Here is a 72,089-nt window from a genome sequence, read left to right on the forward strand (position 1 = left end):
TATATAAAATAATATATATATATATATAATAATATATAATAATATATATACATATATAATAATATATATATATATATATATATATATATATATATATATATATATATATATATATATATATATATATATATATATATATATCTTTATATATATAAAGGGCAATGTGTGTTTGTGTGTGTGTTTGTTTGTTCTCTATAGAAATCCAAACCGCCGGACCGATCTCGATGAAATTTGGCATCGGGGTAGTCCTCGAGGGGGAGAAGGTTCTTAGCTGGGTTTTGACCCCGTACCCCGACCCCCGGGGTCAGGGGGCCTAAAAATGGGCCCCCCTGACCCTGGGGTCAGGGGGGACCATTTTTTGGGCCCATTTTTGTGTACAGATATCAGGTAAGCTAGTTTAAATATTGGCCCGGGCAACGCCGGGTAACTCCAGCTAGTATATATATATATATATATGCATATGTGTGTGTATGCAGACTAAATCAAATCTCTTCCAATGAAAATATATTTAACTCTTCTAAATGTGTGTATGAAGATGCTTTTAAAAAAGCGGATTTAAAAATTTTGAGTTCAAATTTGAAACAAAAATTGCAAAAATGTGAAATAGAGATATAATTTGGTTCAACCCTCTGTACAGCAAAAATGTTTCAACAAATATTGGAATTAATTTTTAAAATTAATAGATAAACATTTCTCTCCCTCTAATAAATTGCACAAAACTTTTAACAGAAACGCATTTAAGTAAAAATATTGAAAGAATTATAAAAGACCATAATTTTGCATTGATTAACAAAAAATAATTTCTTAAAGAAAAAAATACTAAAACTTGTAATTGCAAGCAAAAAATTGACTGCAATATGAATGTCAAATGCTTATTTACAAATACATTGTTTCCTCACAAAACAACCCTGATAAAAAATATATTGGCTTTAATTTTAAAGTTTTTTTTTGTATGTATCATACAACAAAAACTTTAAAATCTGTATACTATGCTTTATTTCATTCTCACCTCACATATTTCTTTCTATCATGGAGTCAAAACATAAGTATTGTAAATCGCCTATTTATCATGCAGAAAGGATTATTGAACTTCTACCAAAAAATTCACATACATTCACATCTTTTAACGCATTTTAAATTTTAAAAGTGCATGATATAATCAAAATTAAAAATTGTTTATTTATTCACAGCTGCCTAAACAAAAAGCTACCTCCTTTATTTAATAAATGGTTTATTTTACACAGTGGAATTAGCTGTCAGCTTACAAGAAATTTTTGTAGAGGTGCACTGAGCTCAGTTTGCACACTCATGAGTGTGCAAATGTGTAATACAAAATCCTACGGTAAATATTTCTTTAAATACTCTGCATTAATGGACTGGAATCAAATTCAAAATAAATTAAAATCAATCCCTTTTAACAACATCGATAAATATGTTCTCAAAACCAAATTAAAATACTACTTGTTACATCAAGATAAATAGAAACAATAGCTGTATCACTGGTGATAAAAGATCACAATAGAAGATGCATAAGATATAAATATGAATGTTGACTACTAGCAACCTTCTTTGTGTGTATTATTTATTTTATTTGCATTGTTTTAGTTCTGTTTTGATGCTCTCCTCGATTTAGCCTAGCTATATGATAGTGAACCATCCAGAATATAGACTGTACATATATTTTTTGTAACTTATAACATTCTTATTTTTAAACATTCTTAACTTAAAACATCTATATTTCTGGTAAACATATTTCTTTTTGTTGTTGCTGTTGCTGTTGTAAATAAATATCATAATACTTACAGAAACAAGAAAGTGTTAAGTTTTCGTCAATACCTTAGATATTTAAATCGAAATAATTACTGAATAAATTACGTCATTAAAACGTAACTTCTTTTTTGATATTTATACATTACATTTCAAGCAAAAGATTGTTTCTTTGTTTAAATAACAATTATTTTTAAGATAAAAAAGACACAAATTGATGATGTGCTTTTATTTTTATTAGGTATGGTGAGTTAGGCTGTTTATCCTTGATGCTTTTAGAAATGATTAGATAGTTAAACCTCAAGAATTGATGTTTAAATTTTTAGTCATAACATATTTAAAAAAGTGACATTTGAAGGTTAGTTTTTAATATAAATTATTATCTAGTAGATAATAATATCTACAATTATTCCTATTTATGTAAATTAAGGCAAACTTTTATCAGTTTATGTTTATCAAGTTGATCACTTATGCTTATGTTTATGATCTGTTATAAGAAATAATGTTCTCCTTATAAAACTTTTTTTAAACTAATGTATGCACTGACTATTTTAGTCCTAAAGTTAATATTTTTTCTTGCTATTTGATATATTTGCGGATTGGTTGGGTTACTTATTGCCCTTTGCTGATTTTTTACAAAAACTTTGTAGATGTATGTTTTTGAAGTTCTATGTTTTTTTTAAGGGTAGTTTTTGGGCAAATGTTGATAGATTTTAATGTTCTTTAGTAAATCTGCTTTATTTTGCGTTTAATTTTGAGATTCCTTGCACTCAGTAATAACACGCTTTGAATATGCAATATGGTTTTTTGAGTCTTTTATTTAGGTGAATGAGCTAAAGCACTGTCATTATTGGTCTGTGTTTATTTTTACATTTAAGCCAATTTTTATGTAAAGAATAAGAGGTTAAAAAACTAGTTGATATTTTAATTCATATGATGTTTAATAAATTATTCTTGTTCAGAACAGAAGTGTCAAAACTTATTATATTGTATTAAAGCTTCTAAACTTATGAACCTTTTTTTAAATTAGCTTTATACAAAAAAATAAATAGAACATAGAAAAAAAAAGTGTTTACAATAAACAACCCTTGAAGTATAAATACCAAATTAGTAGTGTGCAAAGACCTTTTACTTATAACAATTGTGCTAAAATTCAGCCTTTGAATATATTGTCAACTTATGATATGTTTTTAAATTTAAAAGCATATATCTCTATTAATATCTATAAATATCTAATCTCTATAAATCCTAAATCCATCCTTGTATGGAACACTTTCACCATATCTTGGGCGGATCTTCTAGTGATGCCCTTTCTTTTTTAGACAAGGTGCAAAAATGAACTGTTTTTGTACCTTGACCTGCTCTTGCAGCCAACCTCCAACCATTGTAACATTATCGTAATGTTGCTTCTCTTTCTATTTTTTATAAATACTACAATGGACACTGTAGTATTTATAAAATGACTGTTCCTAAGTTTCCTAAAAGTCTTATTTGTCTAGTTTTTTTCCTCAAACTTTTTTTTTCACTTGCATCATCTTGTTTTCCTGATTCATATAATTCACAATCTATTAATTTTTCTGTTTTTCGTTATCTTGCTCTATAAATTTCATCTTTTCTGTAATAGTAGTTGCTTGCAGCCTTGTTGGAAATAAAGATGTAAAAAAAAAAAAACATTTCCAATGTTAGCTCAACGTATTTTATTATCTGGGATGTTATGCATTTTACACTTTTTTTTTGTAAAAAAATTTTTTTAGTAATAAAAAAATTAGCAATACAGTAAACTAAGTAAATGATATAAAATTTCCAAAGATGTAAACTAAAATTAGATTCATGCAGCCTGCAGTAATTTATGTTTTAAAAACTATTTTATCTAGTTCAAAAGCAACATAACAGTATACTGAAAATCAAACAAATAAGATAATAAAGGCTATTACCAACCAATCTGTAGAAAAAATAATTAAATATTTATGCTAAGTAATGCAAATGAAAAAGAAAAAACTTTACTATACTTAGGTCACAAACAATTTATAACATAACTATTAACAATAACAAATCATTTAGTTAAAGCATAAAAAGTAAACAAGTTTCTCACCAGTCAATCATCACAATTGAAACTTGTTAAACTAATTAGCCAAGCAGACTTTATAAGCCTTTTTCCTTTAAGCAGAATCTTTTTTGCAATTAATGACTGAATTTTTAATTTTACATGCAAATGATCCAAAAAACTTATGCAGAATAATTTTTGGATTATTGGCATGTTTTTATATTACAATAAAACGCATAATGCAAAACTGCCTTCAAAAAATCTTTTAGGCATCAACCAAGAAGAATCCACCCAGTTATTAATTAAATCATGTCCTTGAAGTGTTCTAAAAAATAAAAACAACCACAATGCAAAATAAGAAAGTAGTCAAAAATAAAATAATTTTACACTACCTCTTGTAAAATGAATTATAAATAATTTTGACACAAAAATATTGCTGAAGTTGAACAATTGGAAAAAAAAGACACTGTGCAGCTTTCTGTTTAAGGAACAAATCAAATCAAAACAACATCATAAAAAAATAGTAGCCAAACAAAATACCTTAAAGGTACAACAACATATTTCAAGTGTAACAACATTGATCAAGATAACGCCATACATAATGGTCACAATATAAGTCTCTATATTATAGAGACTTAAATTGTGAATTTTGACTTATAGATTATAAGTCAAAAATCAGGCTTTATAAATACAACATATAAAAGTCATTTTTGACACAGGCTTTGAGCTATTATTTATTTTACTAAAGTATGTATTTTGAATAGGGTTGGTTGCAAAGCGAGAATTACCACGCTTAATGGGTTATACTTGATGTCTTCCTCTTCTCACAGTCACGAACCAGATAGTGCAGGAGTGCGAAAAAAAGAATTTTATGCTAAAATTAGAGATGCAGTTAGAAAATCTCCAACAAAACCTATGCAAAAATTAAGTTTAATCGTTTTCCTTTATGTAAAAATAATAATTAATAAAAAATAAAAATTTATATAATTTTAATGTTACATAGGTTACATGTTTGATAATAGCTATATATATATATATATATATATATATATATATATATATATATATATATATATATATATATATATATATATATATATATATATATATATATGTATATATATATATATATATATATATATAGCTATTATCAAACATGTAACCAATGTAACATTAAAATTATATATATATATATATATATATATATATATATATATATATATATATATATATATATATATATATATATATATATATATATATATATATATATATGTATATATATATATATATATACACTCCTTTTTTTAGATTTTTAAGGAAAACATAAAAATTATGCTTGATGATGCTTGCGGCTCAAGTTTAGATTTACGTCAAGAAGTTGTAGCAAATTTCCCACGTTATCAAGCTACATAAGAAATTATCAAAAAGGGAAAAAGAGAAGTAGTTCCACCTCAACCAACTGATAGAAAAGATTTAATTCTTGAGTTAGAATGGGAATTGACTTATGTTGTTCAAAAACATGGTATATGGATGGTACATTTAAATCATCACCAGATTTGTTTGCTCAACTTTATACAATTCATTGCTTTATGTCCGATCAGATGGTTCCTGTATTGTACTGTTTGTTGCCGGATAAAAAGATTATAACTTATGTGAGGTTGTTTAACCTAATAAAAGAAATAATTATGGGTAAGTACTTTTAAATTTCATTTCATTATTGTGGAGGCATTACAGTCAGGCATTACAGGTCAGGTCAGGTTATCCTGCTACTGGTAACATGTAACCCAGTACAATCTGCTTCATGTCCTGCTGCCTTTGTAGAATACGCCTTTTTAGGCAAAGGCTAGGAGACGCAAATTCCGACTTAAAACATCCCCTGCCTTGGGCTCTTGGTTGAGTAAAGGCTAGAGATGGTGTCAATAAAAATACTCATCTTGGGCAGATGTTAAATGCATCTGGCTACTGTCTTGTAGAAGGCCTCCTAAGCAAAGACTTAAGGGGTTAATAGATTCTATTTGTTGACCAGCCTCCCACCCCTTCATTTATTAGGCTGGCCTAGATGTATTTTTAATACATTGTTTCCAGTTTAGGATGTTGAATGATGGATTTTCTTGACTCAATGCATGGGTTTTGCTAGTGTCTCTGTTTGTATGACTAGGCAACTCATTCTATTATCTCTTAATGAGGGTACAGCTCTAAAACTCAGTTTTATGGTTCTGAGCCCAGCTGGTAGTCAGGTTTCTTGAACTCTGTGGTAGCTCTCAGAGAGGCTGATTCCATCAACAGCTGAAAAATATCAAAGTATTAACAGTGCCATGTTGCGCATGGATGGTGTCCTTGTTTGTACTTTTGGTGTGCATTGCGGAGGCCACATTTGGAGCCCTTTGTTACGGCTTAGGGTTTATCAATAGTAGTGAGGCAATTGCTCGGGCTATTAAACAGTGTTCTGAGTACTATCCATGCTTTGAGTCAAGTTCTTCAATCAAATTTTAAAATGAATAAAGTACCAAAAACTATAAAACACAAAAAACCATCATCATCACCAAGTTCTCTAAGCCTATCATTCACTAATATTCGTGGTCTTCGAAGTAACTTTTTTTCTGTTGAGTCTTATCTCTTGCAAAGTTCACTCGACCTACTTGCTCTTTGTGAGACTAATTTGAATTCGGCTGTCTCATCTTGTGATCTTAGTGTTGATGGTTATCTTCCTTTAATTTGTAAAGACTCCAATAGTCACATGCTTGGCCTGGGCATTTACATTCATAAGAATTCACCCATTTGTTATGAAACTAGGTTTGAATCCACAGAATATTCTTTTACGTGCCTTCGTTTAGCACCACTTCACTCTAACGCCTTTCTCTTTGTTCTATATCGCTCTCCTTCATCTCAAGACTGCACTCTTTTTGATGTTATTTCTGATCATATTGACCAAGCCCTCTCTCTTTATCCATCAGCTAATATAGTTGTTGTCGGTGACTTTAATGCTCACCACTCTGAGTGGCTTGGCTTTAGTGTCGAGTAGTCAATGCTCAGTTTCTCCACATTCACCCTTAGGTGCTTCTGATCACAGTTTGATCTCATTAAAACTAATATCTCATTCTTCTTCATTACCTGAATCCCCCTATTATCGTACCTCTTACAACTACAGTAAAGCTGACTGGGATTCTTTCCTTGATTTTCTTTGTGATGGCCCTTGGTTAGAAATCTTTTGTCTTCCTGTTGACAAATGCGCATCTTACATAACTTCATGGATTCAGGCTGGCATGGAATCTTTTATTCCCTCTCGACGATTCCAGGTCAAGCCTCACTCTCCTCCATGGTTTTCCTCACACTGTGCTGCTGCGATTGCCAATCGAAACCGTTACTTCCATATTTATCAGCAAAACAACTCTCCAAAAAACAGATTTCTGTTTATTACTGCTAGAAACCATTGTAAAAAGGTTTTGTCTAATGCCAAAGCCCGCTAATCTCAGACTTCTGGAGAATCTTTAATAGTATTAATAATAAGGGTAAATCTTTAATTCTACCTCTCTTATATGGTTCAGACTTTGTTAAATCACCTAAAGACAAAGCTAAATTGTTTGCTAAAAACTTTTCATCAATATCATCTCTTGATTCCACTAGTTGCGTTCTACCTGATATTGCCAACAAACAGGTTGATCCATTGCTTGACATTCGTATCACTCCAGCTTTTATATATAAAGTGATTTCCTGCTTAGACTCTTCAACAGCTTGTGGCCCAGACGAAATACATGTTATTTTCTTGCAGAAGTGTTCTCCAGAGCTGTCATCTATACTCTCAAAACTATTCAACATGTGCTTATCAGAGTCTTGTTTTCCAGCCTGCTGGAAAGCGGCATCTGTTATCCCTATCTTCAAAAATTCTGGAGAGAGATCTGATTCGTCTAACTACCGTCCCATTAGTCTTCTTCCTATCATAAGCAAGGTTTTTGAATCTTTAATTAACAAACACTTAATTTCTCATCTTTAATCTAATAACTTGGTCTTTCTGACCATCAATATGGATTTTGGTCTTCTCGTTCTACAGCTGATTTGCTAGCAGTAATAACTGATAGATTTTATTGTGCATTAGATAAAGGCGGAGAGGTTTAGGCCATCACTCTTGACATTTCAAAAGCTTTAGATAAAGTTTGGTATGCTGGTCTTCTCCATAAGCTTTCTTCTTATGGTGTATCTGGCAACATCTTTAAGATTATTAAATCCTTCCTTTCCAATTGTAGTATAAAAGTTGTCCTCGATGGACAGCACTCTTCTTCTTATTCTGTAAATTCAGAGGTTCCTCAAAGTACTATCCTTGGCCCTATACTCTTTTTAATTTACATTAATGATCTTCCAGATATTCTCACATTTAAGGTGGCATTGTTTGCTGATGATACTACCATTTATTTTTATCGTGATAAGAAACCAACACTCTCTGATTGCTTGGAGGGGGCATTTGAGCTTGAAAAGGATCTTACTTCTGCTACAGCATGGGGCTCACAGTGGCTGGTGAACTTCAATACAGATAAAACTAAATTTTTTTCACCAATCGTTATCACAAAAATTTAGTTCTTTCTATATTTATGAACGGTGATGTACTCGATGAGTCATCTACTCTTCATCTTCTAGGATTAACTCTTATTTCCAATCTTCCTTGGAAACCAAATATAAAATCAGTTGCAAAATTAGCATCTGTTAAGGTTGCATCTCTTTATCGAACTCAACACTTTCTTACTCCTGATTCTATCTCTATAAATCTCTAATCCGGCCTTGTATGGAATACTGTTGCCATATCTGAAGCGGATCTTCTAATGATGCCCTTTCTCTTTTAGACAAGGTGCAAAAACGCGTTGTTAACATAGTTGGATCTGCTCTTGCAACCAACCTCCAACCATTATCACATCGTTGTAATGTTGCTTCTCTTTTCCTTTTCTACAAGTACTACAATGGGCACTGCACTAAAGTGCTAGCGTCTCTTGTGATATCACCTAAAATTCATTCTTGTTTTACTCGTCATTCAATTAAGTCTCATCCTTTTTCTGTGACTGTTCCTAAGTGCTCCAAAAACTCTTATTCATCTAGTTTTTTTCCTCGAATATCAGTTCTTTGGAATTCGCTTTCTTCATCTTGCTTTCTTGATTCACATAGTTTGCAATCCTTTAAGTTGTCTTTCAATCGTTATCTCTACAATCTTCATCTTTTCTCTTCTAATAACTTCCAACTTTAACAAGTGGTTGCTTCCAGTCTTGTTGGAAGCGAAGATGTTTAAAAAAAAAAAAAATTTTGCATTTATTACAAGTTTTAACATATTAAATATCATTATAAAATTACTTTTTTTAATTTAGTGTATACTTAATAAAAGTTTACTTATTTATAGAAAATGATATGGAAAGTGCAGTTTCATGTTTTTAATTGATTTTGAATCAACAGTTGTATCTGCATTAAGTACAACTTTCCCAAGAGTGACAGTTCGTGGATGTTTTTTTCATTTTTGGCAGGCAGTATGGAGAAAGGTTTTTGTTACTTAATTATTTATTAGAATAGCATTTAAACTTTTTTATTATATCTTAATATCATATATTGTTTGTATTTGTTAATCAATAATATAAAAACTTATCTGTTATTTTCAAAGGTACAAAATTTAGGTTTAACAAGTTTTTATGACAATCAAGATGTGAAAAAGCTTGTTCATCGTCTTACTGCATTGCCACTTGCAGACCCTAATATTTATGAAGAACTTTGGGAAGAAATTAATTATAGTGCACCTAATATTACTGGAATTGCAGACTTATTGCTATATTTTATAATACTTGGCTCTCTCCAAATGCACTTTTTCCATATAGTTCCCAGAACTACAAATCATGTTGAAGGTAAAATGTATTTTATAAAAATTGCTTCAATAGGGATAATTATTAATTGAGAATATTTAATACTTGCCTATAAGCTTTAAATATAATACTATTATTTTATTGCGCAGGTTGGCATAATGCTTTTCATAATGAAATGAATAGACGAATATCTCTGAACATATATGAATTTATTATAAGTTTAAAGCTACATCAAGCTTATAATGATGATGAACTTGACGAATTGGAATCAGGTCGACCGGCTAGAAAATAAATAAAAAATACTTAAATATAAATAAAGAAGTTCTAAACCTAAGGCAGTCTGCAAGAGAAAGGTTATTGTCTTGGATTCAGTTCATAACTATAGCTGGTTATAAATTAAAATTACAAGGATAAGTAATGCATATGTTTCATCTAACATTTATATAATTTTTATCTGATATTAAATTATTAGTGATGTACCAATGAAAAAGGCTGATTGTGGCTAGTGATAGGGTTTAATGTATGTGTATAAAAATAACATATCAATATTAGGTATATAATTTGCATATATAAGTTGTGTCTATGCACCGGCGCCATTTAATTGGTTAAAATGTTCCAGCGTCAATTAATTGGCTGACTAATGCCAATTAATGGTCTTAACTATGGTTTTATTAATTGGCCAATAGTTAAGCTGATTAATTGGCATTGCCTAATGCATCAACATAAGCTAAAAGGCAAAACCACTACTGGTGCATAGACACAACTTATTTATGCAAATTATATACCTAATATTGATATATCACCTTTATATACCTATATTAAACCCTATTAATAGCCACATTCAACCTTTTTTATTGGTACATCACTAAAAGTTATATAAATAATACAATATGATATATAAGTATAGATTTAATGTTTAAAATATATTTAAGAATTGATGCCAAAGTTTAATTACCTAATTGATTTGTAATAGCTAAGGTAAAAAAAATTTGATTTTTTAGTGTTAGATATTCTGTTATAATTTATGTTTGTTTTATGTGTCAAATTTTAAGCATATTATTATTTAGATAATTTTTAAGTGATTTTCAGATGTTATTTTATAGATTATTTGACGTATGCATTTTGTTTTCTTTAAATTGTTTACATTTTTTATTAGTCTAGCTGTTATAGTTTAGAATTATTTATTTGGCATTTTGACTGACAGTTATAGTTACAGGTACAGTTTATTAGATTATGTAAATAAAATAAACTTGTTGTATTTAGTTGAGAATTATTTATTTTTTGGTATTTTAGCTGAGAGTTATAGTTACAGTTAGAGTTTATTAGATTAAATAAAAACAAAACTTATTGTTTTTAATTATTTACTTATTTTACACTAATTGAGAGTTGTAGTTTAGAATAGAGTTTTTTTTTTAGGATAGAGATTCAACCTTAGCTGATGCTAATATTGCAATTGATTTGATATATGATTTCCAAGTAAGATCCAAAAAGTAAGAGTTAATCCTAGAAGTCGAAAGGTAAATGACTTATTGGGTACATTACCATTCATAAATATGGGAAGATCTATAATATTGCAATAACGGTTAGCTGAAAAAAATTGAGCTTTATCGGAGTTACAATTCACCAGCCACTGAGGGCCCATGCTGCAGCAGACAACTTGGAATTGTTGAGTTTAGTTTAATTGTTGACTTAAGTTTGAATTGAGTTTGAATTGAGTTTGAATTGAGTTTGAATTGTGTTTGAATTGAGTTTGAATTGAGTTTGAATTGAGTTTAAATTGAGTTTGAATTTGATTTACCAGCCACTGAGGGCCCATGCTGCAGCAGACAACTTGGAATTGTTGAGTTGAGTTTAAATTGAGAGTTGAGAATGAATGTTGGGTTGATTTGAATTGAGTTGAGAATGAATGTTGAATTGAGAGTTGAGAATGAATGTTGAATTGAGAGTTGAGAATGAATGTTGAATTGAGAGTTGAGAATGAGAGGATTTGTCAGCTGGAAGACAAAATATTTTTATCTAAAGCCCACCATGAAGAAAATTAGAGAAAGACTTATTGCAACTTATCTAATAAAAAAAAGACGTGCATCAGTTCCTTTTTTTATTATTTCCTTTTAATTTCTTTTTTTTTTTTTTTTTTTTTTTGATATTTATACATTACATTTCAAGCAAAAGATTGCTTCTTGGTTTAAATAAAAATTAACCATAGAATTAAAAATATGCATGTTAATAATGTGCTTTTATTTTGATTAGGTATGGTGAGTTAGACTGTTTACCCTTCATACTTTTAGAAATGATGAGATAGTTAAACCTCAAGAATTGATGTTTAAATTTTGAGTCATAAACTAAAAGCCAGGGCAAATATATCAACACAGTTAAACAATTACATAATTAAACGAGAGAAATATAAAGGTTAGTTTTTAATATAAATTTTTGCCTAGTAGATAATAACATCTACAATTATTATTTATATAAATTAAGGCAAATTTTTATCACTTTATGTTTATCAAGTTGATCAATTACTCTTATGCTTATGATTTCTTATAGAAAATAATGTCCTTTGGGTAATACTATTTTTAAACTAATGTATGCACTGACTATTTTAGATCTTGTAGTGTAAAATATTTAATAGTCTTTAACTAATTTCAGGCCGACACAGAAGGCTTTATTCTTCATATAATAATATGTAAACTAAAATATACAAACAGGTTAGTTTTGGTTAAAAGTAATAAAACTCAATAATAATAAGCAGAATCAGCACAGACCTAAAGTAATTATTTCCTCTTGCTATTTGATATATTTGTGAATTTCTTGGGTTACATATTGTTCTTTGTTGATATATTGTGGGTGTATGTATTTGTAAGTTCTATATTTTTTTAAACAAATGTTGATAAATTTTAGTGTTCTATCTGCTTTATTTTGTGTTTAATTTTGGCATTGCTTACACTCAGTAATAATGTGCCTAAAATATGCAATTTGGTTCTTTCAGTCTTTTAATTAGGTGAATGAGCTAAATTTAATTGGTATGTGTAATAACTTTAATTGGTATGTGTATATTCAGTCTTTGAATATATTGTCAACTTTTGATATGTTATTAAATTTATAAGCATACATCAATGCAAACATCTCTATAAATATCTTATTTTTATAAATATTAAATCCACCCTTGTATGGAACACTTTTGCCATATCTTGGGCAGATCTTCCAGTGATGCCCTTTCTCTTTTAGACAAGGTGCAAAAACGAATTATTTTTGCACCTTGACCTGCTCTTGCAGCCAACAAGCAGCTGCTTGCAGCCAACCTCCAACCATTATAACATTATCATAATGTTGCTTTTCTTTCTATTTTTTATAAATACTATAATGGACACTGCTCTAAAGAGTGTCTCTTGTGCCATCTACTAAAATTGTGTTACTCATCATTCAATAAAGTCTAATCCTTAGAAATGACTGTTCCTAAGTTCTCCAAAAATTCTTATTTGTCTAGTTTTTTTCCTTAAACTTTTTTTTCCACTTGCTTCATCTTGTTTTCCTGATTCATATAATTCACAATCTATTAATTTTCCTGTTAATCGTTATCTTGCTCTATAAATTTCATCTTTTCTGTAATAGTAGTTGCTTGCAGCCTTTTTGGAAATGAAGATGTTAAGAAAAACAAAAAAACATTTCTAATGTTACCCCAACATATTGTATAAGGTGGGATGTTATGCATTTTACACTTTTTTTTTGTAACAAAATTCTTTTTTTAGTAATTTTTTTTGTATTGGTAAAAAAATTACCAACTAAAATTAGATTCATCTAGAGCTTGTAGTAATTTATGTTGTATAAACTATTTTATCTAGTTCAAAAACAACATAACAGTATACCGAACATCAAAAAAATAAGATAATAAAGGCTATTACTAACCAATCTGTAAAAAATATTTATATATTTTTATGCAAAGTAATGCATATATAGAAATAAAAACTTTACTATACTTAGGTCACAAACAATTCATAACAGAATAATTAGCAATAACAAATCATTTAGTTAAAAAAAAGTAAATAAGTTCCTCACCAGTCAATCATCATGATGCAAACTTGTTAAACTAATTAGCCAAGCACACTTTATGAGCCTTTTTTTTTTTAAGCAGAATCTTTTTCACAATTAATGACTGAATTTTAAATTTTACATGCAAACGATCCAAAAAACATTACGCAGAATAATTTTTGGATTATTGGCATGTTTTTATACTACAATAAAACGCTTAATGCAGAACTGCCATCAAAAAATCTTTTAGGCATCAGCCAAGAAGTTATTAATTAAATCATTTTCTTGAAGTGTTCTAAAAAATAAAAACAACCACAATACAAAATAAGAAAGTAGTTAAAAATAAAATAATCTTACACTATCTCTTGTAAAAGGAATTATAAATGAGTTTGTCTGATAACATTATTTTTAACACAAATTTTAAAAAAGTTACTTTGCCTTGCAGATAATTCTCCAGTAAATATAACTGGCCGATATGATGGCACATAAAAGAGAACCACTTCTACCTAAATTTTTTGTGTGAAGACTACTAGTTCGCCTCTTATCATTGGTATAAACACTCAACTTTTAACTAACTAGTTTAAATAACTAGTTTTGCCTCTTATCATTTGTATAAACACTCAACTTTTACTCGTTTTGGAGCAAAATGCTTATTTGCTCCAAAACGTGTAAAAGTTGAAATTGACTCACTTCAATTGTAACACATTTAAGACACAACTCAAGAGAAAAAAATCCAGTCTATTTTTACAATTATTCCTCTCCTAAATGATGCTAAAATTTGAATTAATCAAAGCCGCAGACACAACTCAAAAGTAAAAAATCTAGTCTTTGTTAATAACTATTCCTCTCCTAAATGATGCTAAAATTTAAATTAGTCATCGAGAGTTTGATTCTTTTAACTGATTTCTCTATAAAAATACCTAGTCTTCGTTCCACTTATTTTTGTCCTAGAATATATGACCTTTGAAAATTAGCAATTTTAATATAAATAGTCAATTCAATTGGCTATTGTTGTCAATTGCGTTTTCCTTTCTTAAATATTAACTCATTTAATGTTACCAATGTTATTAAAAATTTTTTCTCGCTTAACTCATCTTATTCGCTTTTAACTTTTTCGCTTTCCCGAATTTCGCTTTTAAAATTTTCGCTCTTAAAAGTTTCGCTTTAAAGACACCGAACCAATAAGTTGTACCAAGGAGTTATCATAGCTAAGCTATTATATCTCCTTGGTTGTACGCGCGTACAAATAATGACTTTGTTTGCATTCTATTTTTTTATCCAGAAAATCTTTGTATTTAGTGAAGAACAAACTGCTTTTTTTTCCACATTTGTTAAAGTTTTTTTTCAACTCAAAAGTCAGCCTTCAAAAATTTTGAAACTAACCATACAGCCAGCATTATTTAGTGCAATAAACTAAGACTGCAAAAATTTGGCTCAGGCTTTAAAAGTTTTTCCTAAAAATATATGGGGAATTAGGCCCTTTCAGAGACTGAGTGAGGCCCGGGCCATTTACAAATTTTGAGGCCCTTACCATAAAATAACTGCCATTGCATAATAAATAAAAAAACAGCAAATTAGTAATAATTTTTATTTTAAAAATGCTTTTCTTGCTTTTGCTTTTGCAAATGCACTGACAACTGTTGAAAAATCGAGTTTTCTTGCAATATCACAGTTAATATTCAACATTGCAAGTCCATTCAAGCGTTCTTGTCCCATGGTTGAACGGTGATAGTTCTTTACTTGTTTCAACACATTGAAAGACCTTTCTCCTGAAGCCACTGAGACAGGCAAACTGATAAAAATTCGCAAAGCAATTGATATGTTAGGAAAAACACCAGACAGTCCAAGTTCTAATATTTCTTGAAACAATTCTTTTGGTTTGCAATCTGATGTAAAGTTTGTGGAGTAAATTTGTTTCAGAAAGATTATCTCATCAGAAATATCAGACAGTATTTCCTTGTGGTACTTTTTTTGAAAGTTTGTTGTGGCACTGAGTAGTTCTTCATTGCTCATCTTGTTGAAGTGCCAAAGAAATCCAAAAATACTACAAATTTGTTGTTGTGACTCAAATCGACGTTTAAGACCTACTAGAATAGAGCCGATTATTACATAAAATACATTGATTTTATAGTGCTGTTCTGAATCAAATTGTGTTTTCAACTTTCGAGTGGTAGAAAATTCTGGTGAAATGTCAATATTCATTGCAATTAATTTTGACTCACTCAGAACAGCATCCCATTTTTCACGAATCTGTTGAATGCTGTCGATGAGATTTTTAATGTTTTCCATTTCAACATCTAGAGTTGCATTTCTTGCCTCAATTATAAGATTGGTTTGGTGAATCATTGTGAGGAGCTTTATCCATAAAGATGATATTACAATGCATTCAAATTTTGACAAATACTTTTGAATGGACTGAAGTTCTGACTGAACTGATACTGTGAGATTGAGAGGTTGCAGCTTTTTTAAAGCTGTTCTCAGTGAATTCAAGTGACGGGCAACTGGTTTTACTGCTTCAATCCTTGCTGACCATCGGGTCTTGGAAAATCCATGTAGTGAAGCAGGTACATGTTGCTTTAGAATTTCCCACCTTTATGGACTACTGCTGAAGAAATTGTACATTTGCTGCACAAATTTAAAGTAAAGAATTGCTTCTTTGCATGATTCAGCACAGTCAACACCAACAAGGTTTAAAGTGTGATTTCCACAGCTGGCAAACATACAGTTTGAGTTTTCTTCTAGCAAAACTGCTTGCACACCTTTGTATTTTCCAGCCATGTTTGGACCATTGTCGTATGCCTAACCAGTACACAGTTTAAAATCTATGTTCAACAAAGTTAGAACGTGAAGAATCCTTGCTGCAATTTCTTTTCCAGTTTTTTTTGAGTAATCGTCAAAATAGAGAAACCGTTCTTCAATGGAAAATTTAGATCCATCAATTTTTATATAACGGATAATTAAAGTTGTTTGCTCCTTGTGAGAGCAGTCTGGTGTTGCATCAACAACAATTGAAAAATATTTGGTGTTTTGAATCTCTTCAATAATTTTAGTTTGAACAAAAGATCCACAGAGTTCAATAAATTCATTTTGAATCCGGGTGGACAGATAATGAACTTGTAAGCGCTTTTTGTTCAGTTGAGATTCATGGACCTTTTTCACATGCTCTGATAAAATTGGATCATATTTGCTGAGGAGCTCAATTATTCCGAGAAAGTTTCCATTGTCAGGGTCATAAATGTGTTGACTGGAACCAAATAAAGCAAGCCCACGTTCAGAAAGAAAAAGAATGACGTTCAAAAGGCGCTCAAGAAGTTTTGTCCAATTACTGGTTTCAGTTGACAATTCTGTTATTAGTAAATTACCAGTAGAACTTTTTCTGATGGCTGCTCTACTGGCTGATTTCCATTTGACATAGTTTTGTTTGTGTAATACAGACATTTCATGTGCTGGTATTCGGTCTTTCAACTTTCTCCAACCCCTGGTGATATTCCAACCTAACTGTTCTGAAAAGGTGGATACCTTGGAATCACTTTTGTTCAAAAGAAAGCAGGGTGCACAATAGAATGACTGTTGCACATCACTCCAGCAAAGCCAATCTCTTGTGCATATCTCATCATTGGGAAGAATTTTTGATCTCAGACGAGTAGGAAAGGCGTGATTATAAGAATCTCATGGAATATTGTTTGGAATTAAAAAGTTTGTTTGGAAACTTTCTTGCATTTGAGTAATATTTCGTTTGTCAACAGTGCCAATGTCAGACACAATCAATTTTGATATATTAGAACAATCTGATTCACATTTTTGGTCCAAACTTTTTGAATATGAAATTTCAGAATCAGAGATGCAATTATCATTTGAGATGGCTTGCAAATTTGTTTCCCTCTGCTGACTGTTGCTTTGGTGAATCAATGAATTTTCACAATTTGATTCCAAGCTATCTAAATCTGTAATTCCAGATTCAGAGACACAAGTTGTATTTGAGATGTCTTGCATATTTGTATCTATCTGGGGATTTTTGTTTTGTTGTAACATTGATTTTTCAGAAGATGTAGTTTCGGATATTTCAATATCTGATTTACCGTGTGTTGGGTTGGCTTGATTTTCCAGTGGTCTTAGAAATGATGTTATTGACTTTAGGCTCTTTGTTTCTTCTTCAATTTTTTGTCTTTTTCGCCTTTTGGATGCACCACTTTCAAATTTTCTCTTCATGTTTAAATTTAGCAATGACATTAGTTTTAAAAGTTTTCAATTTTGTTGCAAACAACAATTATTAATGACTGAATTAAAATAAATATCAGAACAAACTTAATACAACACAAATAATTTAATTAAAATAATAATTATGTGTATTAATAATCAACTAATTAAGTATATTAAAATATTGTCTCAACATTGATTAAAATTTTATGTAATTGCTCATGTTATCACAATTTAATAAAAATATATTAAATTTCCGAAAAAATTTGGAGGCCCCTATTTAGGTCGAGGCCTAGGCCAAATGGCCCGTGTGGCCCCCCCTCTGATAGGGCCTGTGGGGAATCCTTGAGGGAAGATGCATGTGTTAAAAGTTGACGAAGAGTGAATGTAGCCATTTTGATAATTTATAAAAACCATCGCAAGGTAAAACTGTATGTTATTGAACGGTTGGCGAAAAAAACTATTGCTCAGATGTCGATCAAAGTCCACTAGTAATTATGCACATATTTGCATGAGGTATAATTATGCCAGTTTATAAAAGTCAAATTGCGCAAACTTCAAAGAGGCTTTTGAAGGAACAGAAAAATCGAAACGATTAAGAATGGATGTGGCAATGAAAAGGTAGTTTCAAAAAGTTATGCAGAATTTCCATTAGTTAATTTAACAAAACACGAATTAAAAAAAAGACTAAATAGTATAATCGAATTGTTTACTAAATATTACAATAATAACATAAAAAGATTATAGTTTTGTAGAAAAAATATTTTTTAATGAAATTTTGAAACATAATATTATTATTATTATTATTAATACTATGTATTAGAACTTTCATTTTTTAAATAAGTCTATATATAGGCTTATCAATGATAAGCCTATATATATAGGCTTATCAATGACAAGTCTATATATATATATATATTTTTATTTTATAAATCTTTATTTAAAATTGAATAGCATTACACGAAATGAATTGTACAATTTTATCTTTCATTTAATATTAATAGTTTGCTAAGAATACAGAGGAGGAACATAATATTTATGCATTGAAAAGGCAGTAGAGCTTCCAAATATATAGGCTTATCAATGATAAGTCTATATATAGGCTTATCAATGATAAGTCTATATATATAGGCTTATCAATGATAAGTCTATATATATATATATATAGGCTTATCAATGATAAGTCTATATATATAGGCTTATCAATGATAAGTCTATATATATAGGCTTATCAATGATAAGTCTATATATATATAGGCTTATCAATGATAAGTCTATATATATAGGCTTATCAATGATAAGCCTATATATATATATATATATATATATATATATATATATATATATATATATATATATATATATATATATATATATATATATATATATATATATATATATATATATAAATAATAATCATGGCTTATCATGTAAACAAACTTATTATTTTAGTTCAGATTTATCACATTATGATGACATAACTGACATGTCAAATGATGAAACAGAAGATTTTATAAATGTGCAAGGTTATTTGATTAATTTTTTGTGATTTATATTGATTTAAATTATGTAAAAATATTAATGTGTTTGGTACAAAATGCATGTTTTTAAGTTAATAAAACACAATTGCTAGTTTCAGAAAAAAATACAACCCACATTTGCAATTCTATTGAGGAAGCTATACAATGTCTTGTTTTAGATAACAACATATAAGATTTGCAAGGTTTTTGTTTATTTTTGTTTTGAGTCAATTCGTCATAGTTATACTGAAATTTTGATTGAATAAAAAGATTTAAACTCTAAAAATGGATCAACATTTAAAATTTTAGATAACATGTGCATTTACATTTTTGATTCGGTGGAAGAAGCTAATCTATGTCTTCAAAATTATGAGATATATAATTCTTTTCGGTATGTGGCCTTTTCAACCCCAAAGAACTTTGGTAATACAGGTATTTGAATCATTATATTTGGTTTGATTTTGAAGTCTTTTAATCAACATTTCTGTTCAACATTACTGTTTCATACATTGTAATCACACGGCTAGTTTTCCTTTTATTTAAATAATGTTGATAGAAATAAAGATTTATTCCTTTTTTCTACTTCATTGTGAGCTTTATTTCTATTACAATATATATAGATACATAACATTCAAAACAGATTTATAAGTTAATATTTTTTTTAGATATGCATGCTGATAAGCATAAAGTATTGTGGGAAGTGTCTTCAGACTTAACACTCCTAATATTGTTCTGTCAATAAAAAGATTTGACTGTCACCATGGCTTTGTTTGAGCAGTGCTGAGTTAAACGCTTTATAAAAGTTTTTAAAATAAAAATACTTAATAGTATTTAAAATAAAATTTTTTTAAAAAGTATTGAAAATACTAAATACTTTACCAAAACTTACAATTATGGCCATTTTCAAAATTTATTCGAAAAATGTGAAATCATTTAATAATTAAAGGTAGACAAGTAATAAGTAATAAAACAAAAAGTAAATCAGAATAAATAGTGAAACTTTGACGAACAATTAGTTTAATATACATGTGCATTGTTGATGTTTTTTAAAAAACTGTGAACTCAGTTTTTATGGATCTTAAAAACCAACAATAACTGATTTTAATAAGACTCTCATAACTTGCATATTTAAAATAACACTTTTATAAAACAGCCGTTAATTTAGGTAGATTAACCACTGTGTTATGTATTTACTTAGCTAGCCATTCCAGACGATTTTTTTATAATCTAAAAAAACATATATAATTTATATCATCGTATAGAGCTTGACCTGACTTAAAAAATGAGGGGTCATTCGACCTTTGAAGTTAAGCGGATCCAAAGTTATTGAATTTTTTGTAGTGCAAAAATTGATGATTTTTTGACGAAAGGTATAGGGCTTAAGTATGGAAAATTTGCAGTGTTATGGCACCGAAAAAGAGAGTATTTTTGGATCATATTGACTTTTGAATAACTTTTGAACCGTTATTACATTCGACTTGAAATTTTCCATAATGATTCAACAACTATAAGAAAAGAAAATACAAAAAAAAATTTTTTAAATTCTGTCGGGATTGCCCAGAACTGTCTATTTTACAGACTGAGGGTTTTTACTTATTTACTTAGTTTTGGTGTCATATTAACTCTTGAATAACTCTTGAACCGTTATTACATTTGACTTGAAATTTTCCATGTTGATTCACCAACTATAAGAAAATAAAATACCAAAATATTTTTATTTAACTCAGTCGGGATAGTCCAGATTTGTCTATTTTACAGACTGTGGGTTTTAACTTATTTACTTAGTTTTGGTGTCATATTAACTTTAGAATAACTTTTAAACCATTATTACATTTGACTTTAAATTTTCAATAGTGATCCAACAACTATAAGAAAATAAAATACCCCAAAATTTTTTTGTTCAACTGACGAGATTTACCAGAATCATCTATTTTACAGACTGAGGGTTTTCACTTATTTACTTAGTTTTAGAAAATAAAATTTGGGGTTATATTATAATAACACTATACAAATGTGCATAAAGGAACCATGGAATCCAAATAGTACATCATTTTGAAATCATTGTATAATTTACAGACCGGTCAGTAAATTACTGCAAAAGGGCTACACAAACCAACTGGGCATACCGACTTTGAATATATTTGATATTTTTCAACCGTTATTAAATTTGATTCGAAATTTTTCATAATGGTCCCATTTTTATTCATCTGACGAGATTAACCAGAATCATCTATTTTACAGACTGATGGTTTTCACTTATTTACTTAGTTTTGGAAAATAAAATTTGGGGTTTTATTATAATTACACCATACAAATATGCATAAAGGAATCATGGAATCCAAATCATACATCATTTTGAAATTATTGTATAATTTACAGACCGGTCAGTAAATTACTACAAAAGGGCATTAAAATCTGTCGAAATTATTCAGAATAACCTATTTAACAAACAGAAGTTTCTTCAATAAAGTTAAAATTTAATTTTTAATGAAAATAACTTACAGCAAACGAACTTTCTGAAATTTGGAGTACTTACAACTGCAATAGGCAGGTATAACAGCAGAAATTATATCTAAAAATGTAAAAATATTATTATTAGAAACACAGATACACAATAACGTGTTAAAAATATTTTGTTAATTCATTTTAGAAATATATAAATTAAAAACATTTAAAACTAAATAAGTATAAAATAAGAAACTTACTCTTTAAGATTGCTTATGTGAACCTATGAAAACGCCTAAGATAAAAAAAAATGAAAATAACATAGAAAAATGTTTTTATTCTAAAACTTATTTCTTGGCTTTTAGTGAATGATTGGAAGTAGCAAGTTTCAGTAACGAAACAAACTAATAATCATTTTTAACAATAGACACCATCGAGAAGGTAAGCCAAGTTGTCTATCAACACAAAACATCACAACAATAACATCACAATCACAAAACACACAGACCCTGTGGCACTAAACGCTCCTAAGTCACACTTGTGTCACTAAGTAATGGGTTAACTTTTAACCAAAACTAGTGATCATCCTGAAAAGCTTAAAGGTGGCTCTATTTGCAGATGACATAAGAAACAAATGGATTTCAATCATCTTGTTTAAGAACTGACTTGCTAACTGTTGTTACAGAATGGTACTACATAGCATTACATAGAGGTGGTTAGGCAAATTCTACTGCTCTGGATCTCAAAGGCTTTTGATAAAGTCTGGCATTATGGACTTACCCATCTTTTTGCAATTTTTTAAGTTGTCTGTTAATTGTTATCTAGCTATATATGCAGTAGTGGTGTTGTGGTAAAACGCTCGCTTCATAAGCGAGAGGTTCCGAGTTCGATCCCTACCACGCCCCTGGTAGTACTGCGCTCAACTAGTTTCTCCGAGCAGCGGCCTTGTTCATCGAGGTTCGTGTTTCGGAGTTATAGAGTTGAGAGAGGGTTATAACCACTATTAAGTAGCCTCCTCATCTGTAGTGGCCTTCTTGGCCTTGAGGAGGTGAATAACAAAAAAAAAAAAAAAATATATATATATATATATATAAACTTCATCTAGGCTCTTCCAGTAACTTCCAACTTTAAAAGTAGTTACCTTCTGATGCTTGCTCTACCCCTACTTCTATCCACAATAGTAAAATTGTTCCCAATCAAATTACTGTTGTTGTACCTTCTGATTTAATTTTGAAAATTGCTAATGATGACTTTTCATGCTGTTACCCCAACTTCTATTGCATACATCCCTTTAGGAAATGGTTCTAAAAACTTTCTTATTAAAACGCAATTTAATCAAGTGAATCTTCCAGTTTCTAATTTGGATACTACCTATATTACCTGGTGATTTCACCTATCAAATAAAGACATTTTAATTTGTAACATGTAATTGACGTTTTTGAAGAAGGTAGATATATCTAATGGTCTAATTATAAGCAAGGGTTTTGAGTCTTTAATTAACAAACACTTATGCTCTCCTCTTGAATCTAATAACTTACTTTCTGATCATCACTATGGATTTCAATCGCCTCATTTTACAGCTGATACTACCATTTATTCCTGCCTTGATAAGAACGCAACACTCTCTGATTGCTTGAAGAGGGCATTTGAGCTTAAAAAGGATCTCACTTCTGCTACAGCATTAGGCTCACAGTGGCTGGTGAACTTTAACTCAAAGAAAACATAATTTTTTTCAGCTAATCGTTATCTCCATAATCTAGATCTTCCTATATTTATTAACAGTAATGTACTCCATGAGTCATCTACCCTTCGTCTTCTAGAATTAGCTCTTACTTCCTATCTTTCTTGGAAACTGTATATCAAATCCATTGCAAAATTAGCATCTGCTAAGGTTGCATCTCTTTATTGAGCTCAACACTTTCTTACTCCGGATTTTATTCTTTATCTCTATAAATCTCAAATCCTTCCTAGTATGGAATACTGTTGCCCCATCTGGGGCGGATCTTCCAATAATGCCCTTTCTCTTTTAGTCAAGGTTCAAAAATGCATTGTAAACATAGTTGGACCTGCTCTTGCAGCCAACCTCCAACCATTATCACATCGTCGTAATGTTGCTTCTCTTTCTCTTTTCCTCTTTTCTACAAATACTATAATGGGCACTGCTCTAAAGAGCTAGCGTCTCTTGTGCCATCTACTGAAATTCATTCTCGTGTTACTCGTCATTCAATTAAGTCTTATCCTTTTATTGTGACTGAAATTGTAATAAAGTTGCAAAGACAAATAAATTTCGAAAAAAAAATCAAAAAGAAAAGAGAAATGTTGTTAACAAAACCTCAGATTAGAGGGTGACACAAGTTTATTAACAAAAATTAAAAATAAAAATAATTATAGAATACCAAGACCTGCCGCTGTAGCCAACCATTGTCGCACTGTCATAGTGTTGCTTCTCTTACTCTTTTCTACAAATACTATAAAGGGTGATGTTTTAAGGAGCTAGTGTCTCTTATGCCATCTGCTAAAATTCATTCTTTTATTACTTATCATTCAATTAGGTCTCATCCTTTTACTGTGACTGTCCCTAAGTGCTACAAAAATTCTTATTTGTGTGAGTAATCATTCAGCATCATTTTACTGTATATGTTCCTTCATGGTCTAAAAACTTTTTTTTTCTTTAACAAAACATAAATATACATATAATGACTTACGCGTGCATGAATGCTGTACCAGAGAACACAGACATACATACAATTCCAACAGAACATAGACATACATATAATGACTTACAGGTACATAAACAGAAACTTACATATATTGACTTACGGGTGCGTCAACACCGCTCCAAAGGTCCAACAGAACACAAACATACACATAATGACTAACTGGTACATAAACACAAACATACATATAGTGACTTACGGGTGCGTCAACACCGCTCCAGAGGTCCAACAGAACACAAACATACACATAATGACTAACCGGTACATAAACACAAACATACATATAGTGACTTACGGATGCGTCAACACCGCTCCAGAGGTCCAACAGAACACAAACATACACAAAATTACTGACGGGTACATAAACACAAACATACATATAATGACTGACGGGTACATAAACACAAACATACATATAATGACTTACGGGTGCATAAACACAAACATACAAATAATTACTAATCAGTAGATCAACACCGCTGTAGAGGTGAACAGAAGACAGGTATTCATATTATGACTTGTAGATGCACCTACAAAAATATACATATAATGACTCACAAATACCTAAACACAAGGATAGATATATTAATGGTACATCAGCGCAAAAATAGAAAACATAACTTACCAGTATGTTGTCATGGCTGCAGAGGTCCAACAGAAATCAAATATACATATAAAGAATTGTGGGTGCGCAAACACTGCTCCAGATGACCAAACAGATTACAAACATAAAGACATTAAATTGAATAATAATAATAGCAAATATAAATGCAATAAATTGAAGTTGAATTGACATTGCGTCAAAAACAATATTAACAACATTTTTGTTTTTTTCGAATTTCGCCCTCCACATAACCATCAGCCTTTCCCTCTATCACAACACATTTCATCCTCCACTCTTTGACTAACTCGATATCGTATTTATCCTCAAATCCGTCATATAGTATCTCAAACTCGCATTCATCATCAAATTTATTGTCATCTAAAACACTTACTACGAGCCCTGAATACCATACATCCTTTCCACCTTCATCTACCATTTTATGTTTAATTCTTTTTCCTAAAAACTTTGGAACCCCTCCCTTTGATGTGCCTGCTCTTATTATTTTTCTAGTTTCCATTAATAATCTAGTGTCACCCTCTAATCTGACCTTTTTTTTTAATGTTAACAACATTTCTTGTCTTTCATTATTCTGTCTGATGACTGAACATTTTATTGTATTTGCTCGTTGTTCTGGAGCATCTTTTAAAAACTTAAAAATTGATAGCAGGTTTGTTTTTAACGCCTCTATACCAAATTTTTTGTAATTTTCACCTTTTACCTTTTCTCCTAACTGTAGCCACTTTTCTGGAAATTTTTGCTGTAGTACTTTTTTTCGAAATTTAATTTGTCTTTGCAACTTCATTACAATTTCATTTTCAGTACCTAAGATTTGCTCAAAATCCTCTTTACACAAAATTAAACCACCATCCTTCCCAATTTCTGTTGTCAAAAACTCTTTTTCTTCGCTTGCCTTTTGCTCCTTTATTTCCTTTTCTAAGTTGCGCTTGTCCATCTCATCGATTTTGTACTGCAATATATTTGCTTTTTTTTCTCTGTACTTTCTGATATATCCTTTTCTATTTCGCCTTGCTAGTAAAACTAGCCTTGCCAATTCTTCCTGGGATTTCCCATATATCCAATCAGCTGTTTTGTTATTGTTAAACATGATGACACCAGCTGCAGCTACTGTTGTCATGTTAGGTTTCATTTTTAACCTGCGGTCATAAGAAGCAAAGTCACGTTCAGACACAATGTTAGTACGCGGACAGTTTTGAGTTTCCTCAAGGACACCAACATCTGGATTGTGATATTTCCCTCCAGGCAATTGGTCTCTTAACTGACTCTGGATCATAACTGAACACGAACAACATATAACTTCAAGACATTCTTGTGTTAAGGCATCCAAAAGTGGGTCATTACAGTTAAAAAACAAACAATCAAACAATTCATCCTTAGTGAGATATTTGACATCAAAAAATGTAGAACCACTTAACATTATTGATGCATCAGAAGAACAACAAACAAAATAATTAAACATTTGCGACCAAACGGTATTTAAAGAAAAAATATGACCTTCTTCTTCAATAATACGAAAAAGAGGTCCTGATATCAGTTTATTAAAAATTCCCAGAGCTCTGGTTGAAGCATGAAAAATTATGTTGTCAATATCATGCCTAATTGATTCATGAAGGAAATTTGAACCATCAAGATTAAAAACAAATTCTTTAAGATGATCTTTATGAAAATACGTTGCTCCACCAAGTAAAAATATAATGTTAAACCGATGATGCAGAAATGAAACCATAAAATTTTTTGAAAACTTTTTACGCAAAAATGCCCTCCATTCATCAGCTTTCCCGTTCCGTTGATCGCCATGTCTATAGCTTGTAAGTTTTGAAAGTTCATACAAAATATCAAAGGTACGTGAGTTTTGAGAATTTATAAAACCACCATGAACACTACCTTCCTGCTCAACCACTTTTTCCCATTCTATGATTGCTTTTTCTGCATATATTCCTAAATTATGGATAACATGTAAGCCACAAAAAACATGATGCATTTGAGAAATTTTTAATTTTTCATTTAAAGGAAGTAGTTCATAGTTTTCAACAACAAAAGGCAAAATTGCTTCTCTCCAATGTTTAAATTGGCTAAAAAAACTTGAATTAACTATGGTGCGATCTGTCATCAAAGATTTGAATGAAAAAATAAGCTTCCGAAGATCATCCTCATAGTTTTCTTTTTCAGGAGAAAATATCTGAGACATATCAGTGAGTAAATTTTTTAGCTCTCCAAAATAAGATTGTGCCTCGCCTGAAAACATATCTTCTATCCCAAACGTGTAGCTTCCAGATGACGTTGTGACTTGAAAACTTCTAATCTCTCTAAAATTATACTTTGTGCCATCTGTATGAAGAACATTGTGTGTACTATCCAATATAGCCTCTCTAACCTGTGCTTTTGATAAAAGGTTCATTTCACTAAAAAATTCAGCAGCCAAAGATTTTTTTGGAAGTGTGCCACATGAAATTCCAGCCATTTTTTGTAGTACAGTTCTGATAACTGATTCAACATTGTTAACAGAAACATTTTTACTTAAAAGGTCATAATATACAGAGCGAATTTCATCATTATATCTACCTCCTTCAAAAACATCAATTACATTTTTTTCAAAAAAGTTAACTCTTTCCTTCAGCTCTTCTGAAAGATTTTCAAAGTAATTTAAACTCTCCTTTAAGATTGAGTCATTCGCTTCATCAGATGTTTTCAAAACAGTGTTTTCAATTTTTTTCTTAAAATACCATGCCTTTTTTTCTTAAAATACCATGTCTATCTGATTGTGAACGTTTTCTAGCCAAATCAATTTCTTTTTCTAATCTAAAATTTTTTTGCAACAATTGGTTAATCCTACAATCCTTTCTAACTTCTCTTTTGTTGACATTTCTGACATTATATTTTGACAAGATTGCTTGATATTTTCTTTTATATTCATTACATCTTTTATTAATTTGTCTGTTTTGTAATTTAAGATAATTAATTCTCTGTTTGTATTTTTTTATTTGATAGGCCAAATCACCTGATAATATAGGTAGTTTTTTATCTGAATTGGAAACTGGCAGATTCACTTCATTAACTTGCGCTTCAAGAAGAAAATTTTCAGAATCATTTCCTAAAGGGGTGTATACAATAGAGTTTGGGGTAACAGAACACAAAAAATCATCATTAGCAATTTGCAAGTTCAAATCAGAAGATACAGAAACAGTAATTTGATTTGGAACAATATCACTATTGTGGATAGAAGTTGGGGTAGAACAAGCATTAGAAGGTGACAAACCAACAACATCCGGAAAAGCACCAATAAAAGATAAAGCAGAGCTTAAAAAATACTTTCTTAAATCAAAATTTTTGGCACGATTTACTTTTGCAATAAAATCTTTTGACTTTTGAAGGCACTTGATCAGCATAACTCTAGATATAGGGTATTTAAACAAGGATGTAAAAAATACTGAAAGATTTGGCCATGTCAAGTTAAATTTATCTTTTTCTTTACAAATTTGTAAAAAATGGCGATTGGTTAAAACCAAATCTGGATTTTTGAGGGATACAATGCCTCCATTAATATTAAGATAATCCATAACAGTGTCAGATACTAAAATTAAAATTAAACTTAATTTAAGTGACATAAAGAAAAATAAGGGGTGGATTATTTTGGTTCTAATAAATTGAATTAATAAAATGAAAAAAATTTGTGCTACAGTATTCCTAATTTAAAATTTTGACTTACTTTCTTGACTTATAGATGGAGCAACCATTTTGGTGAGACTATTGTTAATGTCAACACCTAAAAAAAAAGGAATTAAAATAATTATTACAAGAGTTCATAGTATTTAATCAACAAACAAATAGAGGCAAATAAATATAAAAAGATATAATAAATTTCTTACACAACTCCATTTTCATAAGCTTTTGTTGAATACTATTTTCAGGTTTTTGTTTTGAAAAAAACAGTTTAAATAAGAGCAACCTGTAGTTAAAATAGTAAAAATCAAGATTTTAACTTTCTTGAAGAATGCAGACCTTTTACCTGGGAAAAAGGAAAAGATGTATTTTCATTTGATTAAAATTTTAAGAATTATACTTTCACTTTCAATTTAATTTTCATAATCTAACCAAAACAAACGCAAAAATCAAAACAGATAACGTCATTAAATACGCGAACAAAAGCATATATATATATACACATAATTTATATATGCAAATCCTAAGTACCAATTCTTTAGGTAAACTTAAGTAAATACTTGTTTTAAATAGAGGAAAGGCTAAACTTGCAATTTCCACCTGGACGTTTTTCAAAAACACTTTTTTTTTTATATAAATCAACCTTGAAGTTTTTAAACGCTGAGAACTAAAATTTTTTGTATAAATGTTAAAAAACGTCCAGATTCCATTAGATTCCCCGTCCTTTTCTTAATAAATATGGAAAGTTTCATAAAAATTAGATGTGTTTAAGATCTTAGGAATCCTTACCTTCAAAAGCTTCGTTTTAAAAAAACGTTCCCGCGGCAAGTTTTTTTATGAAAAGTGGTCTCAAGATATGGGTAATATATAAATGAAGCCATACAAAGCTTAATACTTTCTATATACGGTTGCAAAGAAATTGAGTAACACTAACTGATGCAAAAAACCTCAAGGCGCTAGCTTAACCATACAAAAAGATATAACAGAGCAAAGTTTATGAAAATTACGTGTTTTTTGTCAAACGTCAAATGTTTTTTGTTAAGCCGTGGAATCGCTAACTTAGCAAGGTAAATACAAATACAGGATTCAAATACTTAATGTTATATGACAAAATATCAAGGAAATATAAATAAGTTAAATAAAGTACATTTAATATCGACTAAATCAAACTTTGATGTATTTAATATTTATGTATGTAGCTTTGATCATCAAAGCTACATCTAACCACCAACTTCATCACACTACCAACTTCTAATGTGTTTACAAATATACGAAAACATTGATACTAGCGGTACGGCAACTTAAACTCTATTTTAATTTTCATTGGTTTATTTTAAAATTTAGGCGCGTTTTTTTAGAAACGTGAAACTTGACAAATCTCTTCTTTTAATCAGTACCTTAGCATAGGAGACAGAGCTCAAACCTGTCGTTACGGCCCCAAAATTTTAAAAACCTTCAATTATTAGGTATTACTAATAAATAAAAGTTCCTCAAATTTAGTAAAGGGCCTTCTAAAATTAGAAAAAGGGTCCCAAATATTGCTGCCTCCCCCTTCCCCCCTTACCGGATTACGGAAGCCGTGAAGGCAGCCTAGTAATGGCTCTGCTTGTAAGAAATTTCTTCAATTAAAACACTCCAACGTCTTCAGGTAAATATTTTGTATAAATAATATAGACTTAATAACGTCTGTAGGTTTTTAAATGCGTCACTTGTTTTTCCCACTGTTAGAATCCGACTCATTTAGCAACATTTAACTTTAGCTTCTAAAATCAGCTAAGAATAAAAAATAAATACTCCAAAAATAATAGTTATTCTACAAATAATATTACACATGGGCGACGGGGAGCCATGGAGACTTAAAAAGTGGGGGGCAAGGGCATTTTTTTGCGGGCCCGCAACATAGCCGTGTCCCGGAACAATATTCGCCTGATCTCCCCCTCTCTCTACAGCCATGAGCACGGGGGCCATGTTGTATACTTACACCAGTAAGTATAATATGATTAAAAATATTAATAATAATAACTAAAGATATTTATTTAAAAAAATAATGGAATGAAAAAATCGATGCCAAAAAAAAAGATATATTAAAAAAACAAAATTTAATATTGTTTATAATGCTTATAATACATAACACTGCCAGAATATTCCATTGTGGTATTATTTGTTATTGTCAGTGGCGGTTAGTTATTATAAGTCTGAAAAAATTTTATGATGGTAGTAAAGGGTTGAAGAATAAAAGAAACTATTTCATAACTATGGCTTTGAGACTTTAATAGCTTTAGTTTGCAAAATGACGTTCTAATTTACAACCATTTTGAGCAAATAGAAAAGGTTTAAAAACTTTTAAAATTAAAGCTTTAAAATACATTAAATCGAAAGCGTAGTAGATCAAGCAAACTAAATATATAGAAATATGGCATCATTTTTCTCACCAAAAACTAAAGATAACCATTGTAAATTAGATACTGTTTTGAAATGGGAAAAAGAGTTTAATTTAAAGTTTGAGTATGATATCGAGGTAAATGATGATGTAAGATTACGCTGCTTGCTTTGCAAGTAATATGAATCTTGTATTAAAAACATTTAAAAAATTTTCTATTTCGTGGATTTGCCCTGGAACTCCGTCAATTAAAAAAGACAGCGTAAGAAGCCATTACAACAGTAAACAACATAAGGAAGCACATCTCATCGACTATCGGAATAAATCGGGTGCGGAAGGTTTTAAAGAATATATAAATAAAAACACTGATATTAAAAAAGGACTACGAGAAATGGGTAAAAAAAGATCGCGACTCACTTAAGACGAAATTCAATGCAGTTTACTACTTGGCAAAAAAAGAACGTCCATTTTCTGATTTCCCTGATTTGCTATAGCTAATCAAAAAAAAAAAAAAACGGCGTTGATCTTGGTAATAGTTACTCAACTAATCGAGCTGCTGGTATTTTTATGGATTACATGGGTAAAATTGCTAAAGATTCATTCAGAGAGGATTTTATAATGTCGAGATATTATTCAATTTTAAGTGATGGCAGTTGTGATATTGCTACACTCGAACAGGAGTTAGTATATGTGTTGTATTTCTTTGAGGGCAGTCCATGCCTTAAACTTTTGTCGGTTGAAAGCCCTGACAATAATGCCTGTGGTTTACAAATCTGTCTAGAACAAGCATTTGCAAGAGTGGAAATAAATGACATGGCTAAAAAAGGGTTAAACGTAGACGGAGCTAGCGTAAACCTTGGTGTTCATTCAGGTTTAGGAGCATTACTAAAAAAAAATCTCCATCGCTTCAAGTAATACATTGTTTTAACCATTGCCTCGAGCTTGCATTAAAAGATACTTTTAAAAAATGTACTGCATTTGCAAGTTGTGAAAACTTCTTACTAAAGTTACATTGTCTTTATGAACAATCGCCAAAACGTTTACGAGAATTGAAACTTTTATCAGATGCTTGGGAAAAATCCGTTCTTAAACCAGCAAAATCATACGGTATTCGTTAGCTGGATAATAGGTGGAATGCAATAAAAATATCTTTAGATAATTATGGTGCATATATTTCTCATATAAAGTCACTTAGCCAAACAGATTCTCAGCCGTCGAAAAAAGCCGAACTAAAGGGATTTTTAAAAGTTTGGAAAAATTCAACTCTTGTAATACATCTGTTTATCAAGATGTTCTTGCACCGTTGAGACGCTTGAGTGTTGGCTTCCAGCAAGATTTACATAATTCTATAAAACTTTAATAAACTACACATAATTAATATAAAGCATAGTCTAAAAAGATGGAAATTTTATTTATCAAAACTTTCTTTTTAAAAATTTTAATAAAACTAATGCACCAGTGCAACACATTTATACTGATATAATAAATAGTTTAACAACTAGAATGGATTTACGTTTCAAAGATATTAAGGTATCTCCTTTATTCTGTAATTTAATTTTTCTTTTGGACATTTCTTTTTGGCCAATGAACCCTGTGATTACATTTGGTGATAAAGAAATAGCAGAAGTGGTTTCACATTTTAAAGACCTCCTAAAAAATGGGGGGTGTAAAACGGATGAAATTTTTATTGAGTGGATTGTTTTAAAAAGTTATATTTCCAATGTTAAAAAATTCGTTAGGTGAATACTATTTGAAAACGTGGAAAAAAATATTTACATCAGATATAATTATTGCTGAATGCAGAAATGTGTTAGACGTATTTGAGTTGCTTTTACTTTGTCCATTCACAAACGCTAAAGTAGAACACAACAGAAAGCTAAAGGTTTAACTATTCTACGTTGTGTGCTGCAGAATGACTTTAAGTGAAAGTCATTATGCAGCGCGTGTCTATTAATAATAGTTTATTGTAACCAGAGCTGTGGTCTTAAGACTTAAAAACCGTCCGATTTGAGTTAAAAATTTACAACTAAATATATAAATCACTCTCCTTTTTTTTACTTAACTTGACAAACTAAAATACGACTTAGACTTTGACTTTAGCTACAGTGCCAATGTGATTTGACTTGAACTTCAAGTCAAGTCACAAGTTACATATTCAACCTCAAAAACCATTTAGAAAAAAAATTTAGTGAATATCAGCCGCAATAGGAAGCTTATTTTGTTTTTGTTTTTTCATGTTGCACTATAGGCATATTGCCAGGGGTGGGGAGCTGGAGCCAAAAGTGTCAATAAGAGCCCGAGCCATTATAAAAAGACCTTCTTCTCTGCTCCTTTTAGCTTTTTATTTATGCAGTTTCTAATTCTATTTATCAATTATTGTTGTAAAATTCTGGAACAGCCTTTCATTCAGTCTATGTCTATTTGATAATTTATAAATAAGTTAATAAAACTGATAATGGTATTTATAAATAATGAAGTTTTTAATACATAAAAAGATATTTAAAGGAGTCAGAGTCGTAGAAAAAAGTTGGGAATCAGAACCGGAGCCATACATTCCAAAAAGCTTAAATCCAGAGTCAGAGCTATAAGTTTGAATAAACTTGGAGCTGGAGCCATTCATTTTTCTTTCAACTCCCCACCCCTGCATATTGCAGTGCGCTGTTAATGATGGTGAGACATAACAAATATTAAAGATCAAAAATACAAAGCAAAGTTTTTTTTAAATTCTTTTTTTTTTAATTTTGTGTCCTGGCTTTTATTTTTCCATTTAAAATGGTTTACTGCATCCTCATTGATCTTCGCTGTCTGACAGCCTTCTAGCAAATGTTTGTAAAAGCATTTTACAAACATTTGCTAGAAGACCCGGCCTAGCTTGACTCAAGACATTGGTTGGCACAGATCTCAGTTAAATGTCTGTTAATAACAGATGTTACTTTAGAATTCAAAAAGAACATAAGTTTCAAAAATGTTAACAATAATATGGAAATAATAAATGTAGTTATTTCCTTTATGTAAATTACTTGTTTTTGTCACTTGAATATTGATGTAAATAGAAAAAAAAATATTTTTTATTTCAAGAAGTTAGACCATTGGTATAAATCTGAATACTTCATCATTCAGGGTAGTAAAAAATTTGAATGCCCTGCAAAGGTTAACATGATAGAGGTTGTATACTTTACTAACTTCAAAGTAATAAGTTTTGTGAGCGTTGAAATATTTCAAAAACTCTTTAAACTAATTTTTTACTCAGATTTTTTTTTAGGTTGTTAATTCAAGTAGTTCTTGCAGGAGACAAGTGTCTAAAAGTATTCACAGTGCTTTGTCATAATAAATGTTATGACATTCTAGAAAATTTAAGGTTGAGATTCTAGAAAATTTTCGATTGTTGACAACTTAATGTCACAAAAATCATCCTCATGGAAAGATAAAATTACACATAGCTTTTATAGAAGTTGTAGGTATTTTTATAATTGCATTTGCTTTAACAAGTAGTTATTTTCTATAAGTGTTTACTTTAAAAGTTTACATTACTATGGTAGTAAAAAACTATATTAGTAAAAAAATTGTTTAGAGTGAACTTCTGTCTCAAAAAATAGACTAATGGTTGTCAAGTAAAATTTCTGAGTTTGTTAAACAAGGCATTTCGAATATTCGTGAGATAAAAAAAATCTTTTGACTAACTGTTAATAAGATGTTCGGAGAAAAAAAATCTTCCAACTCCTAAAAACTGTAGATTTTATCCAAGAAATGATATTATACGTGCTCATATATTTATGGAATGTAAAAAGCAAAGGTAAAAATATAACATCAATTGAGGAGTGGACTTGCAAAGCCAGATAATTCACTTTTTTTTCATTGTGAGATAATGGCAAAAAATGTAAATCGAATAGCTAAAAATTAAAAAAATAAAAAAACAATAGATATCATTAAAAGAATGTTTAAAACAAAAATTTGAAAATTATGCTTTTTTGATTTTATTTTTATTGCATTTAAAAAAAAACTTTTTATCTGGTTTTGCATGCCAATTATTTTTATATCTGATTTTCATTGGAAATTTATTTCTAACTAGTTTTCAAAAAAGTTTTATAAAGTCAACTTGACTAGTGACGTTTTTTTTAATTAATAATATAATATTGTGCAAAATGCCCCTCTGCCTTAGAAAATAAGTAATTTTAATTAAAATCATTTAAAAAAAATTTTAGTAAGTTTTTTTTTAATGATTTTTTCTGTAAATAATGTCCATCATTTTTATATAACGTTTTTAAAACAAAATGTTGATTAGATAAAAACTTTATACACTTAGTCATTCCTCCTCATTTTTTTTTAGTCATCAAGGAACTTTTATTCTCTCAAGGAATTATCCAGATATATCTGTATAGTTCTTTCAGCTTTTAGTTTTTCCGGATTTCCAAAAAGTTTTCTGTGATAAAAAGTTAAAGTATATGTTTTTTAACCTTTTCAGTCAATACCATATAAAAATAACAAAAAGTTTCTGAAAAAGTTAAAATTTGCCCAATGTTTACCACATTTTTAAATAGATGACCCAATGATTTTTGTCTTTTTCATATATTTCAAGAAAGCATTTATTTTTGTTGTTCCACATACTTTTTCATCTTCTTTCAATTTTTTAATTCTGAACTTACAAAGATTTCTTTGCATTTCTACCACCTTCATGTTGCAAATAAATATATTGTGTACAAATATACCAATGTTGTTTGTATACTTGTTTGTATTGGCCTTTATAATTTACTCATATTTTGTATTAAATTGTATTATTTGTTATAGTTAGGTCAGGTCAGGTTTTCTTGTTCAATGCAATTTTTGATTAGTTGAGGCAAAAGTTGCTCATTGTGTCAAACCCTAATAAATTCAACAGTTTGTTGTTGAATTTATTAGGGTTTGAGGAAAATGAAAGTTGACTTCATCAATCTAGTGAGTAAATTTGAAATGTTGGATTAGGTCACCTCTTTTCCTGCGATTCTTAAGTGATGTTAGTTTCAGCATTTGTAATCTTTTTTCATATGGTAGATGTTTTATCTCAGATATTGTTTGTGTTACACGCCTTTGAACTTTCTCTATCATCGCAATATCTTTTTTTAGGTGAGGAGACCAAACCTGTACTGTAAAATCTAGATGTGGACGAATGTAGGCAAAGTATAGTGTTTTCCATAAAACTAGTGTGCAGATACAAAAAGCTTTTTTGAGACAATTGAGCATTTGATTTGCAATTGAGACTGCTGTTTCGACTTGAGTTTTGACCTTTAAGTCATTGGAAACAATAAACGCAAGGTCTCGTTCAACTATCATTTCTTTCAATGTGCAACAGGTTCCATCTGACTGTTTTATTGTGTATGAGTGTGTTGACTGTTAATGTGTCTCACATGAATAACCCTGCATTTATTGTTGTTAAAAGGCATCAGCCAGTTGTGTGACCAGTCAACTATTTTATCTACGTCAGCTTGAAGAAAGGTGGCATCTTGCAGCGATTTGATGATTATAATAACTTTACCATCATCAGCATAAAGTTTTATATGGCGTACAATGTTGTCTGGGAAATCATAAATGAATAAGATGAAAAGCAGTGGACCAAGAACCAAACCCTGTGGCACACCGCTAATTAATGGGACCCACTCAGATGTTAATCCGTCTAATAATACTCTCTGTAGCCGACCATTTAACTATTTCTCAATCCATTTTAGCAGAGTGTCACTAATGCCATAAGCTCGCAGTTAGTGTAACAAACACCTGTGTGGGACTTTGTCAAATGCTTTGGCAAAGTCTGTATAAATAACATCTATGGGAAACTCTAGGTCAGGCTTGGTCGGGAAGCAGGAGCGATCGCTCTCGATTACTGACCACGGAAATAATATTCAGTTGCGAAAAACTGACCAGATTTTTTAGTCGTTTTGAGAGCATTTAAGTTTATGTTTAAAAAATTTTCTTTTATGGACATACATGGAAGCATATATAAACGAATGTTTTCAAAACTTCTGAACACATGGAAATATACATAATCTTCTGAATACATGGAAACATAACACATACCACTTATCATCAACTAAAGTAGATGGTATGTGTTCTGCAATAGATTTTTTGTAGATATTAACAAGTTGAAATTATCATTAACTGTATGACCTTCAAACATGGTATTCCAGTTGTTTCAAGCTATTTTGATAGAGATTGCATCGTAATCGGCTCGACTCCAGATTAAGTGTAGATTTGAGAGTTTTGGTGCTGTTTCTTTGAAATGAACAACTAATATACCTATAATAACTAATATAACTAATATAATATAAAAAGTTTTATAAAGTCAACTTGACTAGTGACGTTTTTTTTAATTAATAATATAATATTGTGCAAAATGCCCCTCTGCCTTAGAAAATAAGTAATTTTAATTAAAATCATTTAAAAAAAATTTTAGTAAGTTTTTTTTTAATGATTTTTTCTGTAAATAATGTCCATCATTTTTATATAACGTTTTTAAAACAAAATGTTGATTAGATAAAAACTTTATACACTTAGTCATTCCTCCTCATTTTTTTTTAGTCATCAAGGAACTTTTATTCTCTCAAGGAATTATCCAGATATATCTGTATAGTTCTTTCAGCTTTTAGTTTTTCCGGATTTCCAAAAAGTTTTCTGTGATAAAAAGTTAAAGTATATGTTTTTTAACCTTTTCAGTCAATACCATATAAAAATAACAAAAAGTTTCTGAAAAAGTTAAAATTTGCCCAATGTTTACCACATTTTTAAATAGATGACCCAATGATTTTTGTCTTTTTCATATATTTCAAGAAAGCATTTATTTTTGTTGTTCCACATACTTTTTCATCTTCTTTCAATTTTTTAATTCTGAACTTACAAAGATTTCTTTGCATTTCTACCACCTTCATGTTGCAAATAAATATATTGTGTACAAATATACCAATGTTGTTTGTATACTTGTTTGTATTGGCCTTTATAATTTACTCATATTTTGTATTAAATTGTATTATTTGTTATAGTTAGGTCAGGTCAGGTTTTCTTGTTCAATGCAATTTTTGATTAGTTGAGGCAAAAGTTGCTCATTGTGTCAAACCCTAATAAATTCAACAGTTTGTTGTTGAATTTATTAGGGTTTGAGGAAAATGAAAGTTGACTTCATCAATCTAGTGAGTAAATTTGAAATGTTGGATTAGGTCACCTCTTTTCCTGCGATTCTTAAGTGATGTTAGTTTCAGCATTTGTAATCTTTTTTCATATGGTAGATGTTTTATCTCAGATATTGTTTGTGTTACACGCCTTTGAACTTTCTCTATCATCGCAATATCTTTTTTTAGGTGAGGAGACCAAACCTGTACTGTAAAATCTAGATGTGGACGAATGTAGGCAAAGTATAGTGTTTTCCATAAAACTAGTGTGCAGATACAAAAAGCTTTTTTGAGACAATTGAGCATTTGATTTGCAATTGAGACTGCTGTTTCGACTTGAGTTTTGACCTTTAAGTCATTGGAAACAATAAACCCAAGGTCTCGTTCAACTATCATTTCTTTCAATGTGCAACAGGTTCCATCTGACTGTTTTATTGTGTATGAGTGTGTTGACTGTTAATGTGTCTCACATGAATAACCCTGCATTTATTGTTGTTAAAAGGCATCAGCCAGTTGTGTGACCAGTCAACTATTTTATCTACGTCAGCTTGAAGAAAGGTGGCATCTTGCAGCGATTTGATGATTATAATAACTTTACCATCATCAGCATAAAGTTTTATATGGCGTACAATGTTGTCTGGGAAATCATAAATGAATAAGATGAAAAGCAGTGGACCAAGAACCAAACCCTGTGGCACACCGCTAATTAATGGGACCCACTCAGATGTTAATCCGTCTAATAATACTCTCTGTAGCCGACCATTTAACTATTTCTCAATCCATTTTAGCAGAGTGTCACTAATGCCATAAGCTCGCAGTTAGTGTAACAAACACCTGTGTGGGACTTTGTCAAATGCTTTGGCAAAGTCTGTATAAATAACATCTATGGGAAACTCTAGGTCAGGCTTGGTCGGGAAGCAGGAGCGATCGCTCTCGATTACTGACCACGGAAATAATATTCAGTTGCGAAAAACTGACCAGATTTTTTAGTCGTTTTGAGAGCATTTAAGTTTATGTTTAAAAAATTTTCTTTTATGGACATACATGGAAGCATATATAAACGAATGTTTTCAAAACTTCTGAACACATGGAAATATACATAATCTTCTGAATACATGGAAACATAACACATACCACTTATCATCAACTAAAGTAGATGGTATGTGTTCTGCAATAGATTTTTTGTAGATATTAACAAGTTGAAATTATCATTAACTGTATGACCTTCAAACATGGTATTCCAGTTGTTTCAAGCTATTTTGATAGAGATTGCATCGTAATCGGCTCGACTCCAGATTAAGTGTAGATTTGAGAGTTTTGGTGCTGTTTCTTTGAAATGAACAACTAATATACCTATAATAACTAATATAACTAATATAATATAAAAAGTTTTATAAAGTCAACTTGACTAGTGACGTTTTTTTTAATTAATAATATAATATTGTGCAAAATGCCCCTCTGCCTTAGAAAATAAGTAATTTTAATTAAAATCATTTAAAAAAAATTTTAGTAAGTTTTTTTTTAATGATTTTTTCTGTAAATAATGTCCATCATTTTTATATAACGTTTTTAAAACAAAATGTTGATTAGATAAAAACTTTATACACTTAGTCATTCCTCCTCATTTTTTTTTAGTCATCAAGGAACTTTTATTCTCTCAAGGAATTATCCAGATATATCTGTATAGTTCTTTCAGCTTTTAGTTTTTCCGGATTTCCAAAAAGTTTTCTGTGATAAAAAGTTAAAGTATATGTTTTTTAACCTTTTCAGTCAATACCATATAAAAATAACAAAAAGTTTCTGAAAAAGTTAAAATTTGCCCAATGTTTACCACATTTTTAAATAGATGACCCAATGATTTTTGTCTTTTTCATATATTTCAAGAAAGCATTTATTTTTGTTGTTCCACATACTTTTTCATCTTCTTTCAATTTTTTAATTCTGAACTTACAAAGATTTCTTTGCATTTCTACCACCTTCATGTTGCAAATAAATATATTGTGTACAAATATACCAATGTTGTTTGTATACTTGTTTGTATTGGCCTTTATAATTTACTCATATTTTGTATTAAATTGTATTATTTGTTATAGTTAGGTCAGGTCAGGTTTTCTTGTTCAATGCAATTTTTGATTAGTTGAGGCAAAAGTTGCTCATTGTGTCAAACCCTAATAAATTCAACAGTTTGTTGTTGAATTTATTAGGGTTTGAGGAAAATGAAAGTTGACTTCATCAATCTAGTGAGTAAATTTGAAATGTTGGATTAGGTCACCTCTTTTCCTGCGATTCTTAAGTGATGTTAGTTTCAGCATTTGTAATCTTTTTTCATATGGTAGATGTTTTATCTCAGATATTGTTTGTGTTACACGCCTTTGAACTTTCTCTATCATCGCAATATCTTTTTTTAGGTGAGGAGACCAAACCTGTACTGTAAAATCTAGATGTGGACGAATGTAGGCAAAGTATAGTGTTTTCCATAAAACTAGTGTGCAGATACAAAAAGCTTTTTTGAGACAATTGAGCATTTGATTTGCAATTGAGACTGCTGTTTCGACTTGAGTTTTGACCTTTAAGTCATTGGAAACAATAAACCCAAGGTCTCGTTCAACTATCATTTCTTTCAATGTGCAACAGGTTCCATCTGACTGTTTTATTGTGTATGAGTGTGTTGACTGTTAATGTGTCTCACATGAATAACCCTGCATTTATTGTTGTTAAAAGGCATCAGCCAGTTGTGTGACCAGTCAACTATTTTATCTACGTCAGCTTGAAGAAAGGTGGCATCTTGCAGCGATTTGATGATTATAATAACTTTACCATCATCAGCATAAAGTTTTATATGGCGTACAATGTTGTCTGGGAAATCATAAATGAATAAGATGAAAAGCAGTGGACCAAGAACCAAACCCTGTGGCACACCGCTAATTAATGGGACCCACTCAGATGTTAATCCGTCTAATAATACTCTCTGTAGCCGACCATTTAACTATTTCTCAATCCATTTTAGCAGAGTGTCACTAATGCCATAAGCTCGCAGTTAGTGTAACAAACACCTGTGTGGGACTTTGTCAAATGCTTTGGCAAAGTCTGTATAAATAACATCTATGGGAAACTCTAGGTCAGGCTTGGTCGGGAAGCAGGAGCGATCGCTCTCGATTACTGACCACGGAAATAATATTCAGTTGCGAAAAACTGACCAGATTTTTTAGTCGTTTTGAGAGCATTTAAGTTTATGTTTAAAAAATTTTCTTTTATGGACATACATGGAAGCATATATAAACGAATGTTTTCAAAACTTCTGAACACATGGAAATATACATAATCTTCTGAATACATGGAAACATAACACATACCACTTATCATCAACTAAAGTAGATGGTATGTGTTCTGCAATAGATTTTTTGTAGATATTAACAAGTTGAAATTATCATTAACTGTATGACCTTCAAACATGGTATTCCAGTTGTTTCAAGCTATTTTGATAGAGATTGCATCGTAATCGGCTCGACTCCAGATTAAGTGTAGATTTGAGAGTTTTGGTGCTGTTTCTTTGAAATGAACAACTAATATACCTATAATAACTAATATAACTAATATAATATAAAAAGTTTTATAAAGTCAACTTGACTAGTGACGTTTTTTTTAATTAATAATATAATATTGTGCAAAATGCCCCTCTGCCTTAGAAAATAAGTAATTTTAATTAAAATCATTTAAAAAAAATTTTAGTAAGTTTTTTTTTAATGATTTTTTCTGTAAATAATGTCCATCATTTTTATATAACGTTTTTAAAACAAAATGTTGATTAGATAAAAACTTTATACACTTAGTCATTCCTCCTCATTTTTTTTTAGTCATCAAGGAACTTTTATTCTCTCAAGGAATTATCCAGATATATCTGTATAGTTCTTTCAGCTTTTAGTTTTTCCGGATTTCCAAAAAGTTTTCTGTGATAAAAAGTTAAAGTATATGTTTTTTAACCTTTTCAGTCAATACCATATAAAAATAACAAAAAGTTTCTGAAAAAGTTAAAATTTGCCCAATGTTTACCACATTTTTAAATAGATGACCCAATGATTTTTGTCTTTTTCATATATTTCAAGAAAGCATTTATTTTTGTTGTTCCACATACTTTTTCATCTTCTTTCAATTTTTTAATTCTGAACTTACAAAGATTTCTTTGCATTTCTACCACCTTCATGTTGCAAATAAATATATTGTGTACAAATATACCAATGTTGTTTGTATACTTGTTTGTATTGGCCTTTATAATTTACTCATATTTTGTATTAAATTGTATTATTTGTTATAGTTAGGTCAGGTCAGGTTTTCTTGTTCAATGCAATTTTTGATTAGTTGAGGCAAAAGTTGCTCATTGTGTCAAACCCTAATAAATTCAACAGTTTGTTGTTGAATTTATTAGGGTTTGAGGAAAATGAAAGTTGACTTCATCAATCTAGTGAGTAAATTTGAAATGTTGGATTAGGTCACCTCTTTTCCTGCGATTCTTAAGTGATGTTAGTTTCAGCATTTGTAATCTTTTTTCATATGGTAGATGTTTTATCTCAGATATTGTTTGTGTTACACGCCTTTGAACTTTCTCTATCATCGCAATATCTTTTTTTAGGTGAGGAGACCAAACCTGTACTGTAAAATCTAGATGTGGACGAATGTAGGCAAAGTATAGTGTTTTCCATAAAACTAGTGTGCAGATACAAAAAGCTTTTTTGAGACAATTGAGCATTTGATTTGCAATTGAGACTGCTGTTTCGACTTGAGTTTTGACCTTTAAGTCATTGGAAACAATAAACCCAAGGTCTCGTTCAACTATCATTTCTTTCAATGTGCAACAGGTTCCATCTGACTGTTTTATTGTGTATGAGTGTGTTGACTGTTAATGTGTCTCACATGAATAACCCTGCATTTATTGTTGTTAAAAGGCATCAGCCAGTTGTGTGACCAGTCAACTATTTTATCTACGTCAGCTTGAAGAAAGGTGGCATCTTGCAGCGATTTGATGATTATAATAACTTTACCATCATCAGCATAAAGTTTTATATGGCGTACAATGTTGTCTGGGAAATCATAAATGAATAAGATGAAAAGCAGTGGACCAAGAACCAAACCCTGTGGCACACCGCTAATTAATGGGACCCACTCAGATGTTAATCCGTCTAATAATACTCTCTGTAGCCGACCATTTAACTATTTCTCAATCCATTTTAGCAGAGTGTCACTAATGCCATAAGCTCGCAGTTAGTGTAACAAACACCTGTGTGGGACTTTGTCAAATGCTTTGGCAAAGTCTGTATAAATAACATCTATGGGAAACTCTAGGTCAGGCTTGGTCGGGAAGCAGGAGCGATCGCTCTCGATTACTGACCACGGAAATAATATTCAGTTGCGAAAAACTGACCAGATTTTTTAGTCGTTTTGAGAGCATTTAAGTTTATGTTTAAAAAATTTTCTTTTATGGACATACATGGAAGCATATATAAACGAATGTTTTCAAAACTTCTGAACACATGGAAATATACATAATCTTCTGAATACATGGAAACATAACACATACCACTTATCATCAACTAAAGTAGATGGTATGTGTTCTGCAATAGATTTTTTGTAGATATTAACAAGTTGAAATTATCATTAACTGTATGACCTTCAAACATGGTATTCCAGTTGTTTCAAGCTATTTTGATAGAGATTGCATCGTAATCGGCTCGACTCCAGATTAAGTGTAGATTTGAGAGTTTTGGTGCTGTTTCTTTGAAATGAACAACTAATATACCTATAATAACTAATATAACTAATATAATATAAAAAGTTTTATAAAGTCAACTTGACTAGTGACGTTTTTTTTAATTAATAATATAATATTGTGCAAAATGCCCCTCTGCCTTAGAAAATAAGTAATTTTAATTAAAATCATTTAAAAAAAATTTTAGTAAGTTTTTTTTTAATGATTTTTTCTGTAAATAATGTCCATCATTTTTATATAACGTTTTTAAAACAAAATGTTGATTAGATAAAAACTTTATACACTTAGTCATTCCTCCTCATTTTTTTTTAGTCATCAAGGAACTTTTATTCTCTCAAGGAATTATCCAGATATATCTGTATAGTTCTTTCAGCTTTTAGTTTTTCCGGATTTCCAAAAAGTTTTCTGTGATAAAAAGTTAAAGTATATGTTTTTTAACCTTTTCAGTCAATACCATATAAAAATAACAAAAAGTTTCTGAAAAAGTTAAAATTTGCCCAATGTTTACCACATTTTTAAATAGATGACCCAATGATTTTTGTCTTTTTCATATATTTCAAGAAAGCATTTATTTTTGTTGTTCCACATACTTTTTCATCTTCTTTCAATTTTTTAATTCTGAACTTACAAAGATTTCTTTGCATTTCTACCACCTTCATGTTGCAAATAAATATATTGTGTACAAATATACCAATGTTGTTTGTATACTTGTTTGTATTGGCCTTTATAATTTACTCATATTTTGTATTAAATTGTATTATTTGTTATAGTTAGGTCAGGTCAGGTTTTCTTGTTCAATGCAATTTTTGATTAGTTGAGGCAAAAGTTGCTCATTGTGTCAAACCCTAATAAATTCAACAGTTTGTTGTTGAATTTATTAGGGTTTGAGGAAAATGAAAGTTGACTTCATCAATCTAGTGAGTAAATTTGAAATGTTGGATTAGGTCACCTCTTTTCCTGCGATTCTTAAGTGATGTTAGTTTCAGCATTTGTAATCTTTTTTCATATGGTAGATGTTTTATCTCAGATATTGTTTGTGTTACACGCCTTTGAACTTTCTCTATCATCGCAATATCTTTTTTTAGGTGAGGAGACCAAACCTGTACTGTAAAATCTAGATGTGGACGAATGTAGGCAAAGTATAGTGTTTTCCATAAAACTAGTGTGCAGATACAAAAAGCTTTTTTGAGACAATTGAGCATTTGATTTGCAATTGAGACTGCTGTTTCGACTTGAGTTTTGACCTTTAAGTCATTGGAAACAATAAACCCAAGGTCTCGTTCAACTATCATTTCTTTCAATGTGCAACAGGTTCCATCTGACTGTTTTATTGTGTATGAGTGTGTTGACTGTTAATGTGTCTCACATGAATAACCCTGCATTTATTGTTGTTAAAAGGCATCAGCCAGTTGTGTGACCAGTCAACTATTTTATCTACGTCAGCTTGAAGAAAGGTGGCATCTTGCAGCGATTTGATGATTATAATAACTTTACCATCATCAGCATAAAGTTTTATATGGCGTACAATGTTGTCTGGGAAATCATAAATGAATAAGATGAAAAGCAGTGGACCAAGAACCAAACCCTGTGGCACACCGCTAATTAATGGGACCCACTCAGATGTTAATCCGTCTAATAATACTCTCTGTAGCCGACCATTTAACTATTTCTCAATCCATTTTAGCAGAGTGTCACTAATGCCATAAGCTCGCAGTTAGTGTAACAAACACCTGTGTGGGACTTTGTCAAATGCTTTGGCAAAGTCTGTATAAATAACATCTATGGGAAACTCTAGGTCAGGCTTGGTCGGGAAGCAGGAGCGATCGCTCTCGATTACTGACCACGGAAATAATATTCAGTTGCGAAAAACTGACCAGATTTTTTAGTCGTTTTGAGAGCATTTAAGTTTATGTTTAAAAAATTTTCTTTTATGGACATACATGGAAGCATATATAAACGAATGTTTTCAAAACTTCTGAACACATGGAAATATACATAATCTTCTGAATACATGGAAACATAACACATACCACTTATCATCAACTAAAGTAGATGGTATGTGTTCTGCAATAGATTTTTTGTAGATATTAACAAGTTGAAATTATCATTAACTGTATGACCTTCAAACATGGTATTCCAGTTGTTTCAAGCTATTTTGATAGAGATTGCATCGTAATCGGCTCGACTCCAGATTAAGTGTAGATTTGAGAGTTTTGGTGCTGTTTCTTTGAAATGAACAACTAATATACCTATAATAACTAATATAACTAATATAATATAAAAAGTTTTATAAAGTCAACTTGACTAGTGACGTTTTTTTTAATTAATAATATAATATTGTGCAAAATGCCCCTCTGCCTTAGAAAATAAGTAATTTTAATTAAAATCATTTAAAAAAAATTTTAGTAAGTTTTTTTTTAATGATTTTTTCTGTAAATAATGTCCATCATTTTTATATAACGTTTTTAAAACAAAATGTTGATTAGATAAAAACTTTATACACTTAGTCATTCCTCCTCATTTTTTTTTAGTCATCAAGGAACTTTTATTCTCTCAAGGAATTATCCAGATATATCTGTATAGTTCTTTCAGCTTTTAGTTTTTCCGGATTTCCAAAAAGTTTTCTGTGATAAAAAGTTAAAGTATATGTTTTTTAACCTTTTCAGTCAATACCATATAAAAATAACAAAAAGTTTCTGAAAAAGTTAAAATTTGCCCAATGTTTACCACATTTTTAAATAGATGACCCAATGATTTTTGTCTTTTTCATATATTTCAAGAAAGCATTTATTTTTGTTGTTCCACATACTTTTTCATCTTCTTTCAATTTTTTAATTCTGAACTTACAAAGATTTCTTTGCATTTCTACCACCTTCATGTTGCAAATAAATATATTGTGTACAAATATACCAATGTTGTTTGTATACTTGTTTGTATTGGCCTTTATAATTTACTCATATTTTGTATTAAATTGTATTATTTGTTATAGTTAGGTCAGGTCAGGTTTTCTTGTTCAATGCAATTTTTGATTAGTTGAGGCAAAAGTTGCTCATTGTGTCAAACCCTAATAAATTCAACAGTTTGTTGTTGAATTTATTAGGGTTTGAGGAAAATGAAAGTTGACTTCATCAATCTAGTGAGTAAATTTGAAATGTTGGATTAGGTCACCTCTTTTCCTGCGATTCTTAAGTGATGTTAGTTTCAGCATTTGTAATCTTTTTTCATATGGTAGATGTTTTATCTCAGATATTGTTTGTGTTACACGCCTTTGAACTTTCTCTATCATCGCAATATCTTTTTTTAGGTGAGGAGACCAAACCTGTACTGTAAAATCTAGATGTGGACGAATGTAGGCAAAGTATAGTGTTTTCCATAAAACTAGTGTGCAGATACAAAAAGCTTTTTTGAGACAATTGAGCATTTGATTTGCAATTGAGACTGCTGTTTCGACTTGAGTTTTGACCTTTAAGTCATTGGAAACAATAAACCCAAGGTCTCGTTCAACTATCATTTCTTTCAATGTGCAACAGGTTCCATCTGACTGTTTTATTGTGTATGAGTGTGTTGACTGTTAATGTGTCTCACATGAATAACCCTGCATTTATTGTTGTTAAAAGGCATCAGCCAGTTGTGTGACCAGTCAACTATTTTATCTACGTCAGCTTGAAGAAAGGTGGCATCTTGCAGCGATTTGATGATTATAATAACTTTACCATCATCAGCATAAAGTTTTATATGGCGTACAATGTTGTCTGGGAAATCATAAATGAATAAGATGAAAAGCAGTGGACCAAGAACCAAACCCTGTGGCACACCGCTAATTAATGGGACCCACTCAGATGTTAATCCGTCTAATAATACTCTCTGTAGCCGACCATTTAACTATTTCTCAATCCATTTTAGCAGAGTGTCACTAATGCCATAAGCTCGCAGTTAGTGTAACAAACACCTGTGTGGGACTTTGTCAAATGCTTTGGCAAAGTCTGTATAAATAACATCTATGGGAAACTCTAGGTCAGGCTTGGTCGGGAAGCAGGAGCGATCGCTCTCGATTACTGACCACGGAAATAATATTCAGTTGCGAAAAACTGACCAGATTTTTTAGTCGTTTTGAGAGCATTTAAGTTTATGTTTAAAAAATTTTCTTTTATGGACATACATGGAAGCATATATAAACGAATGTTTTCAAAACTTCTGAACACATGGAAATATACATAATCTTCTGAATACATGGAAACATAACACATACCACTTATCATCAACTAAAGTAGATGGTATGTGTTCTGCAATAGATTTTTTGTAGATATTAACAAGTTGAAATTATCATTAACTGTATGACCTTCAAACATGGTATTCCAGTTGTTTCAAGCTATTTTGATAGAGATTGCATCGTAATCGGCTCGACTCCAGATTAAGTGTAGATTTGAGAGTTTTGGTGCTGTTTCTTTGAAATGAACAACTAATATACCTATAATAACTAATATAACTAATATAATATAAAAAGTTTTATAAAGTCAACTTGACTAGTGACGTTTTTTTTAATTAATAATATAATATTGTGCAAAATGCCCCTCTGCCTTAGAAAATAAGTAATTTTAATTAAAATCATTTAAAAAAAATTTTAGTAAGTTTTTTTTTAATGATTTTTTCTGTAAATAATGTCCATCATTTTTATATAACGTTTTTAAAACAAAATGTTGATTAGATAAAAACTTTATACACTTAGTCATTCCTCCTCATTTTTTTTTAGTCATCAAGGAACTTTTATTCTCTCAAGGAATTATCCAGATATATCTGTATAGTTCTTTCAGCTTTTAGTTTTTCCGGATTTCCAAAAAGTTTTCTGTGATAAAAAGTTAAAGTATATGTTTTTTAACCTTTTCAGTCAATACCATATAAAAATAACAAAAAGTTTCTGAAAAAGTTAAAATTTGCCCAATGTTTACCACATTTTTAAATAGATGACCCAATGATTTTTGTCTTTTTCATATATTTCAAGAAAGCATTTATTTTTGTTGTTCCACATACTTTTTCATCTTCTTTCAATTTTTTAATTCTGAACTTACAAAGATTTCTTTGCATTTCTACCACCTTCATGTTGCAAATAAATATATTGTGTACAAATATACCAATGTTGTTTGTATACTTGTTTGTATTGGCCTTTATAATTTACTCATATTTTGTATTAAATTGTATTATTTGTTATAGTTAGGTCAGGTCAGGTTTTCTTGTTCAATGCAATTTTTGATTAGTTGAGGCAAAAGTTGCTCATTGTGTCAAACCCTAATAAATTCAACAGTTTGTTGTTGAATTTATTAGGGTTTGAGGAAAATGAAAGTTGACTTCATCAATCTAGTGAGTAAATTTGAAATGTTGGATTAGGTCACCTCTTTTCCTGCGATTCTTAAGTGATGTTAGTTTCAGCATTTGTAATCTTTTTTCATATGGTAGATGTTTTATCTCAGATATTGTTTGTGTTACACGCCTTTGAACTTTCTCTATCATCGCAATATCTTTTTTTAGGTGAGGAGACCAAACCTGTACTGTAAAATCTAGATGTGGACGAATGTAGGCAAAGTATAGTGTTTTCCATAAAACTAGTGTGCAGATACAAAAAGCTTTTTTGAGACAATTGAGCATTTGATTTGCAATTGAGACTGCTGTTTCGACTTGAGTTTTGACCTTTAAGTCATTGGAAACAATAAACCCAAGGTCTCGTTCAACTATCATTTCTTTCAATGTGCAACAGGTTCCATCTGACTGTTTTATTGTGTATGAGTGTGTTGACTGTTAATGTGTCTCACATGAATAACCCTGCATTTATTGTTGTTAAAAGGCATCAGCCAGTTGTGTGACCAGTCAACTATTTTATCTACGTCAGCTTGAAGAAAGGTGGCATCTTGCAGCGATTTGATGATTATAATAACTTTACCATCATCAGCATAAAGTTTTATATGGCGTACAATGTTGTCTGGGAAATCATAAATGAATAAGATGAAAAGCAGTGGACCAAGAACCAAACCCTGTGGCACACCGCTAATTAATGGGACCCACTCAGATGTTAATCCGTCTAATAATACTCTCTGTAGCCGACCATTTAACTATTTCTCAATCCATTTTAGCAGAGTGTCACTAATGCCATAAGCTCGCAGTTAGTGTAACAAACACCTGTGTGGGACTTTGTCAAATGCTTTGGCAAAGTCTGTATAAATAACATCTATGGGAAACTCTAGGTCAGGCTTGGTCGGGAAGCAGGAGCGATCGCTCTCGATTACTGACCACGGAAATAATATTCAGTTGCGAAAAACTGACCAGATTTTTTAGTCGTTTTGAGAGCATTTAAGTTTATGTTTAAAAAATTTTCTTTTATGGACATACATGGAAGCATATATAAACGAATGTTTTCAAAACTTCTGAACACATGGAAATATACATAATCTTCTGAATACATGGAAACATAACACATACCACTTATCATCAACTAAAGTAGATGGTATGTGTTCTGCAATAGATTTTTTGTAGATATTAACAAGTTGAAATTATCATTAACTGTATGACCTTCAAACATGGTATTCCAGTTGTTTCAAGCTATTTTGATAGAGATTGCATCGTAATCGGCTCGACTCCAGATTAAGTGTAGATTTGAGAGTTTTGGTGCTGTTTCTTTGAAATGAACAACTAATATACCTATAATAACTAATATAACTAATATAATATAAAAAGTTTTATAAAGTCAACTTGACTAGTGACGTTTTTTTTAATTAATAATATAATATTGTGCAAAATGCCCCTCTGCCTTAGAAAATAAGTAATTTTAATTAAAATCATTTAAAAAAAATTTTAGTAAGTTTTTTTTTAATGATTTTTTCTGTAAATAATGTCCATCATTTTTATATAACGTTTTTAAAACAAAATGTTGATTAGATAAAAACTTTATACACTTAGTCATTCCTCCTCATTTTTTTTTAGTCATCAAGGAACTTTTATTCTCTCAAGGAATTATCCAGATATATCTGTATAGTTCTTTCAGCTTTTAGTTTTTCCGGATTTCCAAAAAGTTTTCTGTGATAAAAAGTTAAAGTATATGTTTTTTAACCTTTTCAGTCAATACCATATAAAAATAACAAAAAGTTTCTGAAAAAGTTAAAATTTGCCCAATGTTTACCACATTTTTAAATAGATGACCCAATGATTTTTGTCTTTTTCATATATTTCAAGAAAGCATTTATTTTTGTTGTTCCACATACTTTTTCATCTTCTTTCAATTTTTTAATTCTGAACTTACAAAGATTTCTTTGCATTTCTACCACCTTCATGTTGCAAATAAATATATTGTGTACAAATATACCAATGTTGTTTGTATACTTGTTTGTATTGGCCTTTATAATTTACTCATATTTTGTATTAAATTGTATTATTTGTTATAGTTAGGTCAGGTCAGGTTTTCTTGTTCAATGCAATTTTTGATTAGTTGAGGCAAAAGTTGCTCATTGTGTCAAACCCTAATAAATTCAACAGTTTGTTGTTGAATTTATTAGGGTTTGAGGAAAATGAAAGTTGACTTCATCAATCTAGTGAGTAAATTTGAAATGTTGGATTAGGTCACCTCTTTTCCTGCGATTCTTAAGTGATGTTAGTTTCAGCATTTGTAATCTTTTTTCATATGGTAGATGTTTTATCTCAGATATTGTTTGTGTTACACGCCTTTGAACTTTCTCTATCATCGCAATATCTTTTTTTAGGTGAGGAGACCAAACCTGTACTGTAAAATCTAGATGTGGACGAATGTAGGCAAAGTATAGTGTTTTCCATAAAACTAGTGTGCAGATACAAAAAGCTTTTTTGAGACAATTGAGCATTTGATTTGCAATTGAGACTGCTGTTTCGACTTGAGTTTTGACCTTTAAGTCATTGGAAACAATAAACCCAAGGTCTCGTTCAACTATCATTTCTTTCAATGTGCAACAGGTTCCATCTGACTGTTTTATTGTGTATGAGTGTGTTGACTGTTAATGTGTCTCACATGAATAACCCTGCATTTATTGTTGTTAAAAGGCATCAGCCAGTTGTGTGACCAGTCAACTATTTTATCTACGTCAGCTTGAAGAAAGGTGGCATCTTGCAGCGATTTGATGATTATAATAACTTTACCATCATCAGCATAAAGTTTTATATGGCGTACAATGTTGTCTGGGAAATCATAAATGAATAAGATGAAAAGCAGTGGACCAAGAACCAAACCCTGTGGCACACCGCTAATTAATGGGACCCACTCAGATGTTAATCCGTCTAATAATACTCTCTGTAGCCGACCATTTAACTATTTCTCAATCCATTTTAGCAGAGTGTCACTAATGCCATAAGCTCGCAGTTAGTGTAACAAACACCTGTGTGGGACTTTGTCAAATGCTTTGGCAAAGTCTGTATAAATAACATCTATGGGAAACTCTAGGTCAGGCTTGGTCGGGAAGCAGGAGCGATCGCTCTCGATTACTGACCACGGAAATAATATTCAGTTGCGAAAAACTGACCAGATTTTTTAGTCGTTTTGAGAGCATTTAAGTTTATGTTTAAAAAATTTTCTTTTATGGACATACATGGAAGCATATATAAACGAATGTTTTCAAAACTTCTGAACACATGGAAATATACATAATCTTCTGAATACATGGAAACATAACACATACCACTTATCATCAACTAAAGTAGATGGTATGTGTTCTGCAATAGATTTTTTGTAGATATTAACAAGTTGAAATTATCATTAACTGTATGACCTTCAAACATGGTATTCCAGTTGTTTCAAGCTATTTTGATAGAGATTGCATCGTAATCGGCTCGACTCCAGATTAAGTGTAGATTTGAGAGTTTTGGTGCTGTTTCTTTGAAATGAACAACTAATATACCTATAATAACTAATATAACTAATATAATATAAAAAGTTTTATAAAGTCAACTTGACTAGTGACGTTTTTTTTAATTAATAATATAATATTGTGCAAAATGCCCCTCTGCCTTAGAAAATAAGTAATTTTAATTAAAATCATTTAAAAAAAATTTTAGTAAGTTTTTTTTTAATGATTTTTTCTGTAAATAATGTCCATCATTTTTATATAACGTTTTTAAAACAAAATGTTGATTAGATAAAAACTTTATACACTTAGTCATTCCTCCTCATTTTTTTTTAGTCATCAAGGAACTTTTATTCTCTCAAGGAATTATCCAGATATATCTGTATAGTTCTTTCAGCTTTTAGTTTTTCCGGATTTCCAAAAAGTTTTCTGTGATAAAAAGTTAAAGTATATGTTTTTTAACCTTTTCAGTCAATACCATATAAAAATAACAAAAAGTTTCTGAAAAAGTTAAAATTTGCCCAATGTTTACCACATTTTTAAATAGATGACCCAATGATTTTTGTCTTTTTCATATATTTCAAGAAAGCATTTATTTTTGTTGTTCCACATACTTTTTCATCTTCTTTCAATTTTTTAATTCTGAACTTACAAAGATTTCTTTGCATTTCTACCACCTTCATGTTGCAAATAAATATATTGTGTACAAATATACCAATGTTGTTTGTATACTTGTTTGTATTGGCCTTTATAATTTACTCATATTTTGTATTAAATTGTATTATTTGTTATAGTTAGGTCAGGTCAGGTTTTCTTGTTCAATGCAATTTTTGATTAGTTGAGGCAAAAGTTGCTCATTGTGTCAAACCCTAATAAATTCAACAGTTTGTTGTTGAATTTATTAGGGTTTGAGGAAAATGAAAGTTGACTTCATCAATCTAGTGAGTAAATTTGAAATGTTGGATTAGGTCACCTCTTTTCCTGCGATTCTTAAGTGATGTTAGTTTCAGCATTTGTAATCTTTTTTCATATGGTAGATGTTTTATCTCAGATATTGTTTGTGTTACACGCCTTTGAACTTTCTCTATCATCGCAATATCTTTTTTTAGGTGAGGAGACCAAACCTGTACTGTAAAATCTAGATGTGGACGAATGTAGGCAAAGTATAGTGTTTTCCATAAAACTAGTGTGCAGATACAAAAAGCTTTTTTGAGACAATTGAGCATTTGATTTGCAATTGAGACTGCTGTTTCGACTTGAGTTTTGACCTTTAAGTCATTGGAAACAATAAACCCAAGGTCTCGTTCAACTATCATTTCTTTCAATGTGCAACAGGTTCCATCTGACTGTTTTATTGTGTATGAGTGTGTTGACTGTTAATGTGTCTCACATGAATAACCCTGCATTTATTGTTGTTAAAAGGCATCAGCCAGTTGTGTGACCAGTCAACTATTTTATCTACGTCAGCTTGAAGAAAGGTGGCATCTTGCAGCGATTTGATGATTATAATAACTTTACCATCATCAGCATAAAGTTTTATATGGCGTACAATGTTGTCTGGGAAATCATAAATGAATAAGATGAAAAGCAGTGGACCAAGAACCAAACCCTGTGGCACACCGCTAATTAATGGGACCCACTCAGATGTTAATCCGTCTAATAATACTCTCTGTAGCCGACCATTTAACTATTTCTCAATCCATTTTAGCAGAGTGTCACTAATGCCATAAGCTCGCAGTTAGTGTAACAAACACCTGTGTGGGACTTTGTCAAATGCTTTGGCAAAGTCTGTATAAATAACATCTATGGGAAACTCTAGGTCAGGCTTGGTCGGGAAGCAGGAGCGATCGCTCTCGATTACTGACCACGGAAATAATATTCAGTTGCGAAAAACTGACCAGATTTTTTAGTCGTTTTGAGAGCATTTAAGTTTATGTTTAAAAAATTTTCTTTTATGGACATACATGGAAGCATATATAAACGAATGTTTTCAAAACTTCTGAACACATGGAAATATACATAATCTTCTGAATACATGGAAACATAACACATACCACTTATCATCAACTAAAGTAGATGGTATGTGTTCTGCAATAGATTTTTTGTAGATATTAACAAGTTGAAATTATCATTAACTGTATGACCTTCAAACATGGTATTCCAGTTGTTTCAAGCTATTTTGATAGAGATTGCATCGTAATCGGCTCGACTCCAGATTAAGTGTAGATTTGAGAGTTTTGGTGCTGTTTCTTTGAAATGAACAACTAATATACCTATAATAACTAATATAACTAATATAATATAAAAAGTTTTATAAAGTCAACTTGACTAGTGACGTTTTTTTTAATTAATAATATAATATTGTGCAAAATGCCCCTCTGCCTTAGAAAATAAGTAATTTTAATTAAAATCATTTAAAAAAAATTTTAGTAAGTTTTTTTTTAATGATTTTTTCTGTAAATAATGTCCATCATTTTTATATAACGTTTTTAAAACAAAATGTTGATTAGATAAAAACTTTATACACTTAGTCATTCCTCCTCATTTTTTTTTAGTCATCAAGGAACTTTTATTCTCTCAAGGAATTATCCAGATATATCTGTATAGTTCTTTCAGCTTTTAGTTTTTCCGGATTTCCAAAAAGTTTTCTGTGATAAAAAGTTAAAGTATATGTTTTTTAACCTTTTCAGTCAATACCATATAAAAATAACAAAAAGTTTCTGAAAAAGTTAAAATTTGCCCAATGTTTACCACATTTTTAAATAGATGACCCAATGATTTTTGTCTTTTTCATATATTTCAAGAAAGCATTTATTTTTGTTGTTCCACATACTTTTTCATCTTCTTTCAATTTTTTAATTCTGAACTTACAAAGATTTCTTTGCATTTCTACCACCTTCATGTTGCAAATAAATATATTGTGTACAAATATACCAATGTTGTTTGTATACTTGTTTGTATTGGCCTTTATAATTTACTCATATTTTGTATTAAATTGTATTATTTGTTATAGTTAGGTCAGGTCAGGTTTTCTTGTTCAATGCAATTTTTGATTAGTTGAGGCAAAAGTTGCTCATTGTGTCAAACCCTAATAAATTCAACAGTTTGTTGTTGAATTTATTAGGGTTTGAGGAAAATGAAAGTTGACTTCATCAATCTAGTGAGTAAATTTGAAATGTTGGATTAGGTCACCTCTTTTCCTGCGATTCTTAAGTGATGTTAGTTTCAGCATTTGTAATCTTTTTTCATATGGTAGATGTTTTATCTCAGATATTGTTTGTGTTACACGCCTTTGAACTTTCTCTATCATCGCAATATCTTTTTTTAGGTGAGGAGACCAAACCTGTACTGTAAAATCTAGATGTGGACGAATGTAGGCAAAGTATAGTGTTTTCCATAAAACTAGTGTGCAGATACAAAAAGCTTTTTTGAGACAATTGAGCATTTGATTTGCAATTGAGACTGCTGTTTCGACTTGAGTTTTGACCTTTAAGTCATTGGAAACAATAAACCCAAGGTCTCGTTCAACTATCATTTCTTTCAATGTGCAACAGGTTCCATCTGACTGTTTTATTGTGTATGAGTGTGTTGACTGTTAATGTGTCTCACATGAATAACCCTGCATTTATTGTTGTTAAAAGGCATCAGCCAGTTGTGTGACCAGTCAACTATTTTATCTACGTCAGCTTGAAGAAAGGTGGCATCTTGCAGCGATTTGATGATTATAATAACTTTACCATCATCAGCATAAAGTTTTATATGGCGTACAATGTTGTCTGGGAAATCATAAATGAATAAGATGAAAAGCAGTGGACCAAGAACCAAACCCTGTGGCACACCGCTAATTAATGGGACCCACTCAGATGTTAATCCGTCTAATAATACTCTCTGTAGCCGACCATTTAACTATTTCTCAATCCATTTTAGCAGAGTGTCACTAATGCCATAAGCTCGCAGTTAGTGTAACAAACACTGTGTGGGACTTTGTCAAATGCTTTGGCAAAGTCTGTATAAATAACATCTATGGGAAACTCTAGGTCAGGCTTGGTCGGGAAGCAGGAGCGATCGCTCTCGATTACTGAGCCACGGAAATAATATTCAGTTGCAAAAACTGACCAGATTTTTTAGTCGTTTTGAGAGCATTTAAGTTTATGTTTAAAAAATTTTCTTTTATGGACATACATGGAAGCATATATAAACGAATGTTTTCAAAACTTCTGAACACATGGAAATATACATAATCTTCTGAATACATGGAAACATAACACATACCACTTATCATCAACTAAAGTAGATGGTATGTGTTCTGCAATAGATTTTTTGTAGATATTAACAAGTTGAAATTATCATTAACTGTATGACCTTCAAACATGGTATTCCAGTTGTTTCAAGCTATTTTGATAGAGATTGCATCGTAATCGGCTCGACTCCAGATTAAGTGTAGATTTGAGAGTTTTGGTGCTGTTTCTTTGAAATGAACAACTAATATACCGGTAATAACACAGTGTGATTGAACTATTTTTGTAAACCCAAGTGGGTCATCTTCTGAGACTTTTATGAACCTATCTGGATCATCACTAATAATCAAGTCAAGTGTTGATGATAGTTCAACGAGACTTGAATGAAGGTAAGTTAGAAATATTATTAGCTGTGTTAAGTTATTATCCTCTAAACAAGATTGGAACCTCAAATCTCGGGGGTATTCATCTATCATATGTCCAACGGTTGCAACTTTGCCATTTATTTCAATAGACTCATACATTATATATATATATATATATATATATATATATATATATATATATATATATATATATATATATATATATATATATATATATATATATATATATATATATATATATATCCTTGGGGTCGCGATCGCGTCACAAAACGAGTCACCATCTTTGTAAGGGGAAAACATTAAATAAAACGCGTTATTAGTGCGTTTTGTTTTAGGTTTTAACCCGGCGTTATAATATTGAAAACACTGAAAAAAGATATTAGTGAAAACTTTTGAAAATCACAAAGTTTTGTACAAACGATCGATAGCATGTCGTTATATGAATATTGCGATAAACTAGATTTTAAGGCGTTAGAAAGATATATTATAATGTTGGAAGTACTTGGTATAAAGCAATGCCCGTACAAGTTTGCTGCTGACAAATGGAAAGATAACCCATGAGAGTGGCCTCTGTATAATTATTTAATTCAAAGTCCGAAAGTTTTTTCACCGAGAGCAATCGAAAACTATTAGGCGTTGGAAGCATATAAGTACTTTGTTTCTGGTTGGGTACAGCCTTTATATCATATTGTTTTAAATTTTGGTCATGTTCTTTTGAAAAGCGAAGTAAAGCCCTCCTACAATACCAACAATTCTCCATATACTGCATGGGTTGCTCTTACAAAAAATGGATAAGTAGTTTCTAGCCACTGTAATTGCATGGCAAGGTTAGTAAATGTGATATACTTAAATATTTTTATTTACAGTTTGAAAGCTATTACTATTTATCTTTATGCTCTATTAAAACAGTAAAATTTTAGTAGAATTCTTTTACAACATCTAGTAGATTTCTTCAAAAGTTTGTCATAATATAGTTGAATTCTACAAGAGTTCTACTGTTCTAGAACATAGCAAAACAATAATCAGTTAAACTTTTAATGATTATTTGTACAAGTTCTAATATTTATCTATAGTTATTAATACAATTTTTTAGACTCGGTGAAACATGCTCACATGTGGCTGCAATTCTTTTCAAAATCGAAGCAGCTGTCCAATTAGGAATAATTTCTAAAACCTGCACTGATGTACCATATAAATGGAACCAAATAATTACACGTGATGTAAAACCTGCTCCAATCACAGGAATAAATTTCTATAGCGATAAGGCTAAGTGCAAGCTACAACTTAGGATGCGAGAACCTGTTGTTGCGGTAAATGTTTTTGCACAACTTTTTTATTCATATTATTACAAATATATTATTTTTATTCATATTATTACAAATATAAATATTCAAGTTTTTAGAAAAAAGCTTGGTTTTTCTATTTTTAAGATATATAATTAAGATTTTTATTGTTTATTTATATTGTAGAGATTTATATTTTTTTAAATAGGCATTAGCAGAAGATCAAAATCATTTTTTGAAGTCTCTTGAACAAAGTAACCCAAAAATTGCTGTATTGTCATTGTTTAAAGGTTTTCAAACCCCATTTTTAAATTCAAATGTTAATCAATTGACTTTAAAACCTAAAAAGTAAAAAGTGGAAGAATAACTGGCTTCTGTATTTATGATGTTATGCGAGCATCTCTTAAAGCTCCATCAAAATCTTTAGTTTTAAAGATAAAAAAACCTAACTTTTCTTCAATAAATACTCCTTCCTTATTATGGGGAAAAGAAAAGGAAGAAATTGCTCTAGCGGAATATATAAACATTTGCTCAGTAGATGGTTATGTAACTGAATCAATTTGTTTATCTCCTACAATGGTTCATAAAGATTTTGAAGTCATTCATATCGGTTTTTATGTTTGTCAACAAAAACCATGGTTGGGAGTCTCACCAGATGGCTTTGCTTTTTATTCGTGTTGTGGTTATGCTGCCATAGAAGTTAAATGCCCTTACAGTTTGAAAGAAAAAGGGTTATCAGGTGCTATAAACAGTAACAGGTTTTACATAAAAACACAAAATTCAAAATATTATTTGGATTCATCCCATTATTATTATGCACAAATTCAATGTAAAATTTTTATTTTGGAGGTAAACTATTGTGATTTGATTGTTTGGACACCAACAGAATTTGTTGTGTGCAGAATTAAAAAGAATCTAGATTTTATTGAAAACATAATAGTAAAAAGTCACAGTTTCTGGAGAGAAGTCATCCTCCCTGAATTAATGACACGCAGGATAGAAAATGCTAAACTTAGTTATTGCATATGTAACAATGAACAAGTGAACACTTCAACTGAAAATGATGGAGATATGGTGGGTTGTGATAAGTGTGATCAGTGGTTTCATTTAAAATGTTTAAAACTTAAAAGACTTCCAACTTCAAAAGTTTGGTATTGCCAAAAATGCAAAAATGACATTAAAAGTAAATATTTATATTTTATAATTGCTTGTATTTTTTTATATTGAAAACAAATTATATAACTAAAGAAATTTTTTATAATCTTAATAGTTTATTTCAGGAAGTAACAAATTTGTGTGCGATGTGATGGTGCATTCTAAGAAAAGAAATCAAGATTTATGCTAAGGTGCTGCGCTACTTATAAAAAACGGTTATTTTTATAGCCACATTATATTAAAAACATTATAACATACAATTTAATTGGTAAAGCTTGGTATGGTAAACTTTATAGTTAAATTTCACATATAATTTTTTAAGATTAAAAATAAAGCAAATTAATAAAAAAATATATATATATATATTAAATGGGCTGTTACTTTCAGTTATAGTTTATTTATAACACCTAAACAAATTTAAGAAAAATAATTCTATTATTTTTACTATGGTGCAGGATGGCCCAGAACATGCGTAAGTAGGCAAAAAATTTTTGCCTAGTTACGCATGTTCTGGGCCACCCTGAGATTTTTGAGACTAAATATTTAAGATATGACACTTACAAGCATTATGCAAACTCCAAACTTAAGTATGCTCCTGCTTATATAAAAATGTTTGCAAAAAGTTGCAGTGGTTGGAGACTAGAAACAAGAATATCCCAAATGTGGGGAAAATGACTTAATAAACTTTATTTTCCACTACAAAATTCTAAATTTAAATTCATGGATTGGTTTTTAATTTTTTTTTTTTTTTACTTTTAATAAAAGATTTGACCAATTTACAACCCCTTCATTTTGGGGAGAGTGGAAACTTTACAGGTTATGTCTGTGTCAAACACTTAAGGACTTTATTTTTATTACTTTAAGTTTAAAACCTATTTATGAATTTAGGTATAGTGTAGATAACTTTTAGGTTAGTAAGATAACTTTTGTTCCCAGACTCCAAATTTTATTAACCTGGAGTTCTTGAGTCTCCATGAAGCTTAAAAATTAACTAACAGATTTAAAAAAGTGATTACTTGGGAAGGGTTATAGACATGGGCTCCTTAATTTTAAAAGCCTCTACTTTAATAAACAAATAAATCTCCAATTTTGGTAAAAGATCTTGATTTCAATTAATTAATTACCCCTTCAATCTAAAATTTTTTTATAAATATCCAACCCCTCTTAACTATTGACTCCATCTCCCAAAACAAAAAATATATATGAAAAAAACAAAAATTAAAATAGAGTAGAGACTCTCGAGTCCTTAATACAACGGGGGGAGGTTGAAGGGAATGGAATTTTAAGTCTATATGTAATAAACGGGGGTGGAGGGAATTACAATATAAGTATTTTTATAAAAAAATCAATTTAGAAATCCAAACTAATATTTTTTACAAAACACGCATTAAACTATTTAAATCTAGCGTGGCTTGCGGTCAAATGTAAATGTCAAATTAAAAAACCCCTACCCATTTATTAATTTTAAAGGAATGTAAATTTGTTTCAAGATTTTCTATACTTTAAAAATCACCTGTTTATTAAATTTTAAAAATTTCTGGAAAACTTCTTGTTATTAAGATCTTCCCTGTTTATTAGCATAAAAAATGTAAACCTATTGACTATTCCGCTCCCCCCCCCCCCTCTAAATCTATGCGAATTAAAACATATCTCCGCCCATCAAAACAATTACAATTTTTTAAAGCTATTTAACCACCCTTTAACTAGGTAGGTGACATAGGCAAAGGAGTCAAAATCAGAGGTTTCCCATAATTCTTGATTTTAAAAATTATATAAATAACCCGTCCAAAAGAAAAAACGTAACATTTTAAGATTTTGAAAAACTCTATAAAATATATATTTCAAATGCATAATTAAAGTTCATGCTATAATATTTTTAATAATATGTGGCTATGAAAATAGCCGTTTTTAAAAGTTGCAATTAATTTGCTCAGCACCATTCTTGGTTTATGATCCATGATATCCATCGGTAACTAAATAATTAAAAATAAAGATAATTATAGGTTTTATTATTATGACAGATTAATATAATAAAATAAAACTTTTAAAACAAGTCTTGATGAATTTTCAATAATTTTTTTTTTAATTGATTAACTTTTCAAAAACAAGATTTACATAAACTAAAATAATAATTAAAAACGACTTTTATATATATTTAAAATAATAGTTACAAATGCATACATTATTTAAATACTATACTTTCACCCAAATTAGTAAGAGCAGCACAAACCACGACAACTTTATCACAGCTTGCTTGAATTAAACATAATGCTTCCTCTTTTATATTTTTTACAGTTCGAATTGGCAAAACACCTTTTAAGATAGTATATCGATTTTTTATGAGTCCAATTACTCTCTCAATATGAATTCTAACTGATGCTATTTTCCTAGATGTTTCAACCTCATCTGCAGAGAGTTGTAATTTATTCCTTGTGAATGCTGGAATTAAAAGCTCAGAACTAGAATTTGCAGCAAAATCATCTTGTAGGGTAAAACCTCTATCAGCTAAAATTTGATCACCTGGACAATGGTATTTCAAAGATGTAAAATTTGATTCACGGACAATCTGATTGTCAGAAGCTCTTCCACCCCAACATTTTGAAACAAAATTGATAACACCTAATGGTGTACATGAAATAAATACCTTTAAAGTGCTGTGTTTTTTATAGTTACTGTAACATTGAGCTTTTGCCAAAAATGGCCCAGGTGATTCAATATATATCTCAAAACAGTCAATAACACAAGTTAATCTAGGAAACTTTGACTTAAATACTGGTGGGATTGTATCAAAAATATGCTCCCTGCACTCCATTCTAATTAAAAATAATAATTTCTCTGCCATCACATCTAACCACTTCCAAAAATATTTTATAGCTGAAGTTTTGCAAATATTACATATATGAGCTAACATTTTAAAAGTAATATTATGGCGCAGCTTAACAATAGTTAATATTATTTGGTCCTCCATATTTTCTTTGCTTGTTAGTTGATTATTTTCATAACCTTTGCAAAGATAGTTCGTTAAATGTATAAAAACTTCAAGTTTAAGACCAGTCAACATAATACAACTTTGAGGGTTCACTCTCAAGGCCTGGGAGGAACAGGAAGAAATGTAATTTGACTGTTGTCTGTCATTTAATATTTTAATTTCAGCTCGTAGACTATCCATTTCAGCATAAATACTTACACGCTCACTCTCCATTAATTGAGATTTTACAAATTAGTTGAAGATGACAAGCAAACAAGTGGTATTTCATTAACTTCCATTGAGGAGCATTTTAATGTTGAATCCACTGAAAGGGAAGAAACAATTTTCTGCTTTTTATTAGACAAATATTGTATTTCAGGTTTATTGAAAGCTGAAAACAATGTAGGAATGTAATCTGGATCATTTAATGCATTTTTCTTTTCACCTAATAGAAATAATTTATAATTTTTAGACTTTACTAACATATATATATATATATATATATATATATATATATATATATATATATATATATATATATATATATATATATATATATATAAGCATATATATTATATATATATATATATATATATATATATATATATATATATATATATATATATATATATAAGCTATATATATATATATATATATATATATATATATATATATATATATATATATATATATATATATATATATATATGTTCGATTCCCACCACGTCCCTGGTAGTACCGCGCTCAACTTGTTTCTCCGCGCAGCGGCCTTGTTCGTCAAGGTTCGTGTTTCGAAGCTATAGAGTTGAGAGAGGGTGATAACCACAAGTAGCCTCCTCATCTGTAGTGGCCTTCTCGGCTTTGGGGAGGTGAATTATTTAAAAAAAAAAAAAAAAAATATATATATATATATATATACATATATATATATACATATATATATATATATATATATATATATATATATATATATATATATATATATATATATATATTATATAAGTTGTTTCAAACATACCAGAAATAAAATGTTTCGAACAGACATAATGAAATCTTGACTTTGGTGACCATAGCTTGTTTTTAATAATATTCCCTTCTTTGTCAATATCATTACGACTAATTGCTTCAATCCAAAGTTTACGACGTAATTGATCTTTTGGTATCAAATAATATTTTAGCTCTGGAGAAGTTTTAATATTGCTTGAACATCCCAAAGCACAGCAACTCTTATTAAGAGATTATTTTGGTTTCCAATAAGAAACTATATATACATCACTTTTCTTTTTTTTAATGCCAACAATTCTGCCATAATATACATCCTGGGTGTTAGTGGCATTATCGAACCACATGTGGCAAATACTTCTTCCAATAGAAGCTCCAATAAGAATTTCTTTGATATCTGAGGCCTCATTATTTTCTAGGTCAGGAAACATTTCTTTTACCTGATCAGGCATGCAGTTTTTTAATATTTTTTCTACATTTTTGCGTTCTTTGTTTTCTTTTTTCTGAATTTTATCTGCTATTTGTTTTATCAATTCTAACTTCAGGTCATTATGACATTGCATATTTGTAAACCGCTTTTTTCTGGCATTAGAGATAGCCCATAATATCAACTTGTTTTGAATATCATTTGGCTTTTTGCATAGCAGTGCAGTTGTTTTATTTTTGCAAGCACGAAGTTTTGAAGAAAGAAAACAAAGAATGGCATTTGGAGCTTTGTGCTTTGCAGCGCTAAACATACCCATAAGTTCTTCTGAATCAATGTTGTGAAGCCTAGCTGACTTAGTCTGGTCTTTAAGGTGATCATTAGAACTCATTTCAAATTGCCGCTTGTACTGCCTGTCAATGACGCTAATAACTGCATTAAGGCAGTCAGCTAATGCTTTACTCATTTCATCAGTTACTGGGGAAAAGCTGATTATTGAATCAAAAACTACATCTTCAATATCATTACCAAAGAAATCAGTTTTTCGTTTAAGTAGAGATAAAAGTTTCTTGCTGCTCTCAATAAGAGTGTTCCGAACATCTTTTACTATCTGAATGCCAGATATGTAGTCAAGTCCCATACCTGGTGCAATATAAAATTTTGTCATCCAAGGACCAGAAAGTAGTTTTCCAATTAAAGCTAAAACACACAACTCACGGACACCTAAGGTGAAAAAGTGAATTAGTAACAAAGAAAATCTTTGTTTATAATAGTCTTTACTCCCCGTTAATCTTGCAAGTGCCATTACTATTTGTAATTTGTATTTGTAACTATATTTGTAATTAATTCTATACCCTATAATATTGTGTAGCACTTTATCAAATGAACTGAACAGGTATAAAAAAGAAAAAAAATACCTGTTTCAGATGTAAAGTCTTGAAATAAACTATTTCGCAGACCTCCGCATAACGCCAAGCCAGAACACAGAAATATCTTCAATATAGCATAATGATGGATTAAAATACCACATGTGTGAAAAAGCATATGTAGTCTGTTGCCTCTATAGCGTGGTAGCAATCCTCTGGGCAATTCGTGTTGGTCCAAAAAGGTTACAAAACCTTTTGGATCACCTATGAATATCATAAAGAAGCTCATTTTGGCAATTGTAAGAAGAGTGTGAAATAAAAACATGCACTAATTATAATATAATTAGTGAATGTTTCTGAATAAAATTTTGAGTTAAAATGAATAATTCATTTTAACTCAAAATTTTGTTCAGAAAACTAAATATATTTAAGTAAAAGAATGATTTAGATTAGTTAGAGTACCTTTTGCATCCTTGTAGCGAAGTTTGTTCAGCTGTACAACAATGTTTGCTGCAATGCAGTCTCTTCCAAAAAGTTTCCCTTTTGAAGTCTCTAATGCTTTAAGTGAAGATTTACAAGAGCTAGTCATTGTGTCTAAAGGGTGAAGGTGACAGTTTAGTTCATTTAATGATTTCTGCCAAACAAGGTTTAACTTTGCGATTGTTGCATGGTTTGTTGCAACTCTATCACTCATTGTATTTGTTATGTTCCCAACAATAGTGCTTCTTACGTCAGTATATTTGAGTTGATAGAAATCACTATATAACTTAGCAAGATTATCAATAGACTTTGTAATATGACTCTGATAGTCATAAGCTGTACCTCCAGAAAGTTGATCAATAGCTACAACCATACATACTGATTCCGTTGTCAAGTGCACAGCATTTATATGAACACCCTCCTGGGTTGTTGCATCAAAACCAAGTGTCAGATCTTTTGTTGTAAATGCTATCTCAGCAGCCTGTAAGTCTGAAAGCACACCAAGCTCACGCATCATTTGTTTTACAGTTGTACGATGTGGAATTTGACTAAATCGATAGCCAGTATGTTCCCCAATTTTACGGAGCAGAGATGGCACACTTTGTGTAGGAACTTGGCACACAAGCATGTCATATATAAGTCTCCTAATATCTGCTGAGTAGCATTTTTCATTTTTGGTGTTTTGTGTTACTTGCTTAATTTCCTCCAACTCTTCCTGTAAATTCTGAATTTCATTTTGCAGTACAAGAATTGCAGAATTTTTTTCAGCAAGTTGTTGGCTTAACATTGCCATTTGATAAGAAAACTTTCTTTGCGTGGATGTCAACTGTTGTTTCAAACAAAAAATTTGATTTTGAAGTTTTTTCAACTGTAAATTCAAAAACTTTTCTTTTAATTTTTTTCTAAGTTGAGAAATTATCTTTTCCTTACGAGTAATAACTTGATTTAGATATTTAAATCTGTATGCTCTAGCTTTTGCCTTATCTTTTAAACCTTTAATATCCTCTTTATGCTTTCTCTTCTTAATTGCCATTTCGTTTGCCAAAATGGTTAATCTCTTTCTCATAACCTTTTTTCTGGGACTCAACTGGTCAGCTCTCAAACTGGATAGTGGTTCATGAGAAGAGGTTTTTAAAGTAGGACGAGATAAAGGAGATAAGTGATCACTATTCGATACAGATGAAACACTGATTTGTTGAGAAGAAAATGAAGAACATGTAGGAAAGTCAATTGAGGTTGCAATTGATTGGGATGTTTGTGCCACAGCAGATGTTGTTTATTTGGTATGCAAAGAGCATGTTGCAGATGTCAACAAATGGTTTCGAATTTCGTGAAAAATGGTTTACAAAGACTTTTGATGTTCTAACTAGTTGCTGAATCTGACTTATACAAATTTTGATGTTAAAATACTTACCGATTAGTTCTACAGTTACTTTATATGAATCGTTGTTAGTTGCAAATATATGCAGTACATGTCCATTTCTACAGCCAATATTTAAATGAGCTGGTATTGGAAAATTACAAGCTAAATAAGTTTTAGCTTTACCATAAAATAGATTTGTTTTCTTCTGAGGTCCCATGATGCACTAAATTAAATTCAACAACCATAATACTACTATTTAATTGGGTCAGCTATTAATCATAATTAAAAATTTTTAAAAATTACAATTAATCTATAAAAATTTTTTTTAAATATATGTATAATTTTTATATATCATATATAGCTTAAGGTGGCTATATGGTAAATTATGGGTATGGAAAAAGCTGAGAAAATGCTGTTTTTGTTTTTAATGAATTTTACGCAGAACCATCATAAAATAGTGTTATATAATTTTAATTTTAACATTTTAAATTTTATTTTGCAGAATTTTGCCTTTAAACTAATTTTGGTGTGTGAAAAGAGTTAGCCATCAAAAAAAAAAATTAATATATAACCACCGTAATTATACTTGTTAGTTTTTGTGTACATCATTTAACAAATTAAAAAAAAGAAAACCCAAATATCCTTAGTAGTAAAAGGCTATTAAAAAAAAAGTTTGTATAACAGTTCTTATAAAATATATCATTATAATGAAAAAAAAATCAAAAATACTGAATTCTCCAATGTCAAAAACCGCCCCTCCCCCTAACACAATGTAACGGAAGTGGAAATACATACCTCCACTGCGCGGAACAATAGGGTATGTGGTCATGAATATTTTTTGATGAAATTTGGCAGGCACATAGAAAATAGATCTATACAGTTGCCTGAAAAATTTTAAATGTGTACCAACATGCCTTCAATATAAATGCACCTCCGGAACAGAAACAAAATTTTAAAACCGAATGAAAATCACTGATAACTGTAAAAAAAAAAACAGAATTTATAACAAAAAGTAACAGTAATAACAGCAGAAACAGTTTTATAAAGTGTAACAGTAACAGTAACACTAAAAGAGGTGGAAATGGTACCTCCACTGGGTCGAAAAATACGGTACGTGGTCATGAATATTTTTTAATGAAATTTGGCAAGCACATAGAAAATAGATCTATACAGTTGACTGAAAAATTTCAAATATGTACCAACATGCCTTCGATATCAATGCAGTGCCAGAACAGGAACGAAATTTTAAATAGCAATAAAAAAACTGAAAAATTTATTACTCGTAAAAAAAAACCATAATTTATTCAAGATAAAACATTCTACTTTTCTAATAAAGTCTAAGCTGATATAAAATTCTAAAAAAAAAGACAAATAAATACATCTTTACCACACCGACTTCGAGCACGCTGTGAAAAAAAAAGTAACAGTTTTTAACTTTGAAATCGGTGCCGTAAAAAGCCCGATACGCACGTACCTACTCTTAGGCATTTTTAAAAACTTGACTTGGTGTTTTTTTATTTTAGAGCCGGGTTAAGTCATAAAACAAAACGCGCTAATAACGCGTTTTGCTCAATATTTTCCCCCTACAAAGATGGTAACACGTTTTGTGACGCGATCGCGACCCCAAGGATATATATAAAATTAAAACAACATTAGACAATGTTGTTTTGTCCTTTAGGACTCTTCAGTAATGCAATGATTTTTTATTTTTAAGAAAATCTTAGCAATTAGAAAATCTAGCAACTAAAAAACTGTTTTAAAGCAGTTTAAAACATTTGTTGTGTCATGCCAAAGAGCTAAAACTACAGAGTAGTGGGCCAGTATTATGCAAACACCGATGACACATCTTATAAGTATGTGCTCGTAAGAGTACTCAACACTAATGAAGATTTTCTGAAAGTCTCAATAGCCTAATTTCTGAGATAAAATACGAGATTTGAAAACCTGAAAATGATGGGTTATGTTTATACACACCATAACCCATCATTTTCATATTTTTAATTTTTTAATAGTAGTTTCTAGCAATGGTAAACAGACAATTGCTTTCTGAAGAATTTTTTTGGTGGATAGATTTGGAAGTTATGATTACGATTAGATATCGGAGCAGCACAATAAGAAGAAAACCATATAGAAGAGTGAGATTTGACTAGAAATTATTGAGATGAAATAAAAGATTCCATGCTAGCCTATATCCATGAGGTTACTTAAGAAGCACATCTGTCAGCAGGAAGACAAAAAAATTTTACCTAAGGGCCATCGCAAAAAAAATCAAGGTCAGAATCCCAGTTAGATTTTAAGGTAGTTTTATTATTTTTTCAATTAACGCATTAGTTTTTTTTTTAGATTCTCAAACATTGATCAGGAATGCTTAGAAAGCAAAATAAAAAAGTATAGAGATGATTTTCTTAACAACTATTATGAACCAAAAGTGAGTGAACGTCAAGACCAGTTCCTTTTTGTTTACCAAGCAGGCTGGCAAAAGAATATGGAAACTGCTCAATAAATATGGAAATGAAATGATCTTTTTAGATGCGACATACAAAACCACTCGGTATTCGTTGCCCTTGTTTTTTTAAGTTGTAAAAACTAATGTTGATTTCCATATTGTAGCAACATTTTTTTCAAAAAATGAAACCCTTGAATCAATTAAAAAACTGAATGTAATAAAGTATTGGAATATTGATCTGAAACCCTTATATTGTATGATTATTGAAATGAGGAAATACGAGCTGTGGAAGCTGTTTTTATTGGTTTGTTTCTTACTGTTTATCTTTTTTTTTATTTGCTTATAAAAATGATTTCTTTGTTTTCTTTTATATTAACCAATCTTAAACACAAGTTGTTGTTGAAATAAATGTCATGCTGATTATAACTTATTTTTTTTTTTTTTTTTATTATGGCGTGAAGTTTTTATATGTGATTTTTATAGAGAACAGGCATGGGATCGTTGGCTTAAAAAGACACCAAACGGTTGCTACAGCAGAAAAGATGAAATTTTGAGTATATTACAAGGTCTTTCTTGGTCAAAAATTGCACTCACAGTTTTGTTAAGCATTGCTTAAATTGAAAGTCCACCGCTGATTGCATGGATTTAAACAAAGATGATATGATTAAACCTGGTATTTTTTCAGTATCTAGTACCTTCGATACTTCAGTTCAATATTCTATATCATTTGGTGATGAGATTAGTATGCCAAAATGTACCTGCGTTGATTGGCTATCAACAGCTTACTTATGCAAACACTTTTTTGTTGTATTCCCGAAATATCCTGCATGGTCTTAGAATACGTTGTCTGTTCTTTATAGGAATTCTCCATACTAAATTTAGATGCCAAAAATTATGAAATAGAGCATGAAAAAACAGCTTTTAACTCATTCAAGGCATTGTTGCCTCTAAAACAAGAACAGGCTGTTATTGTCAATTAGAAACAGTCATGTAAAAATACTCAACCCATTTATTCTGGTGTAGATGTAAGGGAGATGTTAAATACAGTGAAAAATTCATCATTTGAGTTTGATGAAAACTAAGATGAAATCATGCTACTGCACAAAAATCTTTCAAAAATTAGAAATTTTTGAAAAATCCATTAACAATGATAGATCAATGGAGGAACATTATCTTTCTGATAATGGTGAAGAATTTTTTGAAGCAAATGTAATTTATAAAACTAATCTTTCTGCTGATGATTTAAATGATATTAAAACCAACCAGATGTTATCAGACACTGTGATCCATTCTGTTTAAAATATGATTAGTGGTGTTAGCGGTTTACAGGATCCAGTTTTGGATCAAAACTTATCATTTTATGCAGTCAAAGAACTTTTTGTACAGGTGTTTCATGATGGTGATGCACATTGGCTAACAGTTAGCACTTTTGGTTGTTCTGATGGTGAGCTGTGCTTGTTAGACAGCATGTTTCATGGTAAAGTAAAAAATCATGTCATCAGGGAAACTTCTGCAATAATGCAGTGTACCAAGGACATTTTAACTGTACGAGTTTTACCTGTACAGCAACAGGCAATGGTGTAGATTGTGGCTTGTTTGCATTGGAATTTGTGAAGCACATTGCTTTTACTGGTTTGAATCCATGTTATATTGGATTTGAAGATGTTGATATGCGAAAGCATTTACTTCAAAGTATTTTGGGAAACCACCTTAATGAATTTCCTAAAACTTTAAGAAAAGCAATGTTTTGAAAAAAAATTTGCATTTAATCTTTATTGCATTTGCAGACAAGTTTGGACGGCTTCAGATAAATTTGTAAAAGATAGGTTAGTGAATTATCTATAATGGTATTGCGAGACTTATTGTGTCAGTCATTTCTTATAATTATATTTTTATCTAGTCACTTTTATTGTAGTTTTCATTAACTATATTTGTACCCAAAGCAATATTAAATTTAGGCATATGGTACAGTGTGAAAAATGTGAATGCTGGTTTCATTGTGCATGTGAAAATATACCATAATATGTGTTGGAGCATGAGAGTGCTGAATGGTTTTGTTCGAAGTGCTCATTAACTTTATAGTTTTATGTCAATAATTTATTTGCATAATAATTTAATTTTTTTTTAGAATTTAGAATTTAGAGTGTTACTATTTTGCAAGTTTACTAAGGTATTAATTTAGTTGTTTAGAGTTAATTTTATTTCTTTTTCAGAGTGAATCATTAATTTTAATGTTTAGAGTTAATTTTATTTAGTTGGTTAAAGTTATTTAGTTGCTGAATGAAGGTTATTCAGTTGATTAGAGTTAATGTTATTTAGTTGACTAGAGTTAAGGTTATTTAGTTGATTAAAGAGATTTTATTTAGTTGTCTAATGACAAGGTTATTTAGTTGATTAGATTTAATGTTATGTAGTTGTCTAGATTTAAGGTTAATTATTTGATTAAAGAGATTTTACTTAGTTGTCTAATGACAAGGTTATTTATTTGATTAGAGTTAATTATCCTAACAAGAGTCACACTCTTGT

The 72,089-nt window shown here is 30.3% G+C and overlaps 5 protein-coding genes across 5 annotated transcripts; all 5 read right to left on the minus strand.

The window, feature by feature from the left end:
• Nucleotides 1–15,255: 15,255 nt before the first annotated feature.
• Nucleotides 15,256–16,446, minus strand: LOC136085326 (zinc finger MYM-type protein 1-like). Its single transcript, XM_065806622.1, has 2 exons — nucleotides 16,300–16,446; nucleotides 15,256–16,206 (listed from the first exon to the last, which is right to left on the minus strand). Exons 1-2 carry the CDS (start codon nucleotides 16,444–16,446, stop codon nucleotides 15,256–15,258), a joined length of 1,098 nt encoding a protein of 365 aa, XP_065662694.1.
• Nucleotides 16,447–16,467: 21 nt separating this feature from the next.
• On the minus strand, nucleotides 16,468–17,106 carry LOC136085327 (zinc finger MYM-type protein 1-like). Its single transcript, XM_065806623.1, has one exon. It carries the CDS (start codon nucleotides 17,104–17,106, stop codon nucleotides 16,468–16,470), a length of 639 nt encoding a protein of 212 aa, XP_065662695.1.
• A 3,485-nt stretch (nucleotides 17,107–20,591) lies between these two features.
• LOC136084624 (uncharacterized) lies at nucleotides 20,592–27,884 on the minus strand. Its single transcript, XM_065804986.1, has 3 exons — nucleotides 25,173–27,884; nucleotides 22,091–25,077; nucleotides 20,592–21,957 (listed from the first exon to the last, which is right to left on the minus strand). The coding sequence occupies exon 1, from the start codon at nucleotides 27,628–27,630 to the stop codon at nucleotides 25,360–25,362; it is 2,271 nt and encodes a 756-aa protein (XP_065661058.1). The 5' UTR covers nucleotides 27,631–27,884; the 3' UTR covers nucleotides 20,592–21,957; nucleotides 22,091–25,077; nucleotides 25,173–25,359.
• Nucleotides 25,903–29,880, minus strand: LOC136084625 (uncharacterized). Its single transcript, XM_065804987.1, has 4 exons — nucleotides 29,619–29,880; nucleotides 29,036–29,175; nucleotides 28,876–28,932; nucleotides 25,903–28,740 (listed from the first exon to the last, which is right to left on the minus strand). The coding sequence occupies exons 2-4, from the start codon at nucleotides 29,049–29,051 to the stop codon at nucleotides 27,884–27,886; spliced, it is 930 nt and encodes a 309-aa protein (XP_065661059.1). The 5' UTR covers nucleotides 29,052–29,175; nucleotides 29,619–29,880; the 3' UTR covers nucleotides 25,903–27,883.
• Nucleotides 29,881–61,880: 32,000 nt separating this feature from the next.
• Nucleotides 61,881–63,209, minus strand: LOC136085037 (uncharacterized). The gene is made up of 2 exons (XM_065806398.1): nucleotides 62,196–63,209; nucleotides 61,881–61,987 (listed from the first exon to the last, which is right to left on the minus strand). Exon 1 carries the CDS (start codon nucleotides 63,181–63,183, stop codon nucleotides 62,197–62,199), a length of 987 nt encoding a protein of 328 aa, XP_065662470.1. The 5' UTR covers nucleotides 63,184–63,209; the 3' UTR covers nucleotides 61,881–61,987; nucleotide 62,196.
• Nucleotides 63,210–72,089: the final 8,880 nt, after the last annotated feature.

This window comes from Hydra vulgaris, chromosome 09 (genome assembly GCF_038396675.1).
Source record: "Hydra vulgaris chromosome 09, alternate assembly HydraT2T_AEP".
Taxonomy (NCBI): Eukaryota; Metazoa; Cnidaria; class Hydrozoa; order Anthoathecata; family Hydridae; genus Hydra; species Hydra vulgaris.

Excerpts from the sequence above, each read along its gene's own strand:
- LOC136085326 (XM_065806622.1), bottom strand. The coding sequence starts at position 16,446 with ATGGCTGGAAAATACAAAGGTGTGCAAGCAGTTTTGCTAGAAGAAAAC. Across the intron at positions 16,207-16,299 it reads CAATTCTTTACTTTAAATTT|ACCCGATGGTCAGCAAGGAT; the intron begins GTGCAGCAAATG and ends GGATTTTCCAAG.
- LOC136085327 (XM_065806623.1), bottom strand. The coding sequence starts at position 17,106 with ATGTCTGTATTACACAAACAAAACTATGTCAAATGGAAATCAGCCAGT.
- LOC136084624 (XM_065804986.1), bottom strand. The coding sequence starts at position 27,630 with ATGGCTGGAATTTCATGTGGCACACTTCCAAAAAAATCTTTGGCTGCT.
- LOC136084625 (XM_065804987.1), bottom strand. Across the intron at positions 28,741-28,875 it reads TCCATCTATAAGTCAAGAAA|TATCTGACACTGTTATGGAT; the intron begins GTAAGTCAAAAT and ends TTTTAATTTTAG.
- LOC136085037 (XM_065806398.1), bottom strand. The coding sequence starts at position 63,183 with ATGGATAGTCTACGAGCTGAAATTAAAATATTAAATGACAGACAACAG.